Source organism: Vigna umbellata, chromosome 4 (genome assembly GCF_029865625.1).
Source record: "Vigna umbellata cultivar VRB3 chromosome 4, Vumbellata_1.0, whole genome shotgun sequence".
Classification (NCBI taxonomy): Eukaryota; Viridiplantae; Streptophyta; class Magnoliopsida; order Fabales; family Fabaceae; genus Vigna; species Vigna umbellata.
In genome coordinates this window covers 60,927,164-60,999,252 of record NC_142168.1, presented here as the reverse complement: position 1 = coordinate 60,999,252, position 72,089 = coordinate 60,927,164, and the positions used below count along the sequence as shown (strand labels likewise).

The following is a 72,089-nucleotide window of genomic DNA, read 5'->3' as shown; positions in this document are numbered from 1 at the left end:
GGTTTCGAACCGAGGCGGTAGATGCCTTTTTTTTATTTTTTTTTTAGAAAATGGGGACTTTTGCTTTTCAAAATATTTTCTTTTTCTTTTTTATTTGGGACAACGGAGGCGGCGACGAAACAGCCAAAGGCGGCAACGAACGGTCAAAGGCGACGACAAACGGCTCAAGGCGATGATGAACGGCCGAAGACGGTGACGAACAGCCAGTGTCGACAACGTACAACCAAAGGCGACAACGAACAACGTAGTTCGCGTGAGAGAAGTAGAGACAGTAGCGACGATCGGTGGTGGAGGCAGTGGCGACGACCAATGGTGGAGGCAGCGGCAACGACCAACGGTGGAGGCAACAATGACGACCAATGCTGGAGGCAACGACGACGACCGATGGTGGAGGCAGCGGCGACGATCGATGGTGGAGGCAGCGGCGGCGGAGCGAGTTGAGGATGGTGACTCTAAGGTTAAGTTTGTTTGGTGGGAGTTGAGGATGGTGGTGGTGAGAAGGTTGTGGAAGGGGAGAATGAAAGGTCTGAAATTTAAAAATTGAAGAAGCTATTACCTCGGTTAAGTAAACAACCGAGGTAATAAGACTATACTGCCTTGGTTCTAAAGACAACCGATGCCTAAACCTATCATAAAAAATTCAAAAAAAAAATTATAAATGGCAAAAAAAAAACTATAGGCATCGGTTCGGGGTTAAACCGAGACATAAAGGTCTTAAGACATCGGTTCAAATGCACCCGAGGCAGTAAAGGCTAACAAAATTGATTTGAAACGTTCAGATTCAGAGGATGTCAGCTTTTGGCAGGACATACTGCCTCGATTCTGCACACAACCGAGGCAGTAAGCCTATTTTGAAAAAGTTGGCAGGTGAAAAAGCTAATTTGCAAAAGGAAAGCAGAGTTTTTTACCTCGGTTGGTCAGAGAACCGAGACAGTAAGCCTATTTTGAAAAAGTTCGCAGGTGAAAAAGCAAATTGCAGAAGGAAAGCAGAGTTTTTTGCCTCGATTGGTCAGAGAACCGAGGCAGTATACCCTTTAGGCATCGATTCCAATTGAACCGAGGCATATAGTTTCGCAAAAATTACGAAATTGTCACCGTGTTTTGATACGCTTTGGTTTCAAAAAATCGAAGCGTAATGTGCGAGTTAAAAACCTCTTTTTTACTAGTGCAAGCACAAGGAAGATCCTTACTGGATATTAAGATAAAGAAGCTTATCTAAATATGAAGGTTCACTTTGAAGGCTCAAAGAGAAGAAGATAAGTTCAATTAATGGAAACTAAAACAAGAATACAAATGGAGACAAAATATGTGAATATAAGTAAAGGTAAAAATAAAAAAGAGAAGAGAGGATAAAGAGGGAGGGGGGGGGGGGGGGTAAAGGGTGAAGGCACACAACTTAGAGGGACATTAAGGCTCACCAATCCAAGATTAGTGGTGTGTACTACCACTTGAATGGAAATATGAAGATAAGGTAACAGGAAGAAGACACTTTCAAAGGAGATGACTCTCACAATGTCGTTAAATATAAAGTATATGATATCAAAATATTCAAATCTTACAATAGTTTAAGAAAGCCCCTTTTACAAGTTTGGGAAAAGGGCTTGCTTGCACAAATATAAAGTAAAAGGGCGCATGATTATAAAGATAAACTAGTGTTATAGAAACTAGGTCAAAAAGGAGTTGTCTTGAAAGAGAGAGAACCCTAGCTTGGCCTTTAAGCCTCATAAGCGGTGCTTTTGACCTTCTTAATGAAGAAGGACAACCTTGTCACCCAAGATAGTCTAAAGAGAATATATTGTCTAGCATCTCGAGTTTTGAAGTTTAACAAAAAACATTTAACGAAATATTTTTTAGAGATATATAATGTTTGAAAAGAAGTGCATTCTTATTAAACACTTATAAGACAAACCATTATGTGTCATAAAAGATTAAACATTTGAAAAAAGTGCATATAGAGAAAGAAGTGATAAACATTATATATCTTATCATTTGTCACTACTTGAAAAAGCTTAAACTTGCACTAAACGTTTATTTTACTAAACATGCTTCAACACTCTATCAACGTACATATAATTAAATGCATGTATGTATTGTAGCTTGTATGCTATTCTTTTCTCTCTTTATCTGTGTGAATATTAACAATACCAATACTTACTCAAAATTACGGCACGTGGATTAGAAATACATTGTGAAATAAAAAAACATTCCTGGAATGTTTCCTAAAGCTTTATGTCCTACCATAGTCGTACAAGCTCTAACTGCAAAAGCAATGCTACTCTTCCTAAGGCGTAGAAAAAGTTCATATCTTCGTACATGAAGCTACCTACTCTAAAGAAGGTCAACTCAATTTAAGTAACGATCATCTCTTGAAGACAACTATAAAAGGAGGACTCGCACAAGAGAATACTAAAACTTTAGCTATCATTGTATAGTTATGTTGTTATTCTCTCTAGAAGTTAAAATCGTCTAAGTCTGTTCATAGAACAAAAGAAAGAATTTCACAAGTTCTCAGATTTCAATGTATTGTATTTATCCTCTCACTAAGAGTTATCAAAATTTGTACTTGTAAACAAACAATGATTGTGTTTGAATATTCTAAAGAGAATTAAAACACTTGTATATTTTAGCTAAGGATAAATAAACGTTTAAGACAGTTGTCTAGGGTTAATACCAGGAGTGGTTAAACTCAAACTAGTTAAGAATGACTAGGGAGACCAGGAATGGTCAGAATACTCGATGCATACCAGGAGTGGTTTGTTGTGATCTTAGATGAGATCAGTTAAACCTATCAAAAGTTCTTGAGAGAGAATGGAGGTAGCCCAAGATTGAGTGAACCAATATAAAATACTTATGTTATTGCTTTTCTTTCTTAAAACGTTTTCTTAAACAGTTGCTTAAAAACACAAAGATCTAGTAGCTATTGTAGACTGTCTAACTCCTGCGATAGTAATTAAGCATTAGTTTCCCTGTGATTTCACAAAGAAGATAGAAGGAAGAGATTATATTTAGGGTTAATGTTTGATGCTTGGGAGGAGGAGAGAGCTGTGAGGAAAAAATAAATACCTTGAGAGAAAAAGGTAGAAAATGTGAGAAAAGAAGTCGTGAAGTGTAGTGATCGTAAAGTACACCCTGAGAAGGTTGGAGAGAAAGCAAGGGCAAAAGTGAAAGAGACCTTGAGATTGCAAGCGTTAGGCAAAGGAAGGAAGCTTGGATCCAGTCAGGTAAAGGGTGCTAACCTAGGTTATTTCTTTGTGTATGGCTATTGATTTATAGTTGTATAATCACAATTCCTTCCTTTTATAATGTGCACTAGTGCAAAAATAACGGTTAACGTCATGCGTGTAACGTCTAACCAAAAGAAATCTAACGTTAAAAATGACCGGTGACAGTTTTGTAAATAAAATTACTTTTTAGACGTCGGTTGTAGTAGGTCTGCGATGTCTAATACCATATAGACGTCGGCTGCCCACCATTGGATGCTAAATAGTCTGTGAAAGTAACCCAAAAGGCTCTTTTTTTCATTGCATTTAGACGTCTACTGTCATCTCCCAATGTCTAAATACCATATAGATGTCGGCTACCCCCTTATCCGACACCAAATAGTATGTGAAAGTAACCCAAAAGGAACTATTTCGTTGCATTTAGATGTTTGCTGCCCTTCCCCTACGTCTAAATACGATACATATGTCGGCTACCCCTATATCGGACACCAAATAGCCCCGAAAAGGCCACATTTTAAGCGCCAAAAATTAATTTTTTACTGATTGACACGTCGGCTGGGTAGGGGGCGCGACGTATTCAACCATTTAGACGTTGGTTAGGGAGGCGCGACGTCTAAATGGTGTGTTTTTACACCAAACCAAAACCTGAACAACAGTGATGTGTTTTTCTCTTCGCTACTGTTTATCTTCTTCCTCTTGCATGTTGTTTTCGTCATTAACGTGAAGGTTGGTTTTCTTCCACTTTTCACTGTTTAAAATCATTTTGCACCGATTAAAAATTGTTTTCGTTGGCTTTCTGGTGTAGTTCTTGTGCGCTAGTTTGCGGACCTCCGTGGTGACACCTTCCCTCTCCATTGCTTGCTTGTGTACATTCTACATTGCTTGTCCATATTCTCGGTGATTTCCCTTTTCAACAGTTGAAGAAGGTTAGTATTTTGGTTGATTATTTGTTATTAGTTATAGAATATGATATTGAATATTGATTATTGGTTATGAGTTATTAGTTATTGGATATGTTAATTTTTGTTTTGAGATTTGACTGGTTATTGAATGTATGATTTTTAGTTAATGGATATTGGTTGTTGGTGATGTCATTTTTAGTTTTTATGTTACACATTGTCTCTTGGTATGCATGAATGATTGATTAAGTTCGATTTGTTAATTATAATTGTATTATGAAATCATTGAGTGAAACTTAGTTCCCGTTTGAGATAATGTCGCCACTTCTAAAAAGAAAATTCTCTCCAATGGAAGCATGACACATGGCACACACTTTCCATTTGGTTAGCATGTGTAATTTAAGAAAAACCCTATGCTACTTAGGCCTTAATACAAGCATTAAACAAACATACACTACATGGCTGAATACAATGGCCTAGATATCAAACGCTACTCTTAATCCATGCTCCATGATGACACCATCTTCAAGGATGACTTCCATTATCTTGAAAGTGTTTGACCATGGTTAGGGTGATAGCAACCTCTGTAGCTAAGCTGGGCCAAAACTAGGAGATGTGCATGGAGAGGTGTTTCCTTGGATGGATGGTGCGGAAAAGTGATGGTAAAGGGTCCAGGGATGATGAAATAAGTTGTGGATGGTGTAGAAGCTCATGGCCTCTAGGAGATATGGTGGTGGTGGTGTAGTGTTTGGTGGCTCCAAGAGATGTTAGGCTAACTCAAGGAGGAAGGTGACTAGAGAGGCCTTATATGTTGCTCTATTCTTTATCTAAGATGAGTAGTATGGCAAAAAATGGGAAACATAACATTACTCAACATCAAAGAAGAAATACAAGGGTGGAGACACCTCTAAGAGGCCTTTGCTCTCATTGGCAAAAAATGAGGCCTTTTAAGGAGTGAAAAAGTGTCCACAAATCCGCTCAATGATGGGAGAACATGTGGCCACTCACAAAACACAATCCTTTCCATTTCTAGAGTGCCATTGTTAATCTCTTTGGCAAGTGCACCAAATCGTTCAAGTAATAAACCGTGGTAAGACCAGGTATCGTTTTTCCAAGAGACTCGTAATACTAGAAAATTGTGCGATTAACAACTCATCTAGACTCAAGAACAACTCATCATTTAAGAATATGTGCAAAAAGATAAATTCACAAGTAATTACAAGGTTGGACTTTGGTATTGAAGACACTTGGAAATGGAAAAGACTAGAAATGGTATGAAATGACATTGTTAAGGTTAGTTTTCACCAATGCACTCTTGTGTATAACCAATTTCATCTCCTCTCTATCAATTTACTAAAGTCAATCCACTAAAACACTCCAGCCCTAATCCCTTAGGTGAAAGAGCCTAGGTTTTCCTTATCAAACTCCAATCCCTTGGACAATCTAACAAGCAAACATGCATTAAGAACTAGGATCTAAGACAACATGTGAATCATATCCCATCCCTGGCTCAATGACCCACAAGGACTCTTGTTTCAGTTCAAGATTTCATATCCCATCCCTAGCTCAATGAAACCCCAAAATCAAGTCATGAACGTCCCCATTACATGCAAGCTTTAAGATCGGAAACAAGAATACTAGTAATAGATAGAAAAGGCATTTATAAATACGAAACAATCATTCATTACACAAGAGTTCATAGGCTACATCTAACCCTAACAAGATGAATCTGGTTCTCCATTTCCATGTAGAACCCAAAAGCTTACAAACATGGAAGATGGAAGAAGAAGGAGACCCAAAGGAAGAGGAGGAGATGTTCCCATAAGCTCCTCGCGCCCTCCATGAGCTCCAGACGTGAAATCGCGCCTCCAAAGAACCAAAGACCCTTTTTTCTTTCTGCCTCGTGAGTATATATACTGCCCGAATTCTCGCTTAAGCTAAATTATTCTCGCTTAAGCGAGAATAAACTTCTTGGAGAAGATAGTCATTCTCGCTTAAGCTAAATTATTCTCGCTTAAGCGAAAATGACTTTTAAATCAATGACTTCTTGGATCACCGAGGCTCTTCAATGTAATAGAGGATCTTCCTAACATCGAAATAGATCAAAAAAAACAAGGGATTAGAATATTATTTACGTTATGTAGCTCAAAATATAGATAAATACTAAAACTAAATAAAAGAGATGATTTAAGCAAGTAATAAGCTAAAGAAGAGTTGATTTTGCTACTAAAATTATGCTTAGATAATGGTAAGAATTAGCATTATCAGCCATGTGGCCACTAATAAAAGAAAATCCTCTCCAATGAAAGCATGACACATGGCACACACATTTTCCACTTAGTTTGGATGTTTAACTTAAGGAAAATTGTATTCTAGTTAGGCCTTAATACAAGCCTTAAACAAACCTACACTACATGGCCGAATACAATGGCCTAAATATCCTACACTACTCTTGAATCTATGCTTAATGATGGCTCCAACTGTAGCCTACAAGGTAGATTTGATACCATCTTCATGGATGACTTCCACACTCTTGAAAGTGCTTGACCATGGCTAGGGGATTTGCCATCATTCCCTCCCTCTTGAAAATGATTTGCCCTTAAATCTTCAACATGGAACAAGGCAAACTTCCTTCTTTTCTTTGGAGTTTTGTGCCCTTCTCCACTAGAGTCAAATGTTCATTTTATCACACAAGTTAGAACAAATGTTATAATAGTGAGTAAATGAAGAATATAGCTTTCAACAAAGATACACCTTAAATCAAATGAACGATCAAGGTCTTGGAGAGTAGGAGCATCTTTGAAGTTTTTATTTGTCTTATGTTGGATATATATGTTTGAAAGACTATCCTTTCCAACACAAGAGTTAATTTTTAGAGATATGTCATCATACCCTCCCTTTTGAAAAGGATTTGTCCTCAAATCTTCATGCTTTCTTATGACAAAAACCCTTTTCTTATTATTGGTTAATTTGTGTATCTTTTCACCAAGATCAAAGATCCATATGCAAGTGTCATTAAACACAAAACCAATAATCTTATGAGCCATAAACAACATGTATCTAGATGAAAGATTTAAAAAAGACCTTATGCTAATTTCAAAAGAATTTACTTGAAAACTTTGATTGTCCACTCCACAAAATTGTTTGAGTTTAATTTAAGTTAATTGTATCCTAAAAGTTAACATCAACTCAAAGTTTGATTTGGAAAAATTTGAGGAGTTAAAAATAGTTTGAGGTGAAAAAGGTAGTTGAAAATGTTTCAAAACTAAAAGTTAGAGTTATGAAAGATGGTTGGATGTATTGAGAAAAGTTCAAGGATTGGAAAACTCCTTTCATCATCTTAGTTTCAACCTTTATTGTAGGAGTGCTAGAGGGCTTTAGTAACTCTTCGTCTTCTTCTCTTATCTCAATCTCTTCTTTTTCTCTCTTTTCTTTCTCATTCCTTTCTTTTATCTTTTTCTCTTCATATACTCTCTTAATTCCTCCTCCTTTTTCTCTCTTCTTACTTGTTCCTCTTTCTCTCTTTGTTCTTTCTTTCTTTTCTCATGCTCATCATTCTCTCTTTGTTCTTTCTTCCTTCTTTTGTCCTCCTCTCTTCATCTCTTAATCTTCCTTAAATCCTTTTGGAGTTTTTCTTGTTTTCCATTAAGAATTCTAAGCTCTTCTTCTAAGGTAGCAAGATAAATTTTTCTTTCAACTCTTTCTTTCTTTTCTATCTCTCTCATTTGTTCATCTCTTCTTCTTTGAATGTCTCTTTTTCTCTTGTCACTCAAGAGATTTCTCACTTTTTCTTCAAACTCATCTTCTCTTTTAGAGAACCCTTCTACACTTTTTAGAAAAAAATTTCCTCTTTTAATGAGTTCTCTCACTCACATATTTGCTCTTGGTTTAGCACAAAGGAAGAAGGGACAAATTTTCTTCTTATGCATGCTCTCAAGTCATACCAATCTTTAATTAGAGATTTTCTACCTTTCTCAGCTTTAGATTGTCTTTGATTCCACCATTCACTTGCATGTCGTTCAAGCCTAGAGATGTATAAACTAAGTATATGATATTTACCATGCCTAACTAGGAATGGATAAAGCTCTTCTATTCTTTTCTCCCATGCTAGGTATGATACTGCACTAGTATTTTCACCAAAGAATGCAAGGTCACTCTTAACTTTATAATGTAGCTCATCCTCACAATGACTTAAATGCAAGCTACTATAAAATTCATTTGTTTCAAAAGAATTTTGAAAAAAAATATATCACAAATAATCCTAGACATTTTAAAGATTTTCAAAAATGGCTTATGCAAACAAACTTAGTATTTCAAATAAAATTCCTTAAAAAGACTTAAGGAGACAAGAGAAGATTAAGTTCACTTCTAGGAAAGAAAGGTGAATCACTATGGATTGCTTAGAATTCAAGTCTTTCCTAACCAAAGCTTACCTTAAGTTATCTTGTACCAAACTTCTCAAAGGGAATTAAATCTACACTATGCGGCCTAATGATGAATTAGAAGGAACTTTGGTCCCCTCTTACCCACCAACTACAACTAACTCTTAAATAGTAAGTATCAAATGTTCTTGTTAGGACAATCCCCTAAGATGCCAAATATTACAAACCAAAGAGAAAGCAAAGACAATTTTACCAATGAAATCTCTCTTTATCATCAAGTATATACTTTCTTGTCTTCTTGTTTTCAACAAAGACTCCAATCTCTCCACAAGGCCTTCTTCACCTAAGAGACTACCTTTAATGATGTGGGTTCACCACAAGGCCAAAAACCTACACCAAAAGAGATTAACACACCATAAACCAAAAAAGGCCAAGGAGAAAAACAAGAAAAGGTCAATATGGCATTTTTAGGTGACAAAACCAAGATTAGCAAGGAGACAAGTGGGAAAATAAATGGTTAAGAATAAAGGTTCAGCACACAAAAGAAATTCCTAAGGAAAATCTCTAAAAAAGATCACAAAAACTCCAAAATTACTAAAGTAGAAAATGGGCTTTTTGTCCTTTAGCCAATTTTTGAGCACATGTGGCACTCAACCAACTTTGTAGCTTCAAATTCCATGGACCAGCTGCTGGAACAGAGGTTTGGGAGGTGAATTTCAGGTGCAAAACAGCCACCAAATCATCATACAAATGCACACCAAAAAGTGGTGGTAGTAGTGTGAAATGTATTTGGTTTTTGCTTTTTGTACTTTTTTTGTTACTTTTTGTTTTTTTTATTTTTTATCTTGCTTTTATTGTAACTTTCCAGAACATAAATCACACAAACAAACACCCCAAATCAAATTTTAAAGGTGTATAAGGTCACACACACAAAATGGTAGAGAAATCATACGAGAATCAAAATTTTGGCAAGAAACTCATAAACGACATGTATGAAACCTAACTCTATGAATTTTTTGATGAACTTACAACAAATATGAATTCAAATATGCAAAGAAAAAGAACTCAAAGGTTCCCAAAAGGTGCATTTTTGAAAAACACACAAACATATATTTTTGGTTATTTTTTCAAGGTTAAACTTGAAAATAAAGAACAGTAAAGGACTAAACATGACTTCTAGACCACATGGATGGATTCAAAAGTTAAAATGACACCAAATAACATATATAACCCAAAAACAGTGAGGAATGATTCAAAAATAGAAAAGGCACATAGAACATAAAAAAAACACAAGAACACCTAATGGAAAACATGAATGGTTCCAATAGTAGAGTAAAGTAGAACCATAAAAAAACCAAAAATGGTAACAAGATCATGACAAGTAAGAACAAAACATGGAAAAAATAAAGATAGATAGGAAAACCAAGGAAACTTAGCTCTTGAAGAACCAAGGCTCTAATACCAAATGATAGCAACCTCCTTAGCTAGGTTGGGCCAAAACAAGGAGATATGCATGGAGGGGTGTTTCATTGGATGGATGGTGTGGAAAAGTGGTGGTGAATGGTCCAAATGATAGCAACCTCCTTAGCTAGGCTAGGCCAAAACAAGGAGATATGCATGGACGGGTGTTTCCTTGGATGGATGGTGCGGAAAAGTGGTGATAAATGGTCCAAGGATGATGAGAGAAGGTGTGGATGGTGTAAAAGCTCATGGCCTCTAGGAGATATTGTGGTGGTGGTGTAGTGCTTGGTGAAACCAACTCAAGGAGGAAGGTGACTAGTAGGGCTTCATGGGTTACTCTAATCTTGATCTAAGATGAGTAGTATAGCAAAAAATGGGCATCATAAAATTAGTCAACATTAAAGATAAAATACAAGGGTGGAGACACCTTTATTTATAGGTCAAGGGTGTCTCCTTCTAACCCTAAAAGCATGATATCCCACCTTTTCTCTCATTGGCAAAAAATGAGGTCTTCTAAGGAGTGGACAAGTGTCCACAAATCCTCTCTAGTGATGGGAGAACATGTGACCACTCAAAAAACACAATTCTCTCCATTACTAGAGTGTCATATGGCCACTACTAAAAACAAATCCTTTCCAATGGAAGCATGACACATGACACACACTTTTCCCTTGGTTTCAATGTCTAACTTACGGAAAATCCTATTCTACTTAGGCCTTAATACAAGCCTTAAACAAACCTACACTACATGGTTGAATACAATGGTCTAGATATCCTATACAACTCTTGAATCCATGCCCAATTATGACTCCAACGGTGGTCCACAAGGTAGATTTGATATCATCTTCATGGATGACTTCCACTCTTTTAAAACATCTTGACCATGGTTGGGGGACTTTCCATCATCACAAGCTCTCCTAAAGATAAAGACAAAGAGTGATAAATAAATTGAAACAAAATAATGAAAATTTTAATAACTAGAATTGATTAAAATAAAGAAAACCCGAATGCTTTAAACAAGTTAAAATGAAAATGCATAATTTTATAATGATTATGAGAAATTGAATGGAACCACAAAAGTCAATGAAATGCTAAGCTCTAAAATGTTCAATTAAATTGAAACCAATAACCTTAAATAGATGAAGATTCCTAGAAGTATTTCAATGAATACCTAAAAATAAAAAAGTGAAAAAAATAAATATGAACATAAATTAAGTTGAAAACTATTGAAAAATGATGAGAAAAATTGAATGCATGCGAAACTAATGTTAAAAATGTTAACTAAATAGTAATATAATATTAAATAAATAAAACAAAAATAAATATATGAGATGTCAATTCTAGAATGATTGTCATGAATCAAAGGTGATGGTGAATGACATAGGTGTAAAAGTGATGTATGAGTGAATATGGAAAGTTTTGATTGAATATAATAAAATAAAATTATGGATCCAATTGTGAAATAAAAGGTAAAAAACAAAAATAAAATCAAATACTATGTTTCAAGAAAATGGTTAAGCAAGTAGCTCAAATAAATTAGAACGAGAGTATGATGAATAAAATAACTTGGACAATATAAAACTAGAAAAAAAAATGTGAAATATATTAATAAGCGAACTAATAAAAAATTTGAAGAGACTCCTTGTTATTTGAGTCAAACTAACAATACAACTCAAAATTATATTGAAGAAAATAAAAAAAAAGAAGTGAGATTTTTTGTCAAAATATGTACAATGTGCTTTATTTCCAAGTTTCTATTTATACGGGTCTGACAAATAATATTGTTACAAAAACAATACTTGGAATTAATTAATAAAATCAAATTGATTGGAGCAATTCAACTTTTTCCTAATTTGAATGTATCATATAATATCTTACATTTGATTCTTGAAATTTTGTTGACTTTTAATTTACCAAAATTGACTTATAGTAATTAATTTAATTTCTTCATAATCTTCATAAGTTGACTGCTTAATTTGCAAGCCATCCACGTATCCAATGTGCTACACAAGAAAAATTTGGCCTCATGGTTTTGTTGAAAGATTTGGTCTTCTTTAGCTTGGGCTTCCTAGTCAAGTGAAATTAGCCTGCACATTTGACCAATTTGGCTTACACTAAATAATCATGAGTGTTTCATCCTACACTTCTAAGATCTCATCCTGCACTTCCAAAAATTCCAATTTTATCCTTCTGACATCTCATCATCATCCTGCACCTCCAACTTTTTCAAAACTTTATTTTTAACTTTAATAAATATTTTTTCATTTTCTTTTCTTTTTTATTAAAAACAATCTTCACTACCTTAATAATAATTTAATTTAATTTATTTTAAAATTTAAATATTATTTAAAATAATTTTGTATTTTAATAATTATTAAAATATAATTTATATTATAATAATAGTTATATTAAAAACATAAAAATAAAATAATAAAAATAATAATAAAAATAGTAATAATAATAATAAATAATAATAAAAATAAATAATAATAAAAATAAATTTGATTTAATATATTCAAATATATTAAATTAATAAAATATTAAAATAAATTAAATAATTATTAAGTTTTAAATAAAAATAAAAATTTTAAAAAGCTTATTTATATATTAAAATCTATAAAATATGTTAATACTTTGCTTTTTATTTTAAATTTAATAAATACTAAACTTAAATAAAAATTATAATATTATTTATTATATTTTTATATTTTAATAATTAATAAAATATAATTTATATTTTTAAAATAGTCCTATTAAGAAAATTAAAAAGTAATAACTAAAATAAGAATAAAAATAAAAATAAAAACAATACTTAAAATCATATTTAATATATTTAAATATATTAAATTATATTAAAATATTAAATTTAATTTAATAATTATTAAAATTTTAAAACATAAAATTTTGAAAAATTTTTTAATCGGATATAGATATCCGATGAGTTATAAATCGGATATCCATATCCGATAAAGATTGTTTTTAAAATTTTATTTTATATATAAATTTTAATAATTATTTAATTTAATTTAATATTTTAATATAATTTAGTATATTTAAATATTATATTTAATGTAATTTTATTTATTATTTGATAAATAACTGTTTTAAAATTTTGTTTATTATTTAAATTTTAATAATTATTTAATTTAATTTAATATTTTAATATAATTTAATATATTTGAATATATTAAATATTTTATTTAATATAATTTACTTTTTTGTTATTATTTTTATTTTTAATTATTTTATTTTTATATTTTTAATATAATTATTATTATAACATAAATCATATTTTAATAATTATTAGAATATAAAATTATATTAAATAATATTTGAATTTTAAATTTAGTTATTATTAAGGTGATATAGAATCTTTTTAATAAGAAAAAGAAAAAAATAAGAATATATTTATTAAAATTAAAAATAAAATTTTCTATAAAATTAAAGGTGTAGGATAATGATGAAATGTCAGAAGGTTAAAAGTGGAATTTTTGGAGGTGCAGGATAAGATCTTGGAGGTGTAGGATGAAACACTCAATTATCATGAGTTATCTTTCTCTTAAAATGAGAAAAAAAATAATGTGGATGGATGAATGTATGCTTTGATGCTAAAATGATGCAAAATACAGCAAATTTAGTAAAATAGAATTATTTTATGTTTTGATTAAAACATTTCTAACGCATTATTTATAAAGATAATAACTAGCTAAAAAATACTCTTAGATAAAGAAATTAAGAATAAAATGACATACGTCACCCATCCCTTAATTAACCTGCAAAAAGAGAGTTGCGCTAACCCGTCTTACATAAGATTACAAACTATCTTTATTAGTTGTCTTACAAAATGGTTGTACTTTGGTCCTACGGACCACCACGTAAAAATATATTAAAAAAATTATACAAATGTTCTAACAATAACTTTATTTTAATGTTTCACGTATTTTTTGCACATGAAACACCTACAATGTTGATAATAAAATTGAAATAAACTAAATAAACATAAGATCCACATCAAATAAATATGTCAAAGTTAAATCTTTCATGAATAAGAAAATATAAATAACTTATTTTTTAAGCTTCCAAAAACCATTAGCAATTAATCAATACTAAATGCAAACAAAGAAAAGTAACTTAAAAATTCAAGCATGAAGTAAATAATTAACAGAATAAAATAAAATATTTTTTTTGTCTAATTTAGAAATTAAAATATTAATAATTATTTTATAGCTTATGCAAATTAGTCCATCCACTCCTTCACTGTCCCAGAGCAATAAGTTGACAAGACAAAGGTAAACATTCCAACCAGCTAATATATTCAACACAAATTGCACTTTTTATTGTGATCAAGTTAGTTGTTTGACCCACTTCGTGTTGTCATTCTAGAAAATGCATTGGCAATACTTAAAATTAGGGGGGAATATACAATAGAGGCTACATGTCCATCAATGGTCAATTACTTTATTCAGATATTATACAATTTATCTTATAATTTATATCTTTATATATATATATATATATATATATATATATATATATATATATATATATATATATATTTCTCTTCCTAAAACAAGTATTTTGACAAATTGAGAACCAGAAGTTTGTATGTGGATGGGCTTGAAGAAAGGATCTAGCATCATCATTTTGTGTTCTTTCACTATATAAGCTATGGCCATCCACAAGAGCTTCTCTGGTATCACGTTCTCGTCCACCTGTGTATGCTTTGTGCTAAAGATTGAAATTAGATAACAAGGATCCAACGAAAGTATGCTGAAGGCACTTTTTACATTTTCTCTGGGGACAATGTTCGGGGTCTTTCTCTGTCGGAGGACACAAAATTGTTTACAATGTGGAGGGCTTTCCTATAAGAATGATGCTAACAAGAAAGTCCTTGCTATCCAATCCTCAGTGGAGACAAAAAAGCCAGAATGATGAATACCTATACCTTAATGAAAATGTATACATATCGAATTTACAAGACCAGGATTTAAATTATCTATGAAGTTCTATGGTTACAATTGATATTGGTATATAGATAGGGTCACTAAAAGAGATATAAGAATATATAGATTGAGATTCGACTTCTAACTCATACTTATTAATTATGCTTGTATTATTTAAGAATTACATGCTTGATTTATAACATTAGGATTGTGAATTATGTTTATGGCGTGTTTTCCCTTATGCGTTAGGCACGTGTTTGACTATGTAGCTATACAATGTATTACCCAAAGATGAAAAGATATTCTAAATTTCCAAATTTTTTTCAAATTTTTGTTATATTTTTAATTATTTTGTCAGAGGGAGGGGATTTTTCTTTGGTTATTAAAAAACCAAAGTCATATACCATTTTGTCTTCTATCAAAGAACCAAGGCCTAAAAGTACATGAAATTTTCAAAATTCTCGTTATTTTTTTAATTATTTTATTAGAGTGAGAGGATTTGACTTCAGTTATTGAAAAATCAAAGCCATATACCTTTTAAGATTTGGTAATCAAAGAATCGAGGTTGAAAGATGGTCAAAATTTTCAAAAGTCCCATTATTTTTTTAATTATTTTATTTGAACGATGAGATTTGGCTTTAGTTTTTTACTCATTGATGCCATATAAACCTTTTGCTTCTTTTTTTAATTAATTTATCTTAGGTTTTTCAATAACCAAAGTCACATAACTTCTGATATGGCTTTTCGTGAATAGAAGCCAAAATGTTGATAAAATTTTCAAAAGTGTCACTGAAATTTATAATATTTTTTAGGAGTCCTTAGGCTTTGATTTTACAAATAACCGAAGCATATTATCTTTTAGGCTTCAGTTTTCAAATAACTGAGGCCAAAAAGTTATTCTAGGATTAGAATTCACGAAAGATTCATTGTGACCACTTCAATGCTACAATTTTCTTCTTCCTTCCTCCTTTGCGATTGTCATTGTATGTTCTTCTTCTTCTATCTCCATAACATCTGTTTTCTTTAGCATCTATGAACATTGTTATCTCTCATCTTTCTATTTGTTCTTGTTCTTGGAAACTTTGAACCCTCCATTCCTCTGTCAAACGTGAAGCCTCCTAGCCACTTCTCTGCTCGAACGCGAAGCCTCATAAACAAGGTAACACTATAGTTTGTGAACACGATTTCCTTTTCTTTATTTGTTTTTGTTTCGTTTGTTAGTTATGTGGACATGTTTCGATGTTGTGGGTTAAGGAGAACATTTTTTGCATCGCAAAGGCAAACCATTGTCAAACTTATGGTTATGTTGAAGCATGCTCCCAAGTTCTCTTTCGCTCCATATTATTTGTTTAAATTTTTTAGCATTAATAATAATTTATTTTTTTTATTATGCTTGTATGCTTAAATATATATGGAGAGAAATGTTGTTTAATTTTTTTCTTATGTTATTTAATGTAATTTTATTTAAATATGATTTATTGTTGATTAAATATAGTTTATTTAAAATTGATCTTTCGTTTGTGAGCTTTAGTTTTTTTGTTTGAGATTCAATATGAAAATTAGTTATTGTCTCCTATTTCTTCAAAAAGTTATATATTTTCTAAAGAAAAAGGGATAATACTAATTTATATGTATTGAATATTTAATTATCTGGTTAGACAGTTTAAGAAATTTAATTACTTTTTCATAATTTATCAATGCATATATATTTTAATATACATGCATGTGTTAAACTTCATGAGTATTTGTCAAATGTATTTGTTTTGATCTTTGGATGCATATTTAGTTATGGTTGATAATCACTTTCATCTGTGTAACCTGAAGACCAATGCATAATGCTAACAAAATTTTGTGAAATTTAAGATATGTTGGTTAAGATTGATATGTACATAAACTTCTTCAATGAGATAGGGTCACACATTGAATACCAGAGTGAGATCAACATTCAAAAGAAGATTAGTAAAATTCTGTGAGCAATTTCATATATATATATATATATATATATATATATATATATATATGTATGTATGTATGTATGTATGTATGTATGTATGTATTTGTATGTATGTATGTATGTATGTATGTATATGTATGTATGTATGTATACATATGTATGTATGTATGTATGTATGTATATATATGTATGTATGTGTATATATATATGTATGTATGTATGGATCAAAATTGAATTAAGGGTTAAATATGTTTTTCGTCCCTTAAGTATCACACGATTTTGGGTTTAGTCCCGACTCGAAACTTTGATGGCTTTTAGTCCTTATAGTTTTGAAACTATTACTACTAATCCTTAAAATTGGATGGCGTTAAATTGTCTTTGACGTGGCAAACGACAAACCCACGTTTCATGCCACCTCCTGTGCCACGTTTAGTGCTTCTTGAAGATTTAAGGCAAGCCCGAGCCTGAACAGAAGATTCAAAAAACTGAAGCACCACGCACCCACCGTGAATCTTCAACTGCAAAGCGAAATTGAAGCAAACCCCAAAATTTCTCTCACCAGTCCACCCCTCAGGACGCATAAAGTTTGGTACTTTAAGCTATTTCCACCAGGCAAAAGAGAAAAGTTGCACAAAACCCAGTTGGTACTTTAAGCTATTTCCAACCAAAAAGTTTGTTTTTTTGTGGATATCCGTGAAGGTTGAAGTTGAAGAGATAACAATAAGAAGAGATAGAAGAGGAACATGGGGTAATTATCACACCAAATCAAACCCACTGAGAGGAATTGTGAATGAGATGGGGGAGGTTTAACCAAAACACCAAGAAATATCGTAGACACGTTGCTTGAAGTGGCTCCATCGAAACTTCATATGCATACATGCCCTTTGGGTGCTGGTGTAGACCCTTCTTCAGGAGACTGCCAAGGTGCCCATGGGAAAATTATGTGGGGTGCTCCAATGGCATCCTCATAGCTGAAGCTGAACCACTTTACATGTACAATCTATGGAATCCAACTCATAGAGAAACGTTTCGACTTTCTTTATGGGAAAGGTTTTGGAAATGGCGACAAAGAGGTTTTGTGTTTGAATGTCGTTGACTTTCTATGGTTTGAAGAGAAATTTGTCCATTGATGAAGACAGAAAGAAGCACTAAACGTGGCACGGGAGGTGGCATGAAACGTGGGTTTGCCGTTTGCCACGTGAAAGACAATTTAACGTCATCCAATTTTAAGGATTAATAGTAATAGTTTCAAAACTATAAGGATTAAAAGCCATCAAAGTTTCGAGTAGGGACTAAACCCAAAATCGTGTGATACTTAAGGGACGAAAGACATATTTAACCCTTGAATTAATTCATCACGCATCGCTCTATCTTTTTCTTCTACACAAAATTCATATATGATACATCAAAAGTTATTGCATTTTGAAGTTTACAATTCCTGTTTTCAGAAAAATTTGTAACTCGCAACTAGGACTATCACCAAGTGATTATGTGATTTTTCTACCAAAACATGGGCCAAAAGAAGTGCACACAAAATCTCAAAGAAAAATAACACTATAGCTACCAAACCAAAAATCACCAATTAAATAGAAAAATGGACTACTATTTATAATACTATTCATAGTGGTTTTGAAGGTGGTTTTCAATGGCTTTTAGTGATTTTTAAAAAAAAAACATACCAAATAGCTTTAATTCTACTAATTTTGACGCAAAACAACCATAAAACAAAAATGCACAAACTCAAAACACACAAACAGGACACACTAAACAAAACACAACACAATCTTAGAAAAAGGTAAAAAAAGAAAAAAAAAATAGCTTTAGAGAAATCGTGATTTTTATAAAATAAAATTTAATTAACTGATTATTCTATTTAAAAGTTCTAAATTTTTTATTAGTAAAATTATCTAACTCCATTTTTAAATATCACTTTTCCAAATTGTGCAATCCAGTTTACTTCTTCAAATTCAGAAGTATATTTCAAATTACATAGTCCAACTAAAAAAATATTCTAGCATAATCCAGAAAGATTTTGTATAGCATAATCTGAAATATGTGCAAACCTCATAAACCAAAAGAAACAATGTAAATCTCAGACCTTTCACGGTAACAACAGTGGCAGAGCCGATACATTACGAAAGGGAGTGTAGGAAAACATAGAGAGAGAGAGGGACAGTAGAGAAGAAAAAAAATAAAATAAAGACTTTAATTTGGGACATTTTTTTCTTCAACACACCTATGAGGTGTGTCCAGGAGGAAACCATGAGGTGAACGGCCATTTTATTTAGGTGTTTTTAGTTACGCCTTTGAAATGTTCAGACTACAAATTGTACACGCAAACGACATAGACTAAAAATTAATTAGAATAAGAGTCTTGGAGGAGAGGATATATACAGATGGTCAAGTAAAAGAGAGGCGTGGGAGTCACGGCGATTAGAATATTCCTCCATCGCAGGATTCGAGTGTGTATATATTTTGCGGATATATCTTCTTCAGACATAGCACTCTCTATTTTGATGAGATTGAAATTGTGATCTTGTGCATCAAAGCAAATGAGTCCCGTTAAGATAGGCCTTGTATTCGGCTTAGGAGCCATGTTTGGGGTCGTAGTCAGTCGAAATGCGAAACCTTTCCACTGCCACAAAACGGCTCACCACGGTCCCAAGTCCTGCCCCAAACAACCTCGTACAAAGGAAACTGCACCACAAGAGGAGCCAGCTGCTGCTGCCAACAATTAGATAGATGATGTAATTTCTTTTTATTAAACTCTTTCTGGAGAAATAAAATTACCTTTCTTAAATGTTGGTTTTGTACCAATTTTAAGTCAGGAGGAGCCTTATCAAGTCATCCTATTTCAACATCATTAGTTTTCTACTTATTTCAACATCGCTATTTATTTCCATCGACTGTTAATTAACATATTCTATAATTCACAATCTAATAGTATAACATTTATCATAATCAATAATTAATGGATAAACTTCTTCAATTTCCCTTCTATCTGAAAATATAAGGTATTGGGTAAATTATTTCTCCAAATGTGATTATTTTATTTTGTACTATGGAAAAAAAATGTTTATACAAATAATATAGTCAACACAATTAAGAAAATAAAAATATAGACTATTTCAACTGCTTATATTCAGTTAACTTCTCTATTACTAAGACTATCAAGTTTCATTCAAATTCCTCTTTATTTATTTTTTAGAAAATTCAATTAACTTATCAAGAATTTAATATTCAAAAAATGAAATATGTAACAAATTCAGTACAATTCCATATTCAAAGAGGTAAAAAAATTGAATATTTCTATAATAAAACTAAAGAATTTTAAATACAAACTAGAAAGCACTAAATCAATTAATAGATTAAACAAATTAGTAAAAAATTGACAAAATAAAAAAATGCTTTAAATCACAAAAATAATTTAAACAACATATTTGTAATTAGTACTAAAAAATGTAAACCAAAGCAATTAAGCTAAACAATTAAAATTATTAGATTGTAAGATATGAATCAAGACTATTCAAAGAAATGAAACTAACTGATGAAAAATAAATAAAATAAATCTAAATCTAAAAAAACATAGGACAAACATAATATTGTTTTAATTTGTTTAATTTGTACTTTTAATTTCTGAAAATTTTAAAAAATTCACAAACTATGTATAGTAACACTTAGCTATCAATTTTGTAATTTCAAACTGTCGAAATTCTTTAAAAGATTAACTCACAGTACTATGTCGTATAAAAAGAATTTTAAATCTATGATTATGAAATTGAAAGGAAACTAATAAATCAATGCTAGATATAAAAGAAAAGAAAACATCAACAAAAGGATAGATGACGACTCCAAAATTATAAGGCATGAACTTTATTTCAAGATTTTGGTTAAATTCACCGAATGGGTCAGCAAAGCAGTGTTGTGAACTTTCAATTCAGTTTCCAATTCTGCTTAATTTGAATTAAAATAATCCAACCACCATTCAGATCTAAATCAGTGTAACCGCAAAGTTGCGTATGTGAATTTTTAAAGTCTCTGATAATTCAACATGTGACACTTGGATCTGCACTTCTCATGTGCTCCATTAGTCACCACAATAATTATTTGATTATGCAGCGAAGAGATTAATGCCCACCAACTACTTGAAGAATTGCTCAAGTTTGAATCAGAAGGGTGCACCTTCGCCAAATCAGATGACTGATAAGGCGTCGTTTGCATGCGTATAACAATTGGTGCTTCATGTAAATTCAGGCACCACTTGATTTGAAGTTGCTTGCAGAATTGATCATGTAGCTGCTTCAAAGAAAATGCAGAACCTAATTCTTGTTCCACCGTAAGGCACAAATTATGAAATGGAGGTGACAATTCGTGCCTGCTTCTGCTGCACTCAGTAAATCAGTTAAATGTATTATGACTCAGATGCTTCACCACCACACCACACGGCACCGCTTCCAACTACCACTGAATAACTCCAAATTCATGGTATAGTTTCTTAGTTCTACAGATGGAAGGTACTCTAAGAACTTATATGAGGCTAACCCTACGAGAGAAAAAATCTTGGATACTTTATTAAAGAGGATTACAATAATCTTGCTTGAATGAATGAATGCTATGTTATGATAAAGAGTTTTCTTTGCTATATATATTAACGAATATATTTAGTTAACTCGGTTCAAAAGCTAATACCAACGGCTGAATTACACTATATCATATCAAAGTCTAAATATATCCTTGTTTTTAAGGATTGAACATAGGAAATTTCTACTTTAAGTCATAATAGAACTTCCAATTCATGCATCTCGAGAAGTTGGGGGGCTTCAATTAACTATACCTTTAGTTACTGTAGCTCTTTTCCTTTTGACAATTATCCTATCTAGAATTTCTTCCCGTACCTTTTCTCTAAAAGCATCTTCAACTTGATATGGTAGATTGGTAAAAGTTACTACATCTCCAACATGTTTCTTGAGCTGTGAAGTGTGGAAGACATTTTTAACCTTTAACTGCATAGAAAGGTCCAACTATTATAAGCTACTATCCCAATACAATCAGTCATCATGTAAGACCCAAAATACTTTGAACTCAACTTAATTAGCATTGCTTCTGTAAGCTATATACTGACATATGAATAGAAGGATCCAATTTCAAATAATACTAAATCACCTATCTGATAGTTATTATCTGTTATGTGCTTATTAGCTAATTGCTGCATTCTCTCCTAAACTCTTCTACAATGAAATTTGGTTGGCTTCAGCAGTTTTCCCTTTTTCTTAAGCTGCTATCAGTTAATTGCACCATGGATTTCCCTAGAATGTGAGGATGGATAAAGGTGGATGATCATACATGATTTCATAGGAAGTAGCTTTAGTCGTGGTGTGGTAAGCGATGTTATACCACCATTCCGTCATAGGCTACCATCTAGACCAGTTATGCGGGGAATCTGCACTCATTCATCTGAGATAGGATTTTAGACGTGATAGCTAGTTGAAAGTTCAATTTTAACTCTTTGAAAAGTCATAAAATAATAACGTTTAAATTGACTTAAGATGCATGATCTCTATCCCTAGTAGAATATGTACACTCATGTACCCATAAATGACTGAGCTACTTCCCTTAAAGTGTAGGGATATAATAGTTGTGAAATGAGCAACTTACCAAATCTATACACCTCAACAAAAATGACTTGTTTCCCAAACGAATTAGGTAACCTGTTAGGTTACTTTATGCCAATAACCTAATCAAGACTCTCTTCTCACCACAACTCTCGAATAAAGAATGGAAAAGTATGTATATATGTATTAATGATGAAAGTGAATCAGAATACAAGAATCACCCCAAGGAAGCCTAACCTTCCTCCTCTGGAAAATATCCAGTCTGAACAAATTCTCCCATCCCCTCTCCCCCTACTTAGTTTATTATTTATACCTTCTCTCTCTTCTAACAACTATAACATATTACTCTCCTTACACGTGTCTCACACGTGTCTAACTCATTCTCTTTTATTCCTAACATTACTCTCCCCCTCAAAATCAACCTTGTCCTCAAGGTTGAAGTTAGGGAACTGTTATTTGCCGTAATGCTCCTCTTCCCTTCCCAGGTGATGCCCTCCAATTCAAGTCTGGAGGCTTGGGTGGTGGCAAATCCTCCTCCAATATCTTCCATTCTTCCTGGATTCTATCAACTTCCAACATTCTGCTCCTCGAATCCTCCACCGATGTCTTCCATTCTTCCTGCTCAATCTCCATGCTCAACTGCCACCAATCTACTTTCATTTTTCCCAGGGATGCCAAACAGGTAGCTCCTAAATTCCATCCAAACCTCCCGACTCAAAGATAAAGTTTGTCTCTGATTTCTAATCCCTTCATCTCAACAATATATTCATTTCCAGTGCTCAATATGTCCATTTTGCTAACAGACTCACGTAGTCCACTCATCATCGCCCCCCAAACAGTATCCCAATCAGTCACCACATATGTAACATGATCTGGAACTGAATCCTGCCCAAAAAATTTTCGGAGAACCTTAATTGCATGTTTGAGATGACCCGAAGAGCTCCAGCTTTGACCATCTATGGCTACTTTACCAACTTCTAATGCAATAAGGGCAGGAACCCCAACTGCGTTCCTAACATTACAAAACATAAAGTAGTGACCAGTGTTTCTCCTCGCATTTGTTGCTGCCAAGTAGTCCCCAGCATAATCCCAAACTTCACTAGGAAATTCCAGAACCACTGTATTTAGAGTTCCATAACTAAAACGCTTCCCCGAAAAACATTTCCATTGTGGCAAAGGTGGGTACCACTGTATAGTTCCAGCCTTCAAACTGCCCAGTAAAACAGTAACAAGAACAGTATCACCAAAGAAATCGTTGTTATTTGCTGTAGAAACTTTGATTTTATAATTTTGACCAGGCTCCTTGATATCATTTGACACATTTGTTACAATGTGGTTCAAGGGAATTGTGATTCTTTCTCCCAGATACTCAACAACGAAACTGTGACCCCTTATAATCATACCATGATCTCCTCCAAAACTCCTATACACTTTCGTGATTCCATCGGAAAGAGAAACATTATTAAGTGAAGCAGCACAATCATGCTCCAAGTGAGTGTAGTGCCAATCCCTAACCCTCCTCACCTGAGAGCTCAAAATATCCTCATCAAGCTTTCTTTCCACCGAACTGTCCCTTTCGGAATTAAATGGTCTATTTGCCGAATTGTTTTGTTTGGTTTCTTTGTCATTGCGAAGGCAATCACTGTTCATCATTGTCGACCCAAGATCGAACGGATCACCAATCAACGAATAAGTATCTGATCTTCGCTCAATAGCCCCCACAGCCTCAACACCATTTATAATGCCAGCTCCAAGATCGACAGAAACAGAAAATGAGTGATCTGGTTTTCCCGATGCTTGTGGCACCGAATTTCCCAACTCCTGGAAGTCCTTGTTGACGCTTCCCTCCTGTCGCTCCGCTGCCAGCTCCTCACAAACGGTGTCTCGATTCAGTTCGCCGAACCTCCGCGTCAGCGCTTCCGTGAATATCTTCCAATTTGGATGTCGGGTTTTCTTCCGCCAGAAACGAATCCAATAGTAGCTCGCGCCTCTCTCCATACAGGTATATACCAACTTCATCTTCTTCCTCTCCGTCAAGTTCTGTAGATCGAAAAATTTCTCTGCCTTCGCGATCCAGCCCATGGGGTCCACTCCTTCGAATGTTGGGAGTTCAATGCGCTTCATCCCGCTACGTTGCACGTCTCCTCTGTCCTCTTCCGCTTCGTCCTCCGACTTCTCTGGTGGTCGCCGTTTGCGTTCAGCGTTGACGGAATCGCGACTCCCTTCGGAGCTCCGACGCTGGTTCCTTCTTCTCCCACGGTCGCGATTAATGTTTCGTCTTCCACGGTCACGATTCTTTCGAGCCCTTCCCTCCACTCCGCTTGAATATCCTCCAACGTCTCCATGGAATCAAATCTTCCTTCCCACTTTCCTCCAGTGCATTCAACTGTTCTCCATCGCGCAACTCCTCCGATTTGGATCCGGCAGGTCGGACCAATTGTTAGGTTACTTTATGCCAATAACCTAATCAAGACTCTCTTCTCACCACAACTCTCGAATAAAGAATGGAAAAGTATGTATATATGTATTAATGATGAAAGTGAATTAGAATACAAGAATCACCCCAAGGAAGCCTAACCTTCCTCCTCTGGAAAATATCCAGTCTGAACAAATTCTCCCATCCCCCTCTCCCCCTACTTAGTTTATTATTTATACCTTCTCTCTCTTCTAACAACTATAACATATTACTCTCCTTACACGTGTCTCACACGTGTCTAACTCATTCTCTTTTATTCCTAACATAACCCTTCTACGAAATCCATTCTAATATGTTTCCATTACAAAGTTGTCAAATCTGATCAAGTAGATAATGGTTGTAACAATCCAAGAGTAGCAAAAGTGCACTTAGATTCTTGAGATAACCAACATTGAGACACACATAATCTCATTAATCAATGTAAACCACATATTTAACTCTTTTCATGGTAGCATCGAAACCTAAATTGTCTCATATAGCATAACTAAGCAACCACAAGAAAAAGTCACTATAAGAAAACACAAATTATCAACATATTATTACTAATAGCATAAGATGTAACGGTAAATGTTAATTATTGACAGAATTACTGACAAAATTACCAAGGGATACTCCTGTTTTATTTATCTATAGATATTTTTGTTGATATTTATTGAAGAATTTATTGAGGATGTGACAGAATTATTGACGAAATTACCAATGGATACATCTCTTAGTAATGTAATCGTCAGTAACTTGGTCGATTGAATTAGATTCACAATTGGGATTTTTCTCTCCAATTTTACTTTGCACTTTCATTGAGAATAGTTCACTCTCCTTTCCTCTTTCAATCTAGCCAATGTCGAATAGCGTCTGACCCTGTCCCTGTTGTGAGTTCATTATTATGGTGTGACCCTACTATGATGTGAGGTTGTCGGGATGTCTTGTTTGTGTTGAGGGATCTTGGTCGAGGGACGCTATTGTATTTTTTACTGTTGCCATCGTGGAGTGAGGATGTTGTGGTTGTTGTCCACTACACTATCGAGAGGCCCTACCGTGTCAGCTGTCACACGAACTGTTAAGGTAAGTTTTGTGTTTAGAATATAAACAGTAAAATTTGAGCTTGTTCTTCGTAATAGGGTGTGAAATCTGTGCAATGATAAGCATTAGCATGTGGTTGTGAAATCCTATTTCATATGCATTACCATTTTCAAACTTCATTTGTCACGTGTACCTGCCCTATCCCCACTTTGCTATTTTGTATCAGTGGAATAGAAAAACAATAAATGATACCAAAATCTAAGTGTGGCAAGGTAGCATTCTGCATAATTTATCAAAAGCTTTGACCAGAATGTCAAATCGCACAAGCTTTGTCTATTGTTGCTATGTGATCCCTTCGCATGACTCTTGCTTGCTTCTTTGTCTCCTCCTTTCTGTTTTTATTACTTCATTTGTCACTTTTATCTTACATTCTCCCTTTTTAGTCTAGCATAGCTACAAAAAGTGAAAACTATTCTTTCATCTTTTGCTAGGATTTGAACAATCCACACTCAATGTTCTCTGTAGTTAATTATTTCTCTTTTTCCTATTCTGGTTTATTTTAATTTTTCTTAGATTCGTAATAACACTGCTTGAAATTGTAAATATTAATACTCTTGAATTGATGTTTTCTGCTTATGATAAATTTGGAAGACTAAAAAGTTTGCTATTATGAATAATAGTGTGGGTTTGATTATTAGGTAATTGTGACACTTTAAGAGACCGATAAGGTTGAGTTGGGTGCTATAGGTAACATTTTTAATGTTGGATGATGTGTGACAATTCAAGCACTTCATTTCAAATAAAGCACAATCAAAACAATATAGACTTATATTCATCCACTTTAATGATTCGTCGGTAACACACATTTATCGGTTGATTTACCAATAGAGTGCATAATGGGTACTTACCAACAGGCCTATTACTGTTGGTAATGGACTTCATTACTTACCGACGGATATATCTGTCAGTAAACATCATCTTTCATTACCAACAGACAATGACCGTCGGTAAGTTTTTTTCCGTCTCCACTATTTTCGTTTTCCACAAAAAACCCTCTCCCCTAACCTCCCCAACCCCTAATCTCAAACCCCCACGGTGATGGTCTATGGATGCTGGTGGCTGGTGGTGGTGGTAGTGCAACGCTGGTGGTGTGAGCGTGAGGATAGTGGCTTGACGGTGGCACAAAGGTGGCGAAGCTTGGTAGGTGGTGGACAGTTCTTAGTGGTTGGTGCGCACCGGTGGTCACTCTACGTGGCAATGGCCGTTGCGTCACGATGGCGGGTGGTGGTGGATGGTTCGTAGTTGTCCAGAAGCCTTAAATTGGCGATGGAGGTCTAATGTTGCAGGTTTGCCGAAGGTAAATCTATGTTGAATGGATTAGGTTCTTGTTTTGGTTCTGAAATTGGTTTAATGGAATACCTTAATGATGCTTGCTGCCAATTATGCTTGCTTCCAATTTGAAATTGGTTCGTAATAGATATGTTATAACAATGATGCTTATTGCCAAATTAGAATTGGTTTAATGGATTGCCTTGGCTTACATGTGTTTTAGTAGTGTTATAGGTTTGTTTTTCATATCTTTCTGCATTTTGGTGTACATCATATTCTAACATTGTTCATTCTATAGAATTCTTTGCATAATTGAGGGTTAGTAGAGCCAAATACAATGCCATCTGCATAAATTTGTACAAATAGTAGATTTTGTCCAGATTTCTCAATAAAAAGAGTTGAATCTACTTTACCCCTTTGGAGCTTTTTCTTAAGAAGCAATTCACTTACCCTTTCATACCATGAGCGAGGTGCTTGCTTGAGTCCATAGGGTGCCTTTTTTAGCTTAAATATATGATCAAGAAACTCAAAATCTTGGAAACCAAGAGGTTGTTCTACAAAAACTTCTTCTTTGATATAGCCATTTAGAAACTCACTTTTCACATCCATTTGGTATAGTTTAAAGTTGAGCATATATGCAATAACAAGTAAGATTCTAATTACTTCAAGTCTTGTAACTGGTGCATATGTCTCATCTTAAGCTATTCCTTCTTCTTGACTATTCCTTCTTCTTGACTATAGCCTTGTTCTTTATAATAGTTCCAAAATCATCCATCTTATTTCTAAAAACTCATTTGGTTTCAATCACTTGATGAACATTGTTTCTTCAAACAAGCGACCATACATTATTCCTTTTGAATTCATTCAATTCCTCTTGCATGGCCAAGAACCAGTTTTCATCCTGTAATGCATCATTGACATTTTTGGGTTCAATTTAAGATGCAAAAGCTACATTCATGCATAATTGACCAGTTGGCTTCTTGTGGACACTTCTTTGGTGATATCTCTTATGATGTTGCTTTTTGACAAGTCCTTTGGACTTGTCAAATCCTTATAAGGGTAAACATTGGTTTTTGTTTCAGTTTTAGTAGGAGTTTGTGATTCTTGAGTGTCTTCTATGTCTTATTCCACATCTGTATCAAGTTCACCTACATCTAGACTTTCTCTTGGTTGCATTGTGTTAGTAAAACTATTAAAATTCTCATCAAAAAGCAACATGAATGGATTATTCCACAGTTAAAGTGCGTTTATTATAGATTTTATAGGCTTTGCTTGTTAATGAGTAGCCTAGAAAAATTCCTTCATCTACTATAGAGTCAAACTGGCCTAGATTGCTTTTACCATTGTTTAATACAAAACATTTGCAACCAAAGACCTTTAAATGAGTGATGTTAGGTTTTCTTCCTTTGAATAATTAATAATGAGTGAGCTTTAGCATAAGTCTTATGATAGTTCTCTTTAACACATAGCATGTTGTGTTAACACCATCAACCCAAAAGTATTTAGGCAAAGATCTTTCATTAAGCATGGTTCTAGCTAGTTCCTCTAGTGGCCTATTTTTTCTTTCAACAACACCATTCTATTGTGGTGTTCTAGGTGCAGAGAAATTGTGTGAAATATTTTATTCTTCACAAAAATTCTCAAAACTCTCATTTTGAAACTCCCCCTATGATCGCTCCTAATAGCTTTTATTTTATGTTCTTTCTCATTCTAAATTATGGAGGAAAATTTCTTAAAAACTCTGAATCTATCACTCTTGGATGCAAGGAAGAAGGTCCAAGTGAACCTAGAGTAGTCATCTACAAGAACAAATCCATAGTAATTTCCTCCTAGACTTTTTATTCTAGATGAACCAAATAAATCCATGTGTATCAACTCTAGTGGTCTAGTGGTGGATATGACCCATTTGGATTTGAAGGAAGTTTTCACTTGTTTTCCCTTTTGGCAGACATCACATAGTCTATCAAATTCAAACTTTATATTTGGTAATCGTGTTACAAGACCTTTATATACAAGCTTATTTAGATGATGCATCTGTATGTGTGCAAGTCTCTTGTGCCATAACCAAGGTTCATCCTCTTTTGACAATAAACATATAACATATTTGAAAGAAGTATATTTGAAGTCAACCATGTATATGTTGTTATGTCTCCTACCTACTAGAACAAGTTCATGTGATGATGCATGACAAATCAAACAATGATTTGATTCAAAAGTGACCTTTAAGCCCTTACCATAGAGTTGGCTAATACTTACCAAGTTGTGTTTAAGACCATCAACAAGTAAAACATTTTCAATAGTATATGAGGAGGGAGTTTGTATTTTACTAATACTAGTGATTTTACCCACGTTGTTATTTCCATAGGTAACATATCCACTTTTTGTGTGAAACAAACTGCTAAATTTTGTAGCATCTCCTGTCATGTTTCTTGAGCAGCCGCTATCAAGATACCACATGGACTCCTTTCCACTTTTATCTTCACTACTTTTAGATGATGCAGGTTTGGCCATCAAGCCGAAATCAATTTCTTCTTTAGGATACTCGTTGGATTCACTGTGTCATCATTTTCCTCTTCAATTTTTCGCTTTAATTTGAGTATGGGACATTTTGGCTTGATGTGTCCTACTTTTCCACATTCTTAATAGGTGGGAGCATCAGACTTATCTTGCTTCCGGGAGGACTTTTTGTTTCTTGCAAATTATTGTTAGCTTTACCTTTATATCTAAAGAATTTAGATAAACTTTTTGCCATTAGATTTAGCTCTTCATTGTCAGAGTTTTCTGCAAATTGATCATCTCCATAATCATCTTTCTTTGAGTCATATTTTGTATCAATTTTGGCAGCGGACTTCAAGGCAACTGTGTGTCTTTTCTCTTCCTCTTCTTGTTTCAACCTTCCTAACTTAGAGAAGTCTTTGAGTTTGGTCTTCCCATTTTCTATCTTGGTTGGTTCATAGGGACCATTGAATGGCCTTGCCCCTTCACAAAAGGTTTGAGATATATTGGCCATTTGGATATGTGTAATCAATTAAATTTCAATAACCCACGCTCTCATGCCAATTGTTAAAAATAGGAGCCCTTATATCTCAATCCAAGAGGGCGGTGAATTGGATTTAAACCTTTTTTTCAAAATCTTTTTCAAATCTTTAAAGAGTTCTTGGATCTTGAAATCAATAAACAAAGATAAATGAATCAACCAAGTAAAGAAATATGAAAGAAAGATCAAAACACACAAAGAATGTTAAAATCCTTGAATGAATCCTTGATTGTTTAATCACCAATGAAGCTTAAAATCCTTGAAGAACACTTCTTGAGAAAACCTATACTTCAAACTCAGAGAGAATGTTAGTATATGCCAATTAAAACGTTCAAGAATCAGGTCTCAAGCATGGTTTTTATACAAAAAAAAATATTGTCGCAGTTTAATCGATTATGTTAATAACATAACTTATTAAGTTTTTCTTTATGTTTTAATCGATTATGGTACTTATGTAATCAACTATTTAGACATTTAGCTTATAACTGCCTCTTTCAACTAACCTAACACATTAGATTATTTTTATAATGGATTAGTCCTTCATTTTTGTTTTAATCGATTATGGAACTTATATAATTAATTATGTTGCCACTTAGCCTTGTTAGTCATCCATTTGCCTTTCTTAAAAGATTATGTTATTTATATAACATATTATGCCTTTCTTTATGTTTTAATCGATTATAACATAGTACTTTGCCCTTGTTTTGCCTTCTAAGTGTTCTCTAGCTTAGTCTAACAGATTATATCACTTATGTAATCGATTATTATTACTAGAAACCTAGATTTTCAATCAGTTTAGGCCTATTTCACTAATCAAGAAAGGATTAATACTTTTAGCACTTAACATGTTAATGATTTAAACACTTGTTATGCCATTTTGTTGTGCAAGAAAGATTAAACCATTTCAATAACCAATATAGTAGAGACTAGGGTCCCCTTATTGGCACATATCTTAAGTGGAAGATTGTTTGGAATAGCAATCACATACCAACAACAATATGGTGATGACAATGTCGTAATGTACGAAATAAATCCATCCAAACATAGACCAACTTGAACGTTACGGGGATCACTGATGAAGGATGGATGCTTTTGATCAAAGTGTTTTCGGGCTTCACAATCAAATGGATGACGTAGCATTCCATGTGTTTTTTTCTCATCATGCCAAGTCATATGTCATGATTTTTTTATATAAGCAAATGTTATTTGTAATCCTAGAATTATAGGTGAGTAGAATATTGACTTCAATGGAATTATTTTTTCTTCCATTGTCCTGGATGGATTGTATGATATCGAGGTAGCCCATAAAATTTACATTGAAGCAATGACGCATCATTTTTGCCACTATCATTGTCATAAAAAAGCATACAACCATTCAAACAAAAATTAATCTTCTTAGCCTTAAATCCCAACTTTGAAACTAATCTATTGTCTTCATAATAATTGTTTGGCAAAGAAGTATTTGGTGGTGTTACATCTAAAAAGATTTTCGAAAAAAAGTTCAAGCATCATTTAGGAACGTTCTAATTTGATTTGCAAGCCAAAAGTCTAATACATATTGGCATTTTTTACTTTATTGCCCTTTCAAATACAGGTTCATTTGCCTTTACCAATAAATTGTAAAATCTCTTATTGGATTCATTTAGAAAATCTTCTAAATAAATGATAGTCATTTATTCAAATGAAGCATGTTGTCTAAGAGCATTATTCACTATCTCTTGTGTTAAGACAAAATCATCTATACATCTAAATGTTCTCATGTTTTGAAGTTTAACCAAATTACATTAAACGAAATAATAATTTGAAAATACCATAGGAAGAAACATAAGAGTTGGGTTCAAAATCACCAACATAGAAAAACCTTAAAAAAAGATTTAGGATTTTAGGAAACGAAAAAACAACTAAGTCAAAACACCTAGACGTTATGTTAAACGACTGTTAAGTCAAAGCGTCTAAGAGAGTTGAAGTTAAACGCATACAACTTACTATACCCAAGAGTATTCAGTTTAACTCTTGGGAAAACGAAGCAATGTCAAGACAATGTTGTTGACAAAAACACTGTAAAAGACTAAAACTTAAAGCACCAAAGAAAACACAAACAATGTTAAACGTTGTTGCTCTAAAAAGGCAAAGTCACAAAAAGTGTTTACATTAGTCTAAACGATACCATGAGCTAAACTATTGCTTCGTTCAACGATGAAGTCTTTAGTCAACGCCTGGTATCTTTAGAAGAAAAGCTAAATTGTTAAACGCTACCTTAACGGTAGAAAAAAAACTTTGTTGTTTTGAGCAATCATTAAATGTCATTAAATGTTCAACGTTCAAAAACAACAAAAGTGATAAGAGGAAAGACATGTCTACTGCATGCACAATCTACTTTATTCTTTGCAGATAACGTACTCTACACACATCTACAAGCTTCAGATTAAAATATCATAAGTGGACATTAGAGACAAAAGAGATATTCACATAATGTTTTTCACTTGAAGTGATGTTTAAGAGAAAAGAAGAGTTTAGTAGTTGATCCTCTACAAAAGTAGAGTTCTTGGAGCTCCATCTTCCTCTTTCAAATCATCTTTGTCATTACTCTTATGAGTGGTCCAATATGTCCTCTTAATGGTCCTCCATAACTTGTCTTAGTAAAATAATTAGTTGTCTAGCAACCTGAGTAATAGGATTAGTAGAATCTTCAAGTTGAATCTTTAAGTTTTTGTTCTCCTTTTTAAAGTGTTTTATTTTCCTTTTCTTGTGTTCATTGCCTATTGTTTGCTTCCCAGGTTTCAATTAGATGAAAATGGTCAACATTTACCACTTTGTTTAGGAAAGAAAAAGGAAATTCTTTATAAATATGTATTTCTTTTACCCATAGATGATTCACCAATATTCTAAGGCTTTTTGAGACTAATCAAGCTCGGATAGAAGATTAGTAAGGTTCGTTAGATCATTAATAGATTATTTTAAATTATTTATATTTTTGAATGACTATTGAAACGTGTGAAGGTGATTTAGAAAAAAAAAAGATTTTTAAATTTATTCACTTATTACTCAAATCTCTCTTCGAGGCTTAACGTATATTTTTGTATGTTTTACTTTTAATGAAAGAAAAGATTTCTGATAAAAAATTGTTAATTTTCAAACAATTTTTTATTTTAAGCACTTTCAAAATTTATTTTTAAAACTAAAATGTTCTACTTTCTTATGTTCACTTTTGTGGTTGTAATTTTTATTTGTGATGTTCATATATTTATATGGAAGTCGTATATGTATTAAGTTAAAATCCTCAACAATAAATAATGAAAATTTGACTGTGTAAATAATTTCAAAACTTTTATTTTATTATGTTTTAATTTTATAAATTAATAAAACTATAAAAACATGAATTTTCTTTTATTTAAGTTTTAAATGAAATGGTGACTATTTTATTTTTATTTTTAAAAGTAACTATTTAAAATAAAGATTATTGGTGTGAAAAAAAAATGTGAGAAGAATTCAAGTCCAAATTCTGACCATATACATTGAATAGGCTGATTTGAAAAATTATCGTCACTGGGTCTATATGTAATATTGTATTTAAAAAATAGATTATTTGTAGGAAAAATTCAATTTTTCACACCAATTCATTGAAAAAAATACCGAATAAATAGACATGAACCTACATAATTAAACCAAGTTATGGAAAATAAATAGACATGAAGCTATTTAATTAGAGTAAATTATGTTGAAGTATGAAGCGATACAGATGGTGGTGGGTACAATTGTCATTACGAATATGGTCATTTTAAGCCCTATTCACACAGGGCACTTTTTCAACCATTTTCTACCGATAACTGAGAAAAGTCACTGTTTCTTGTCTTGTCATTTAGCACTTAGCACGGAGAGAGAGAGAGAGAGAACGCGCCAGCAAGACAACCATTTGGTTAGGGTTTTTAGGGTTTTCGGGACACGGGCTCTTAGTAAACAACAATGCAAAAAGAAAGTTGCGATTTTGATTCCATTATCCTTCATTATTTTATGCTTACCCATTTTATTTTTTGTTTTTTAAATAACAAATATTTTCATTGTTTAAATCACGTCGGGATTAATACTGTTATTATTGCTGGAGCTATATTTACAAAATTATAAAATATTATATTTTTCTATAATAATACAATTATTATTATTATTATTGGTAGTAAAATAGTTTTAACTGTTTAATATATTATATTATTTAATAATATAGTATGTTAGTACTTCAATGTTGCTTTCTGATATTAGAAAGTATCTTAATTTATCATCCTGAACAACTAAAACATGATTATTATTATTTTTAAATTAATTGTAGACTCTGTAATCAAAAGAGTAATGATTTTGATTATTTATAATTACATAGATATAGCTATTTTTCTTATAATATTATGAATAGGTAATCTAAATCATAAATCTAGAATTTTATGATTTTTCTTTTAAATTACGTTTGTTTGGTATTTGATACTTTATTTCGTGGGATTTCAGTCTAATATTCTACTTATTGTATGGAAAGTTTGATTCTACTTCTGTGAACCTAATGTTGGTTATTTGATTTTAATTATACTGACGAGATATTTTCATGTCAAAATAATATAAAGGATAAAAATAAACCTAAATAGGTAATAGCAAGCTAAATAAACTTTGCACTATTATTTTTTTAATAATATGCATGACAAATTTATTCACTTTATAATAATTATGTTAACAGTTGTATCTGACACAAATTTTGTTTTGCTAACTAATAATTGATTCCTATTATTAAATTTTATATTCATACTTAATATATTTTAGTTCTGTAAAATATTTTGTATACATAACATGGAAATTATTTAATAGTTGATTGAATTCAATATTTAATAATTATTAATCTTCTCAAATATAGACTGTTAAAATATATTAAAGAAATATAAATTTGACAATTAAAAGATAAATATTAAAATGGTTAAATTCCCAGCTGTCCATGTTTATTTTCTAATTAATTATCGTTAAATGTATTTATTCACATAAAAGTTAATTGCTATTTATCTTTCAATTTTTTTGGAATGTAATTAATATTCTTCTTACTTATGAGAAGTATTCTATAAAAATAATCCAAAATAACTGTCATATTTTAGTGTGATATTGGTTACTTTTTCTACTTTTACTTATAGCAAATGTTATTTAGTTGTGTAATTCACTTTTAATACGAAAAAAATTATTTTAAATCCTAATTAAGAACAATAATAATTACTTATACAATTAAAACTTATATATGTTTCTAGTCATAGTAAAATTAACTAGCCATAATTTTGGTTTCTATAACTTTTTTCCTTATTTTTTATCTCTAAAAAATTGAAATTACCGTTTTAAATTTTTCTTTTCTTTTATTCTAAAAACTTTTCATTTTAGTTCTCAAATTAAACTTTTTTACGTAACAATATGTGAACAATTATTTATTAATCGAAATGATCATTTAAGTTTTTATTCAATACATAAGAAGTTAATTAATATATATAATACTAAGGCTTAAAAATAAAAAAAAAACATTGAATTTCATTAAACCGAGAACAATTTTTCTTACAATAACGAAAATCACGAAAATCAAAACTGAGTGGTTTCCCAGAACGCAAAGGCATTTTCGTTATCATAATAGTCAGAAAATAAGGAAGAATAACAGTAAATTATTTAATAAACGGTAAAACAAATCGAAAAGGCACTGTAAATTGTTTTGATGTGATAATAATATATATTTATTTGGAAGATTTTGATGAGTTATTTGATGAAGCTTGTGGAGCAATTAAGTGTAGTGTACGACTGAATTGTCTTTAATTGTGGCTACCCTCCCCACCATTCCTCACCATACCACATCCTTTCTTTCCTTCTCGCCTATTCTTTCTTGGTAACAGTAATATTTGTATCTTCAGCTGCCAGGCGCCGTTTCCTTTTACTCTCTCTTTCTCTCTCTTCCTTTTTCAAAATCCAGTTTTTACTTACTCTGATCATGCCTCCACTGCCTCACTCTTCTCCATAACCATCGCACACTACTCACTCACCCAATTCTTTTTCCTTCTTCTCCCCCTGACACACTCACACACGCAAATTCAAATTTCACTACCAAAAACAATGGTGGGTACATACATACTACACACTACTCATACACATATTTGTGCTTCAATTTAATGACCTTTCACACACCTCACTGCTTTCTTCTTTAGCTATACCATTTTTATGCCTCTTTTCAACTTACTTCGCTTCACTCTCCTGACGCAAACACTCATCAAAATTCAAATTGCAAAGGGAAAAAAATTATCATGGTCGATTCCCTTTCTTCCTCTTTGCCTTTCTCACTTTGCTTCTTTCCTTGCTTCCTCTTTTCTTCTCTTTCTTCTTCCATTTTCTGTTTATTTTAACTCAATTCCTTCTTTCAGTCACCCGTGCAGTTCGTTTCTTCCTCCTCTCATGCTCCTTCTTGGCTTCAACTCCTCCTCACCGAGAAGTTCTACAACGCTTGCATAATTCACGAGGAGGCAAAGAAGAACGAGAAGAACGTCTATTGCTTGGATTGTTGCATCAGTCTCTGCCCTCACTGTTTGTCCCCTCACCGCTCTCATAGACTCTTGCAGGTACTGTTGTTCACTGCGTTACACAGAAGATGCAAACAAACATCAACACACCCAAAACAAATCCTCTCATGAATTCTTTTAACTTCTCTTTACACCCTTTTGCAGATTAGAAGATATGTGTATCATGATGTTATAAGGTTGGATGACGCTGCAAAATTAATTGACTGCACTTCAGTTCAAGTATGTTTTTACCTTTCTTTTTCCCTTTAATTTTCAAATACAGGTTCAGTTCATTCGGCATAATTGAGCAAGGTTATAAAGTTTCATTAAAACACAATTAAAAGAATTCTGGCGGTGTCTAATTTCCTTCGTGCAACTTCAACCTCAACCTGGTGTTTCAAGCAAGCTAATTAAGAAGAGCAATTTGTCAAGTTAGAATTTCAGTATATGTTTTTTTTTCCTTTCATGTCTGTCTTACATGATAGTGGGTGGAAGTTGCACAAAGGGATGGTTCGCTTTGTGAAATGTTTTAAGCTCTATCACTCACACCCACATGGTTACTTTCTCTCTCTACAGTCCTACACGACCAACAGTGCAAAAGTGGTATTTTTAAACCAAAGGCCACAGGCAAGGAACTTCAGAGGCTCCGGCAATTTCTGCAGCACCTGTGACAGAAGTCTGCAAGACCCATACCATTTCTGCTCCCTTTCTTGCAAGGTCCTCTTTTATCACTCCTAATTTCACCCCCTTACCAACGTTATCATTATTGTTCCATAATACATAATGCATTCCCACCCTTTTTTGTGCATATTATTTATATATATATATATATATATATATATATATATATATATATACTTTTCTCTTTTCTCATTCATATACCTGTATTGTTTTTCTCACAGATCAATTATCTGGTCAGAACTAAGGGTTCTCTCTCTGGTTACCTCTTCGAGTGCAACTACTTGCCGCTACCGGAATGTGGGCTCGACGATGGTCTGATGACCCCTGACTCGGTTCTGGAACCGGCCGGTTCGGCTAGAACCTCGTCAGGCTCCGGAGGGTATGGTGGGGTGGATTGCAGGACCACCCTGGCTTGCACTGCAACCACTGAGATTGTGAGGAAGAAGAGAACCGGAGGCTCTGGTTTCCGGCCACCGTGCCGACCGGCGTGTTCGCCTGTGTCGGAAATCTCGGCGGGTCTGATGAACCGGAGGAAAGGGAACCCCCAGAGGTCCCCGCTGTACTGAAGGAGTTGCGAGAGGGTGAGGAGGTTCTCTGAGATGAAAACGAAAAACCGTCTCACGAAAGAAAACAACTTTTTGGTATTTTGCTATTATGATTATCAATTATTCTAAATATTACTATGGAGTTAAAATCTGGGATTGCAACTTAATACACTTTACAGGGAAGAAAAACCTCCTAGTTTTGTAGATTATCACCCTCTGCTTTGTTGCTGCTGCTATGTATCTATGTACCGAGTTTGGTAGAACAATGTAATGATTTATTTTGAGGTTTATGAGTGTTACTGTTATAGTATTATATAATATATGGAGCAATTGGTGTTGGTGTTTTGCACAAGATATTGTGGAGGAAAATGTGATATTTGGTTGGATTAGGTGGTGCAGATAGAGGTGATTTTTTGGTTTACTTGAATGAGGAAAAAGCACAGAGCAGGGTTTTTAAGAGAAAGTGGCTATGTGTTGAGTGTGCCCCACACTAATCTTATGGTAATCCCAGAATAGCAAGGATTGGGTTTGTACTGCACGATAATTTGTCCTATTTTTTTCCTTCTCGTTTCTGCTTCCCAGTGCAGCGTCGTGACAAAATTCAAAGACAGTGCTCTTTAATTTATTGCTATTTGTCCCTATCCCATTGCGCTGCATTTGAGGTCTCCTATGGGAAACTTGCAACTTCTTTAATCAACTTCCAACCATTTGAATCATATTCATTAAATGGTGGGTTTTTTTTTATAAGTTTACGTCACCATAAATATCCCCAGTTTTAGCATAATAAATGACCCAAATGCTATTTCTGTATATTCCTTTTTTATATTTTGTTTACCTCTTTCTATTTCATTATCTTATGCAAGATTAACTTATAAATTCTTATTTTTATGGAAGATAATTCTGATGAAGTAAGACTGTTATAGATGATTATTTTTAACTACTCATTATAAATCGAGATGTTATTGTATACGACTGTTGTTGACCGAAGTATTCTTTCTAGTATTCTAAATTTAGATTATTGAAGTCATTACATGTAAATGCATTTTTTACGTCTTTCCTTGATATACTTTGCTTTCTTCTTATCTCTTTTAAACGACGTTTAAATTCAATTTTTTATTTTAATAATATTTCAGTTTCTTGTGCCACTAATAGCATAAAATGCCGTATTAATACTTTTAATTCATAAAGATTAAATGTGGCGACAATTGATACAACCTCAACAAAAGGTAATGTAATTATTTTTCTTTTTCTAATCAATGTTTTGTTGCCGTTTGTTTTTATTTTTAAAAATAAGTAATATTTCTAAATGTTGTAGAGAAGTTCTGAAGTCTGAACAGTGGATAATAGAAGAATTAATGAATGAAAATTGATAAATGTGAATTGGATGTGAGTGGGGCAATTAAGTATGTTTTTGCAATCCTTGGAATCGAAAGTAATGGAATACATGGCACCAAATAGGAGAAAGTCTGGAAATGTCTTAATTGCTGGTTGGCAAGTGGAGTCCATTTGACCCACCTTACCTGAGCAAAGGTCACAGCTACTTGTCCTTTTCATGTTCTGGGTAAAAGGGTGACTCTTCATGTATCATATCCCATTGGATATCATATTGGCCTAAAAGCATAAAATGACATAACATCTAAGAACCCTTTATTTAACGTCTTGCATTTCAAGCAACAACTACGGTTCAATGCCCCAAAACCCCTTCCTCGTTATCACATCACAATAAACAATAAAATATACATATCCTTTTCGATTAATTTTCCTCCCTGTCCTATGCTGCAAGGCTTTATGTGAGTTCATTCAGTTTTGTCTTATACTTTCTAATTTTGTCTCTTTCACCACAAACTAAATCTTTTGAGTTGTTATTCAGCTGTAGCCTTGGAAATATTCGACTTTATTAACTAGTAATGTATAATGCTTTTTTGGCGCGTCTAATATGTATTTTCTTTCTCCGTTTCTTGACTGAAATCGGTGAAGTACTTTCTTGGACGCACATATTATTGTAGTGGACATTCCTTTGCGACTATGCACTACAAGTTAGGTTTAAATAACATTGTTAGGGATTGATTACCACCTTTTAGGAATATACAGAGTTTCGTCACAATTTTATTATTAAAAGACATATCATTGAGTTGAAGACAAAAATAGTATTTAAATTTTTTTTTCTTGACTTTTAAATAACATTCTTTTTTACTATTGAGTGTACCATAACATAAGTCTCCTTATTGAGGTACAAGGGGAAAGACAATTCATCTTCAATGAAAAATTAAGAAAAATCATTTTCGTTTCCTAAAACAGGCGCTAATGTTTCGATCTCAAGTATGATGAAATAGCATCCTTAGGGGTTATTTACCGCATCTAAGGAGAACTAATGAGCTCGAAGTCCTATAAGATGGTTCTATCAAAAAGGAGAAAAGTATCATGTTCAAATCTGTAAAGAAGACGTCCACCAAAGCTCTCAAAACTAATGAATCCTCCGAGGAGTCAGACAATGAACAAGACTTCATGAACGAAAACGATGAAGAGGAGCTCTCATTGATTTCGAGAAAGCTTCAATCTGTGTGGAGGAAAAGAAGAGGCATGGTGTTCAAGAGCATATGTTTTGGATCTGTCTCAAAGAACAATCCTAAAGACAGACGATTGGAAGACATAATTGTTTGTTATAAGTGCAACAAACCTGAACATTTCAGATCATAATGTTTCGAGTTTGAAAAGATGAAAAAGAAATCAGTCGGACCTAGATATGTAAAGAAGGAATTGACTACACAAAAGTTTATGCTTTAGTAGCAAGGTTAGAAGCCACTAGTGTAGCGAAAGGAAACGACCACGGTTGTTTTTTACAATACACTTCGATTGTCAAACCGAGGCATATCTTGGCGAGGTAAAAAGGTGGGGAACTTTTGGCCTCGGTTCCAACCGAGGTAATATCTCAAAGGGTACTGCCTCGGTTCATCAACAATCGAAGTAGTACGGAAGAAAAAAAGAGGGGGGAGGGGTTATTACCTTGGTTGAACCGAGGTAATAACATGGACTTATGGTGACGGTTCTAGCTTCAACCGCTGCCAAAGCCCTATTTTTTAAAAAAAAAGTTGTCGTGCACCCTATGGCATCGGTTGTGGTTGAACCTAAGCCATACATAGGTTTTCTACCTCGGTTTTGGCTACAACCAAGGCTTATTCTCTTGCAATTTTTTTAATAGCAGGTATGTTTTTGTGATATCCATTATCACAAAAACAGATCTGCATATCAAACAATATAATAACAACACAGATTCAACACAATAGTCAATATTTACATCACATAATGTTTAAAGCATAATGTACAAAGTCTAATAACAATAAATCAACATGTGCTAATGTATTTTAAAATCCTAATAACTATGAACTATTGAATAATCTAATTAAATATTTTGCAAGTGTCTTCCTTAGGTACGTAAGTGGCTTCTCAGGAAGTGGAGTAGGAGTCTTGAATCTCTACACAAGACACATGATATTAATTAGTGGATATGAATTCCAAATGATGGAGAAAAGTAAAATTCATTAAATCTAAATATTACCGTTTCCCAACCTCTTGTGATATGGGCACGAATAGTGTGGGTCATCCAATACATTACGTAGTATTCATACTCATATGACCAACTTTGTCTGTTATACTAATATATCATCACAGTTGTAAATAGTTAGTGAAAATCATTAAAACAAAACAACTATAAGAAAGTATGGCTTTAACATATGCCAAACCTTGAGAGCAACCCATGCAAACTTTCTACCGTTAGCAGTTGATCTCCCAACCAACATCATACGTGCTGCAATAGAACTATAAAAAAAAAGGCTTTAGCATTCATTTATATAACAAAGAAAGTCCAAACATTGAGGTTCTTACCAATCAACTGCTTGTCTGAGATGTTTGGGAGGAGACTTGTGCAATGAGCAGAACCACACAGCATAGCTCTCCGGTATGGAAATAATAAGTAGCTGCCAATGGTGCTTGAAATTGATAACAACTTAATTGTTATATGTTAAAATCACATATGGAACTTTGAAGTTAAAAAACTTCACTTACCTAGATATATAAGGAATAAAATATATGTCCTTCCCCCTTGCAAAGCTGCTGATGAGATATGTTGTGATTTCATCAAAATTATTTGGTTCGTGAGTGACTTGGGGATCAATAAAGCCATAGACATCATTGTACCCCAAGTTGTTACTTACACCAAACATATACCGGAAATCAAAAATTACCTTTGATATAAGTATACTTGATATATAAATCAATTTTATATAAATAATTACTCATAGACTTACATCATCCATAGCTGAATTATTGTAATATTCAACTTTTTTTTCTTCCCGACGCAAGCTCCCTGACATCTTGGTATGCAGGTATGATGGGACCTCAGAGCCTCTCCCAAATACATTAGCATCATATTCAACCTTCATAGGCTCATTTGCAATCATGTCTTAAAGTTGTTGCAATGCACCAAGAGGATCATCCTCAGATAAACGAATCTTCTCCTGTCCATGCATTTGTTGTTACATGAAAAAATAGGATAAGTTTCAACATCAATAACATGTAAACTTTAAAATTGAGAAGTATAAAGTAGAAGTCCATACCAGGGGGTCATAAATCGAACCAATCAAGTGTTTAGGCCAAGCGATAAAAGACTGGAATGCTTGTGCCACAGTGAAAATCTCATCTGTGGGTAGAGGAATTGAGACATCTGATATGATAATGTCGTTTACTGAGGCCTTCACCTCATCCTCTGATAGCTTCATACCATGAACAAGAGTCGCTGCCTGAAACATTGTTCGATGGGCTACCAACATCCTTCCAATACCATCTAAAACGTATAGCAGACATGGACTAGCATCGTCCATGTCATCCCCTAGGACGGTTGGTGCTGAACAACTTCCTTTCCCGCTTCTCCCTGTCAGAGTAAATGCTAGATTATACAAATAATAAATTATTCAACCTAAATGTTTATTAATTTTACTTGTGGGAGGCACAACAGGTTCCTGTACTAGAGATGGCTGCAAGCACATCCCATAACTCTCAAATTGCTGCTCAAACTGGCGCATAACTCTGTTAGTCACTTCTGTAGTGACTTCATCATATAATTTTGGCCTGAGCTCCTCCCTAAGCTCAATCCTAAGCTCCGCCCTAAGCTTTTTTGAGATCTCTTGTGTCAGCCTTTGTTCTTGTTCTTCGCTGTATGCATATGAAGTCTGATGCGAAGAAATCCCAAAATAATTTCTAATGCCTACTCTAGTACCAACAACACACACTCGTCCAGGGTGCTCAGGTCGTCTAATTGCAGTGGTAAGAATATCCTGACGACCCTCTTGAATGAATTGACCTTGGGAGCTCTGACCAACGAGTCTTGTAACAAAAAAATATCATTATTCTTTAAAAAGTTCAATGTAGTATGTATAATGAAACTATTATTATTTTAGAAATAGTGATAACTTACAATTCTTTCATATATTTCTCCTGCAGTCTCAGAAGAGTAGTCATTTGATGATCTTAAACGAGCCAACTTCCACTTCTCATGCCGAGAAGATAGAGAAGGAGGCTGTAGGCTACCACCCTAAGATGAGGGTCTACCTTTTGCCTTTTGGTTGAGGATTTTCTCCTCAAGCTTCCTATATCCACCACGAGATAATAGGTGGGGGTTTCTATTTTGGGCACTTATTCCTTGTGCTTTTGTTCTTGTTGCCTGTCACATATAATGAATTAGCTTATATGATATAAATTTGTTAATAAAGAATTGAATAATATCAACTATATTAACCTGTCATTCCTCTGATGTTCGACTCTCTACAAATTTCAACCAAGTCTCCTCATCAATGGTCTTACATTTTTCACATGAAGACTCATTTTTTTGGCTCCAAATACATATCTCGAGGTCAACTTAGTCTTAAAACCCCGAAATTTTTTAGCAATAGATGATAAACACTTATTTCTAAGTGTTGCGACATTTGGAATGTCAAATGTCATCTGCAATAATTATAATAAAGTTGTATCAGTACAAAATTATCAATATAAACAAACTATAATTCAAATGATATTCATTAACTTACCAATAGATCGTTCCATATAATGTTTCGATTAACCTTAGACACATGGTCAAAAGATGGAGTAAGAATATTAATCCTATCACGTGGCAGTACTCCAAGGTATGATTCCACACCAGTGATCACATTAACATCCACAGGTGTTCTTTCACCACTATTTCTTCTGACCATCAGTTGTCTCAACCTGGTGGCTCCCCTAGTAGGTCTGGATGAGGGAGCCTCATCCCCTGATGAAGGTGAGTGGTCAGTCATATATCTGTCAAAATAAATAACTGAAATATTAATAAAAGACTTATGTAATATCATATAATTTAACAAAACATGTAATAAAAGTCATATGAAATATTAATAAAAAAACTTATGTAATATTAATTAAAAACTTATACACAAATTTGAAATTCATACATAAATAAATGGATTGGTCATATGTATATTCCTTCATCATGATCTGACCGAATTGCATGTACATCGTTAAGTAGACGGTGGTCATCCAAATTTGTCGTTGTTTTCAATGAATGGTTGTCAACAATATGAATATTAATCAGATTGTCTTTGTTAACTTCAATTTGTTTTTTGCCTTGAAGAGTGCATACCAATGATCAGACACAAGATCTTTGATATAAAAAACTAGATATGCTTGATGTTACCATGATAAAACGGTTTGTCTCGAAAACCCACCTTTCTAAAATCAACTAGTGTCATAAACCGTTCATCTATTTTCACATCACTCTGTATTGTCAAACCACTTACATTTGAACAATGGACAAAAAAATTAGTGTAATCAACCTCCCATATCTCTTCTATTGTACCATAATATCTCATTTATCCAAGAACAGGATTTGATCTTTTGATGTGGAAAATGGAGCGACTCAACTTCTAGACTAACTCCATTATTCTGTATTGTGCTTTTATCATCCAAAGTCTTCGTATAGAATGTGTAATTATTGATTTCATAACATGCACAACATACGACATCAAACTTTAAACCATTTGCAAGCATAACAAAATCTGAGAAGAATGTGGCTCTGTGTCAACTTCAGATTTGAACCAAGACATAAATGTTCTGTTATGCCTCATCAATGCCATTTCTCTGATTGTCTTGGATTTTTATTCGTCACAATGGATTTATGTGCTTGGAAAAAGGGTCACTTCATCTGTGTTGTTCATATATAAAGATGTGCTTGCAATAATTCTTCGCGATCTTTCGTCACCACATTCACACCTCGAATGCTTTTACTGTAGAACATTTATTCAAACCATGATGTGCAAGGAACTCCTATTGGATATGTTGATGTCATGTTAATCTGAATACAAATCGATACTTTCTTTAGCAATATACCTTTCAATCGATGAAACATTCAGGACAAATGATTTTTAACGTACTCTTTCAAAATCTTCATATAACGCTCAATGGATACATCCATCTTAAGTATTCCGGTTCGCACAACTTGATTTCTCTAACCAAATGGACAAGTAAATGTACCATGATGTCAAAAAAAGATGGGGGAAAAACATCTCTAGTTGACACAAGATGATAACAATCTCGCCTTGAAGTTCATCTACCTTTGTATAATCAATAGCTTTACTACAAATTGACGAGAAAAATGAACACAACTGAGTTATGGTCTACCTAACATTTTTGGGCAAAATTCCACCAATAACACACCAGTAACAATTGTTGCATTAAGATGACAATCGTGAGACTTCATGCCACAAGCTTTAAGCCTTGCATCGACAATAAACTCTTCATATTTGAAGAGTATCCTTGTGGTACCTTGATACTCTTTAAATAAAGGCAAAAACTTATCTTCTCTTTCTGGACATTGTATACAGCAGGAGGAAAATTAAGTTTACCAATCTCCCTAGGTGCCAACTCTTCTCGGATCTTCATGTCAACCAAATCCAAACGAGCATTCACTCCATCTTTTGTCTTTCCCAGAATGGTCGAGTAGTGTACCAATCAAGTTTCCACACATTCTTCTCTGCATGCATCACATCTATGCAATGTCTAACATCTAACTTTGACCAGTATGGAAGATCAAAATATTGATTTCTTCTCTAAGGGGTCGTTACAGATGATTCTTGGATGTTTTCCCAAATACATGATGCATTTTATTAACTTTTTCAAGAATTTGAAGGCTAGTAAGTTGAATGCTTTTTTTAACCTTCGATTATGGATTATTACATTTTAGAAATCTCGATGACGCAGATACACCGTCTTCCTCCGTGTTTCAATTGATAAGCTGTAGTGTTCTCTTCACATATAGGACATGCTTTATGACCCTTGACACTGTAGCCTGACAAATTACTGTAAGTTGGGAAGTCATTAATGGTGCAAAGTAAAATGCATGCATCACAAAAGTTTCATAAGCGAATGCATCAAATATTTCAACCCATCAACCCACAACAACTTCAAGTTTCAACTAGTGGGCTTAGATAAACATGTGTCATTACTAGGCTGCTTTGGACGAGATATCATCATAGACAACATCATGTACTTCTCTTTCATGCACAATGCAGGTGATAAGTTGTAAATTATCATTATAAACTAGCCAACAACTATGATTGGTACTTAAATTACAAAATGAGTTCATTCCATCAGTGGCTAAACCAAGCCTAAGATTTCTACATTCTGACCAAATTGGGGAAATTGTTGATCAACATTTTTCCATTGCTCTAATCAGCTGGATGACGAAGCAGCCCATCAATTTTTCTCTCATCTGCATGCCATCTAAGGTTTTTAACATCTTTGGATTCGCAAACAAACGCTTAAGTATGTGCATAATTGGAAGGTACGAAACTACTTTCAAAGAAGATCCATTTTTTTCTATCTGACCATTATCTTCACTATTGTTTTTGATTTATATAATGATAACCCACATTTTGGTCACTTTTTCGAAAATTCAAACTATTTCCTATATAAAATGTAGTATTGGGCCAAGCATGTATCATTTTATACTTCATACCCATCAAACAAAGAACTTTCCTCGCATCATAATACGAGTGGGTAGTGTATTTCCATCTGGCAGCATTTCATTCAACAACGTCAACAACATGTGAAATCTTATAAGTCCATCCATAGTCGCCTCAAATTCATGAGTTTTAACACTGCTGACATCCGTGTGAACTTAGTTGAACCAACATACAAAGGGTTTCCCATCAGTCGACATCGTCTCATACACATGAGCTTTGGCAAATTTCTGCGCCAACATCGTGAATCATGTCCTCTAATTTACTAGTGAGCCATTCGCATTCTTTTATCATTCACGACGTTCAATGGATCAGACTATATCAAATGGATGTCAAGAGTGCATTCTTAAATTGCGAGATTAAGAAATAAGTATACATGGAAAACCTCTTGACTTTGAGTGTCAGTCGAATCCCACACATGTCTTCAGACTTAACAAAGTATTATATGGATTAAAGCAAGCCCCCAAAGCTTGGTATGAACGATTAAGTCTCTTCGTTATAAAGAATGTTTCACGAGAGGTTAAGTAGACACCACGCTATTTAGGAAAAATGTCAATCAAGACTTCATCATCATTTAGATATATATTGATGACATTATCTATGGCGCTATTGATGGAAAAATTGTGCCAAGAATTCTTGATCATGATGCAAGAAGAGTCGGGATGAGCATGATGGGCGAGCTAAAGTTCTTTCTCATACTACTAATCAAGCAAGAAGACGATGCGATCTACATTCATCAAACAAAGTATATCAATGAGCTACTAATTTCAACAATTGGTATCAGAGCTTACTTTGGTAGTTTTCAAACTTTACGAAAATGGTCGGTCATAAACCAAGTTTATGCTGAGGGTGCTTCCATCAACAAACCACCACTTCTTACTAGTGATAATTATGCTTTCTGGAAAATCAGAATGCAAATCTTTATGGGGTCTGTTGATAGAGGCATTTGGGAAGCAGTGAAAATGGTTCTTTATTCCAATGAGAATTGTGGTAATGTTAAACAAGAAAAACTTTTTTCAATGGAGACAATGGAAAGTGTATTTCTTCACCGTGCCATATCCATGTTGATAGAATCGTAGGAAACCATCACAGACAAGATTTTCCCTAATTTGGGTTGCGTTCAACTTTCTCCCATTCACACAGTTCACACAAGGACATCTAAATTTCACTTCATCATCATTTTTATCGTCATTACGTTGCACAAATTGTATAAATTCCTCTACTCCTCTCTCGTACTCAACACAATGCATGATAAATTAATCTAATTTCGATCCATACGTAAATATTCTATAAAATTACAATCATACAATCATACAATTATACAATATATTCAACATACAATCAATTCAATCATACATAATAATCATATTCAACATACAAAACCCCTGAAAGCAACCGAGGCCAAAACCCCTCGCATCATAATTAAGGGGAATGTCAGTGAGGTAGAGGGTTTTTGGCCTCGGTTCTAAGAGCAACCGAGGCCAAAAACCCTGCACAAAGATTTTGTCAGTCTGCAGATAGGATTGTCACTTGGAAAGTCTTTTTTTGGCAGGTTTCCCAGACTTTATGGCTTCGGTTACCTTCATAATCGAGGCAGTATAGGCCTATGGCTCCGATTAACAAGAACCGAGGCATATACATTAACAAAAATTTAACAAATTCCACCGCGCCATATTATGCTACGGTTTCTGATCAACGAAGCATAATAAGTGTGTTAGTATCCTCTTTTTTACTAGTGAGCCATTCGCATTCTTTTATCATCATGACGTTCAATGGGATCAGACTATATTAAATGGATGTCAAGAGTGCATTCTTAAATTGCGAGATAAGAAATAAGTATACATGGAACAACCTCTTGACTTTGAGTGTCAGTCGAATCCCACACATGTCTTCAGACTTAACAAAGTATTATATGGATTAAAGCAAGCCCCCAAAGCTTGGTATGAACGATTAAGTCTCTTCGTTATAAAGAATGGTTTCACTAGAGGTTAAGTAGACACCACGCTATTTAGGAAAAATGTCAATCAAGACTTCATCATCATTTAGTTATATGTTGATGACATTATCTATGGCGCTATTGATGGAAATTGTGCCAAGAATTCTTGATCATGATGCAAGAAGAGTTCGGGATGAGCATGATGGGCGAGCTAAAGTTCTTTCTCAGACTACTAATCAAGCAAGAAGACGATGCGATCTACATTCATCAAACAAAGTATATCAAGGAGCTACTAATTTCAACAATTGGTATCAGAGCTTACTTTGATAGTTTTTCAAACTTTACGAAAATGGTCGGTCATAATCAAGTTTATGCTGAGGGTGCTTCCATCAACAAACCACCACTTCTTACTAGTGATAATTATGCTTTCTGGAAAATCAGAATGCAAATCTTTATGAGGTCTGGTTGATAGAGGCATTTGGGAAGCAGCTGAAAATGGTTCTTTTATTCCAATGAGAATTGTTGATAATGTTGAACAAGAAAAACCTTTTTTCAATTGGACTGCTAAAGGAAATAGAAGAACTCAATTGATATTAAAGCTCGTAATATAATATCTTCTATTTAAATCTTAAAGTGTTTTAAAACTACATTTTCCCACTATGATAAAAAGTTTTAAAATTTACCAGTGTTTGTAAACCCGTGACATCCCAAAATTTGGGGCGTTATAAGCGCAGACTTTCTGAGCAATGAGAACGACATCGTAGTGACTGATGCTCAAGCCATAACTTAGTTTCTTGAGTCGACCGATTATTTAATCGAAGTGCACCGCTTCTTGCTGTTTGTCCCTCTTTACGATGTACATTTTTACAAACACTTACTGGAAATAGTGGTTTTGTGATGTTGGGTTTGGCACGAGTAGGAGAAGGTACCTTGACTTTAATATATAGGGGAGGGAAGGGGGCTTTGGAGAAAGTGGTTGGGGTTGGGTTGAGTCCATTGTAGAGGGAGAGAAAGAGAATGCGAAAGAAAAGGTTTTAGAGGGGAACGAAGATGAGTCGAGAGGATGCTTCAAAGAAACCCTTCGAGAAAAAAATAGAAATTGAGAGAGCTTTTATGACAGGTGATTTAATATTTGTCATAATATATTTGAATTTTATTACGAAAATGTCACCACGTCCAACTTATTATTAGAGATGTTGAATTAACAATCATAGTAAAGATCTATTATGATAGATCATCCTAAACCTATCATAATACGTTTTGAACATAATTTCAATTTTGTCATCGTATCTACCTATTATGAACGTAATAACTTACTTTTATTACAAAAATATCACCTGTCAATTTATTATGACAAGTGGATTTCACCTGTCATAATAAGTGATTATAGAATCTTTTTTTTTTCACTAGTGATTGTAAATATACTAAAAGTTAAGTCAACTTCATTCAATTCAAGTGTCAAAACCATGTATACAATCAAGTTAAATAAACATTTATCAAAAAACTATTTATTTATAGCTTTTTTAGGCCTATAGATATCGAGTGTATATCAAAAATAAATATTATCGATTGATTATGTTATATCATATATCAAATATTATCATAAATCTTGTAAATATTATATTTTCTTTATTTTAGAGTGGTTAAAATATCACATTGATCTCATACTATCCTAAACTATTATATCTATTTTAGACTTGCTAATACTTAAACATTGAAAAATAAAAGAAATTTAAATTGAAATATAAGTGCATTTGTAAGATGAATCTTTTATTTTTCATTTATATGGTTATGAAAAAAAAAGTAGCAAGTTTTAAAATACTATTTTATTTGATTTTGTTTTGAAATACTTAAGTGTAAAACATGCTCTTTTAAGCTTTATTGTAAGTGTTTTTTTAATACAATTGATGTAAACAGGGTGACTAAATAGATGTATATACTTTGTCTGATAAGTTTTGTCCAAACAAATACAAGTTGATACAACCCAAATTGTAATGGGATGACGAATAAAAAAATACTTTTTTAAAAATACAGTTGAGATTAAATTTTGGATCCAAATAATAAGTGATGTGTAAAAAGGTGTTAGCGTTCTATAATGCTTCTAATATCTATTCAATATAGATGTAATGTGTTCAAAGAAACTTATCTTATAAGAAAATGTCCGTACAAATGAATAAAAATAGTTTATTTAGAAAAAAAGTGTTGATTTTTAGTTTTGAAAACTTTTTATATTTTATGGTATTTTAATTTTTTTAAATAGATGTGAGGGCAACAATCATACAAACACCACAAAAATAAGCACAGAAAAAGACTTTTTAATTTTAAAATATTCATATTTTTAATAGTTTTTTATTAAAAGAAGCGCATAACTTTAAAAAGTAGGAAAAAATATATAAAGAGGGGTGTAAGTGTGTGAGATTTAATAACAAAAAATAAAATATAAATTAAATAAAAAAGTGTGGAATGTGTGGGTAATGTAATGAGCGTGGAAAAAGTAAAATATAAAAAAGAGAATGAGGGTGAAAACATTAAAAGCGCATGGTGCAAAGAGTCATTCCAAAACAAAATAAAAGAGATGAGGTGTGCACAATGTGATACGTGGTGCAGAAAGTAAAACTTGCCTAGTCCTAAAAATAGTGTGTATGAGTAATGAACATTCGGGCACAACAAACATATGGGGGTGCGAATAGAAAAGCTTAAAATAAAAAGGATGGGTGTCGAAAAGTAAAATATCGGGGTGCAAAGAGCAAGGGTGGCCACACCTCCACCTTCTTCTCCATCTTCGACTAAATTCCCTCTCGTTCCTGTTTTTCAGGTTCTTTTCTGTTGTGTCTGTTGCTTCTGCATGGGTATTATATATAACCCTTTTCTTCACCTTTTGTAATAACAAGTTAGAGGTTTTCTCACTGTGTCACTGTTCATTTACATTCTTTTTCTTTCTTCGCAAAAGAAAAGGATTCAAATAAAATTACCAATTTTTGCTTTTTTTCATACCGAGTAGCTTTCTAAACTCCTGAAACCCTACCATGGACAATAGTTTCATAAAAATCTCGTGCTTTGCTTTCTATATGTTTGGACTCCACACTCCCATCTTTCATATTGTCGTTGAAGTAAAAACGAACAATTATTTCTGTCGTGGTTGACCAGGTTCTTGGCAGCTGGAATGTCAACTTGTTATCAACTCAAATTAATTAAAATATTTTTTTATATGTCTGAATTATTATTTAGGACATGTTTGTGTTGATGATGTGTTGTAAAAAGGTAGAATACTGTAAATAAAGTGGGATGGGTTAAGTGTTATGAAAAAAATATTAGTAAAATGATTAAATAATTTGAATGAGTAAGAAGAAAAATGTGGTATTTGGAGGGGACAAGAGAGGATAATTAGAAAGCAGATAGTAGTAGGGTTGGGTGGTGCAGAAGATTGAGAGGTGCAGACAAAGAGGGGTTAAGTTTTAGGAAGAGGACAAAGGAAAGGAAGCGATTGTGTGACCATCGTACCAGAGCATACCTGCCATCAATCAGCAGCTGTGACAGCCAAGCCAAGCCACCATCTCCTCTGCACTCACTCTTACCTCTATTCACACTCCACCTTAGGTCAAATCATTGCGTTTAACTAATCTCAAAAACATTATTTGGAACAGGCATTTATGACGGGGAGGCAGGTGAATGAATGAAGGCGGCTTCCAAGGACAGTAGAAATCATAAGCAAATGTGGAAGCAAAAAGAAAAAGAATAATAAATAGGTAGGCACAGGATGCAAGGTAGACGTAGAGATAGGTAGAGGCATAGCATTTGTACCAGATGATGAACCATACCCTCTACATACCTATTCTATCTAATCTCATTATCATAATCATATCGTATCCTTCCTGCTCCCAAGATTTCCTTCTTACTAATTTCCAATTTTTTCAAAGTTAAAATATTAAGTGAATGGATACACGACGAGAGGAAACTTCTCTTTTTTGATAAATCAATTATAATTTTATATTATTTTTACAATTAGATATTTTTGATAATTTTTAATTTCTTTCAATTAAATAATTTTTTATTTGTAATATTAATCAAATTTTAAACTAATTTTTATAATTTTTTTTCAAATTTACTTTTAATTACCTCTAAATATTTTAAAAAAAACAAAAATCAATTTACTCTCAAATTTCTTCATATTCATTCACTCTCAAATTCTTTCAAATTCATTCATTGTCGAATTTATTCAAATTTATTCACTCAGTTCCCTCCAAACCCTTAAAGACGGTTTGATATTTTTTTTCAAAAAAAATATGAAAATAGGTTATAAGTAAATTTAAAATAGGTTATAAAATAAATTTAAATAAAAACTTGTGAATAATTTAACTTGACACATACAATTACCTATTAAAACAACTTGGCATCACTCCAAAAATCCAGTATATGAAACTACTCTGTTACACCAAAAACTAGCTTGTCAGCACCCGTTAACAACTCAGTATTACCCAAAATGCACTACAATATGTTAGTGCTCTTAGTTTTTATGCGGAACATTGAGGGAATTTTCAGAGAAAAAGAGAGGGTTTTCAGGTTTTGTCACGCCAAGATCTAGAAGTTGAAAGAGTTAGAATTTGAGTACGAATAAAGGTTTGCTTGGAGTAGAGGTAAGGGGGGACTAGCCTTCAATGTCTATGATTAAGTGATCATGTGTAAGTGCATGTTCATTCTATTTTGTGTGCTATTTTATTTGTTTTAATATATATTTGTAGGATTGTTTAATAATGTGTAGATTCTTGTTCATTATATTTTTTGGTGATTTTGTAGACCATGGTGTGGCGTGTCATACATGTTATTTCCTTAAGCCAAATATTATTGTGTTTTGATGAGTTATGATTGTCCTTGTATTCGTAATTTATTATGAGTAATTTTAGGGTTTAACCTCAACTATAATAGGAAAATATATTATCATTAACACAGAGACTATTGTAGCAACAATTAACTATCCTAAGATTGAAAATTGCTACTCTAATGACTAGGATGATGCTTATGATTTTGAATGAATTATTGAACGTATTATGTATGATGACAACTTCAAAAGGAAATACACTGATAATAAGATCATCTACAGAGAACTGTGCACACACGCAAAAGTTGTTCATCACATTTTCTCAAGAACATTCTTGCATAGCGACACCAACAACTACATCATCGATTTAAAAAAGTAAACCATTTACCATATTATGACTAGATCACCTTTTAATTTGCCTCATCTCATCTTCATTCATCTCACTATATCAATAGAAAATCTAAGGGAAAATGTGAAGCAACGAGAGTCATGCGAAAGCAATGGATTATTGAAAAATCATTCCCCATAACTCTCAACAAGGAGCAACCTCTAACAAAACCCTCATACTTCTAAACCGACCACCAGCTCACCGTCTAGATAAGTTCCACCTTCTTTTCCTACTAATTTGACCGCTTAGGCAATAATTACCCATGTTCAGCAATCGATTGCTGAAAACAACGCACAACAGCAAGTTGTGATTGATGCCTTACTTTTTAACAAATAAGGATGAACAGGAAGCCAACTTCTAGACTCTCCTCAACAGTACAGTTTGACCTTGTTCCCAAATCCGACAAACCACCATCATGCTTCGGGAAATAATCCTAAACGCTAAACTACAATTTGAAGTTTGATAATTATCACAAACACTTTGAACCCTATTTAGTATTATTTAATTATTTTATATATGTCTTCCATGTTGATGAATATCATAACGATTATAGTTTACAAAAATTCATGGATAGTTCACCAGTTTGTCTAGTTAATAATCATTTGTATTGACTACCTTGTAAATAATCTAAGTAACATTCCATAGATAACTTAAGCATAAATAAACAAACAAAGTCAGGCAACTAGAAAAACAGGGGAAGTCGATCACCAACTAATCAAGATAGAATACTTCATTTATACATACATACTCTAATATATTCCTAAAATATACTTGATTTCTCTAAAAGTTAAGTAATTTCAAATGAAGTACATTGCCAATTATTCTGATACATAAAGAGGAATCAATCTGACCACATAAACATTGCCAAATTGAAGAAATATTTACATACATCGTTAAAGCACTTTTTGTAAAAACCATTTGTAGTAGGCTTTTACTTTCACTTGTAAACCATTAAGAGTCTTGTAACTTGCTTTTTAGTATGTTTTACTTTCAGCAACAATCGATTATCATAAGTGAAATTAAAAAAAGACTTCAATTTGGTAATGATCGATTATCACTGAAGATAATTGATTATCACCGAAAGCTATAATTGTCCAGGGTTTAACAATAATCGATTATCACTAAGGTTAATCAATTATCACTATTTTCAAAACCTTATAACGACAAAAAATAATTGATTATCACTTTTGGTAATTGATTATACTGGCAGTTGGAAGTTCCTTTTCAGTTTCTAACCCCTAGCCTATAAATAGATTTCACCATAACCTTGAGAATGTAACCTAAACTATTACAGAGTACATAATTGGTTCTGAGGAAGCTCTAAGTGTTTAAGTCTTGCTTGATCTAATGCTTGAAGAAGGAAAAGCTTATCTAAGTGTGTTTAAGGTGGAAGTGGTTCTCTACCAAGTTGTTCTTCTTTCCATCATGTGTCGAAGGAAGGTGTTGTTGTCATCTCTTATCGGTTAAGAGAGGTGTTTTCTACTTCACTTTGTTCATTACTTATATTGTATTGTTAAACTAATTTTAGTGAAAGATTACTCACTTATTTTGAAGTGATTAACAATTGGATGTAAAATCTTTTGATTCGAACCAATATAAAAATTATCTATGTGATTTTCTCTATCCTTTCTTCTCTTTACTTTACTTTGTTCAAAGAAAAATTGTTAAAAGGGAAAACAAAAATTTTAATAGAACCAATTCACCCCTCCCTTCTTGATTTTGTGTCCGAACATGTTTTTAAACATTCCATTGGGCGATACCAATTCCTACAATTGGTATCAGAGCTTGCTTTGATATTCTTTCAAATTTTTTGAAAATGGCTTGACATAACCAAGTGTATGCTGAGGGTGCTTCCATCAACAGACCTCATTTTTTTACTCGTGACAACTATGCATTCTAGGAAGTCATAATACAAATCTTCATGGGGTCTGTTGACAAAAGCATCCGGGAAGCAGTGGAAAATGGTCCTATAATTCCCACTAGAATTTTTTATGGCGTTGAGCGAAAAAATCCTTATTTGTCATGGACTACTGAAGAAAATAGGGGCAAGCTCAATTTGATATAAAAGCTCGAAAAATAATTTCATTTGTTGTTGTATGAGATGAATTTTACAAGATCTCATTATGTAAGACAACTTAGAAAATGTGGGAGGTTCTTCGAGTAACACATGAAGGGACTGACGATGTTAAGTGTGCAAGGAAGAACACATTGATACAAGGATATGAAATGTTCAGAATACAACTTGGAGAAATGATAACGAATGTGCAAAAACACTTCACCCACATTGTTGATCATCTCACTAGCTTAAGTAAAGAATACTCACAACCAAGAATGGTGAAGAATTTTGCACAACCAGGAGTTGGTGAAACTCGTTTCTAATCAAAGTAATAGGGGTTACTTTGAGTGACTAGGTAATAACAGTAGTTGTGAGAATACTCACTTGTAATCTTGTTGAAGATTATAATGGAACCCCTAGCATTATAGTATTAAGGCATACAACCCAGTACACCATAAAGGTATCTTGGAAATAGTCCATGCAACCCGACAAATCTCTAAGAATCATGGTAGGAAGCTACCCAACCTAGGGACATGCAAGTATACCTCGGTATATCCCTATAAGCTTCATGGTAACAATTAAATTAACATGCACTAGTGCAAAAATAGCGTATAACGTAACACGTTCAACGTCCAACCACTCAATAGTCAACGTTAAAAATGATCGGTGACATTTTTGTAAATAAATGCAATTGTAGAACGTCGAAGCCTCATTTAATTCGACGTTCTATGATGGTAATTATTTAATCAACGCGTCATTTTCTCTCTTCTTTCTTTTAAACCACCAATACTACGTCTCCTGTAGGGGTTAAGTCACCCTTTTTAATTTTTTTTCTTTTTTCTTTTAAACAACAAATAATACGTGGAATTCTATAAGGGCTTTGACATATTATTTGTCAGCCATAAGCCAAAAAGTAACCCCTTTTTAAATCTTTTTTTCTTTTTTCTTTTAAACCACATATAATACGTCGAATTTTGTAGGAGCTTCGTCGTATTATTTGTCAACCAAAATTTTCCCCTTTTTTAATTTGAGCGGGAGATTAACAATTCATTCATTTTATCTTAGCGCGCGAGACCCTCTTCTCTTCTCAAACTTTTCTTGAACGAAGTTTGACGACCATCACATGTAATCTTTCTTTCATTTGATACAAATGCATGTTAATTAACTACTTTACGTATAATTTTCGTTTGTTTTGACTGATTATTTTTGTGTTCTTGTCCTTCATAGGCGCATTTTGCTTTCTCTCTCACTGGTGGAAACACTTTATTCCAACGAACCCACCTGTCGCAACCGGAATCGCGACGGGACGACGATCCAAAAAGAAATCGGGTTTCGAAAAGAGATTTGGAGTCGCCACCATAGTTTATTTTGGGAAACTACGGAAAAAACCATAAAACGATAAAGCACGGTCCACGAAAACCAGATTCTGGGTTCGGGAGTCGATTACGCGTGGGGAAGGTGTTGAAGCTACTGTTTTGGTGATTGGATCAGCCGAATTGAAATTGTAGAATTTATGGCGGCTTGGCTATCTCTGGTTTTGTGACTTTCTCCTTGCAGGTTTGGATGGAGCAAAAGAGAAGGAAACCACTTATGTGATAATGGCAGGAAGGCAACAATGGGATTATGAAGGAGAGGATGCGTCGTGTAGTAGCTACTGAGGTATAATTGCAGGGAGTATAGTAAGGGGAAATGTGGGATTTGAGGATGATACAAAGCAGATCAGAGAAGAAACGTACATAATCCGTGAATGGGTGAATGGGTAGGTTCGGATCAAGTATAAGAAATTGTTTTGATCATTGTTTTGTTGTTGTTTTTTAATGCAGGGGAACTGTGAATAGGTGTATCAAGAAGGATGAAAATGGAGATGGCGATGATTTTGGCGGCAAAGATGGAATAGGAATCAAGGAATGAATCAAGCATGTTTCAGATTAAAGTGGAAGTGTGCTTATGCGTTGGACCAGAGAAAGGAAAACATTCACACCATAATATCATACTCAAACAGAGCAAAATCAAGCATAAAATGACATACTATGCCACCAGCTTATATGGACAGGGTGTGAGCGAGGTGTGCTTATCCCAGTATATATGACAATATGAACCAGTGAAGGAGTTCCTTACCTCTTGAAGATCCGATTGCTACTACCAACCTTGCGCCTCCAATGAATCTCTCCTTTCCCTTTTGACTGGCTTCTTCTTCCCTTTCCTTGTTGAATGGTGTCTCTTGTTTCTCTTTGCAGGTGCCAATGTCTCCTTCTCGGCAATGGATGATGATCCAGTGAAGATGAAGGTCCCCTGGAGCTCTCACTAGGAATTAATGATCCTTTTTTCTCAAGGCTCTCTCCCCTTTCTCTCCGCTTTTCTGTGCTTTTTGCAATTCTCTCTGTCTTTGTCTTTTGTGCCATTCTCTGTACCAAAATCGTACACCCAAATCGCGCCTCTGCCATCACTCGCTCTCTGCAGAAAACCGTTTCTGCCTCTCCCCCTCCAGCACATACCCTGTTCTTTTTTCTTGTCCCCCAAACCCAAAACATTCTCTCTTTTCTCGTATCTTTTGCTAAAGACAAAACGTCCCCTTTTCCTAATTCTTTTTTTTTTTTTTTTTTTTTTTTTTTTTTTTTTTATCATATTATATTAAGCAAAATAAGTTTAAAAAAAATAAGATAAAATAACAATAGAAAATAAAATAATAAAAATGTAAGAAAAAAAATATATACATGTATATGGAGAAAAATAAGATAATATATGTAAATAATAATAATAAAAATAAGAAAAGAAATAAATAAATAAATAACAATAAATAAATAAAAGATAAAAACGAAAATATGAAATAGAAATAAAATAAGTAAATAGTATAATAGACTACAGTAAAGTCCAAAAGGTTAATCCGGACGAAATTTGTTATTGACAGCTGCCCCTCTTTACTTAAATTTTACTAGATAATATGACAAAGTGATGTTTTCATATTATATTGTAAAAGATAAGTAAAGATAGAAATACTAATTTCGTCTGGATTTCAAAGGAGGCGAAATGAAGGAAGCGTAAAAAAACTTATCCGAGTAGATACGATAATTGAATTCAAAGAAAAGTGTCTTGATGCAACACAGAGGGTTCGACCCTTGCCGAGCAGAGGGCCTAAAATCACAGAAAAACTAGAGGCGCCAGACAAGACTGGGCTTAAAACGTCAAACCAAAACCGTGCTTGAGGGGAACGAGGTGTACAAACCTCGTGGAGGGTGTACAAACCCTGAATGAATGATGTGAGGTGTACTAACCTCGTGGAGGGTGTACAAACCCTGAACAAATGATGTGAGGTGTACTAACCTCGTGGAGGGTGTACAAACCCTGTGGATGAATGATATGAGGTGTACTAACCTCTTGGAGGGTGTACAAACCCTGTGGATGACTGTGTGTGAGGTGTACTAACCTCTTGGAGGGTGTACAAACCCTGTGGATGAATGATGTGAGGTGTACTAACCTCGTGGAGGGTGTACAAACCCTATGGATGAATGCTATGAGGTGTACTAACCTCGTGGAGGGTGTACAAACCCTGAACAAATGATGTGAGGTGTACTAACCTCTTGGAGGGTGTACAAACCCTGTGGATGAATGAAATGAGGATCAATAGGCTCGACGAGTGCCTTGAGGTGAGCTATCGTAGAAACAACTCTGGGATTCAGATTTTTTTTGAAGAAACATTGGTAAATACTGAGCAAAACATTAGAGAGATTTAGATATAAAGGTCTGCTAACCTTTTTCACCACTTCATTTTCCCTTTACGGATTTTTGAACAATTTTCTTTGCTTTCTATGAAATGATGTTATGTTATGATGGTGCATGAATGCATATGAGCCAGTGGTTTCGTTCCCTTCTTTTGCTCTCGCTTTCTCTTTCTTGCACCTTTTTCTTCTTTTTTTTTTTTTTTTTTTTTTTTTTTTTTTGTGAAAATTCTATGCTTGGAATCCGTTGTCAATGTTGACGTCAAACGCGATGTACGTTCGAAATGCATTCAGTCAAAATAATGGCAAGGAGCAGTGGGTTCTTTGATGCAAGGAAGCGAACGTAACTAGGGGTTCAAATTCCCTCTAGCACTAGCTTGAACCTGAAAAGGGTGCGGGAGATGAGTACGAAAGGCAGATGGTTGAATGACTACCTGTGGGTAAGGTTAGCATTTGAATTTTTCTTACTTTGGGAGGTGTTATTAGTATCTACACACGCATGACCCGCAAGGGCTGCCCCAACTTTGTTGCGTATAGTAAACTCGATTTGGAGAATTGAAAGGTTCAGGTAGGAAGGATTGCCCCAATTTGGCGATTCTTGATTGACGGGGAGACTTCACATTTTTTGTCTTTTTTTTCTTTTTTTTTGTTTCATTTTCTTTCCCTTTTTTTTTTTTGTTCTTTTGAGTGATTGTGTCATTCACCACATCGTTTCGTTTCAGGGTTAAAATCGTGAGAAAGATTAGGACAAACAGTCTTCAGTCAGCGTGGACTTTTATTGGCTTGTACCGTGGCCAAAGGTCAAAGGGTTTTGAAAGAAATGGATAATGAAGGCTCAAATAAGTGTTTGGCGGTTAAATTGTTTCAACAAGAATCATTTGCAAGGTATCGAGTCAACTATCCTTAAAGATCTGAAACTTCGGGCATCCTTTTATTTTCATTGCTGTTTTTTTTTCTTTCCTCCCCTTTTGGGTCGCTTGCTTCGTGGTCTCTGTTGTGTACTTCTTCGAGACTTTATATATTTTTTATTTCTTTTTTCCTTCTTTTTTTTTTTAGAAATCCCCTCCTTGATTTCGGATGCCCTTGATGTACCCTTTAGGTTGACATCGATGTGCTAATGATTCTTGTCGGGGGTGATGAAAACAAATATAATTTATGGCTCAAAGGGGTGCAATTGGATAAACTTCTTTTAACGTTTGGATAAAGAAAAAATGGCCACACGTCACTCTGAATCTTTGCTTACCTTACTTTCTCGCGACCTTAGCCCTGGAATAAAACTCGGTAGTGGTTGACACATTGACTTCATTGTTTTTTTCTTTCTTTTTTTTTTATTATTATTTTTTTATCTCTTTTTTTTTTTTTTTTTTATCTCCCAATCAACAGATCGTTGGGGATGTGTACCATGATGAACACTGCCCCAGTATTGTATTCATGACAACCCTTTGTTCTAATGGGAAATGAAAAGGTTGAGGGTTCAAGTAGTATGAATGCAGATGCTCTAGCCGGAAAAGAACGATGGTTACCCCCGAAACCTTGCATCAGGAAAAGACCCAACTTTGGTATTTTCAAAATTTATTTTGCTTTTGCTTTTCGAAAACACTACGCCCTTGACAACCTCATTGACAACGAATTCAACATGTGTCTTTTCTTTTGCTTTCTTTTTTTTCATTTTTATTTCTATTATATTTTTTTTTAATTTTTACGACACCCACCAGGACCGAGCTAAGCCGAATGAATACCCGTGATGCTTTTATTGACATTCGTTCGATTATTTTCGTTTTTATTTACCTAAACAGCTCAACGCGACATGCAATAACTTCAGAAAGTATGAACAAAAATTTAATATGCGGTATTTATTGAATGAAAAACACAGATTACAACAATTTGAAAGGCAATGTTAATATTCGCTAACGGCAACCCTTATCACGGAATCATCATACATAGAACTTTTTGACCGCATCAGAATTAACCGGTAACGGTAATTCCTCCCCATCCATCCTTGTGAGAATCAGTGCCCCACCAGAGAATGCTTTCTTCACCACAAACGGCCCTTCATAGTTCGGGGTCCACTTGCCTCTATGATCTTTTTGGATGGGTAAAATCCTCTTCAACACCAGTTCGCCTTCATGAAACTCTCTTGGGTGCACCCTCTTGTCAAACGCTTTTTTCATTCTCCTTTGATACAGCTGTCCATGACACACTGCTGTTAACCTTTTCTCTTCGATAAGGTTGAGTTGGTCGAATCGGGTTTGAACCCACTCAGCTTCCTCTAACTTAGTTTCCATTAACACGCGTAAGGAGGGAATTTCGACCTCAAATGGAAGTACCGCTTCCATCCCATACACTAGCGAGAACGGCGTGGCCCCAGTTGATGTTCGTACTGATGTGCGGTATCCGTGCAGAGCGAAAGGAAGCATTTCGTGCCAGTCCTTGTAGGTGACCACCATCTTCTGCACAATCTTCTTGATGTTCTTGTTAGCAGCCTCTACTGCCCCATTCATCTTTGGACGATAAGGAGAGGAATTATGGTGGTGAATTTTGAATTCCTCACATAACTCCGCCATCATCTGATTGTTCAGGTTGGTAGCGTTATCAGTGATGATCTTGTTAGGTAGCCCATACCTACAGATCAACTCCTTCCTTATGAATCTAACCACAACCTTTCTAGTCACGTTGGCATACGAAGCAGCCTCAACCCACTTGGTGAAATAGTCGATTGCGACTAGTATGAAGCGATGTCCATTTGACGCTTTTGGTTCTATAGCTCCGATGACATCTATTCCCCACATCGAAAATGGCCATGGTGCAGACAATACGTTCAGAGTAGTGGGTGGCACATTGATATTATCTGCATATATCTGACATTTCTCACACTTTCTCACGTGTATGCAACAATCGTTTTCCATGGTCAACCAGAAGTAACCAGCTCTTAAGATCTTCCTAGCCATCGAATGTCCATTCATGTGTGTACCAAACGTACCTTCGTGCACTTCTTTCAATATCAACTCGGCTTCCTTTGCATCCACACATCTGAGGAGGACCATGTCATGGTTTCTCTTGTATAAAACATCCCCACTTAAGATGAAACTGCCGGCCAACCTTCTTAGTGCTCTTTTATCGTTTTCAGACGCATCCTCAGGGTATTCTCGGGTTTTAAGATAACGCTTGATATCAAAGTACCAAGGCTTACCGTCTAACTCCTCCTCGATGAAGTGGCAATATGCGGGCTCTGCATGGCTTTTCATTTTGATTTTTGGTAATTCTGCATCTTGATCAACCTCAAACATTGACGACAAGGTGGCCAGTGAGTCTGCTAATTGATTATCTTCTCGAGGTATATGGTTAAATGTGATGGAATCGAAATACTCCATTAATCCCCTGATGTAAGCTTGGTAGGGAATTAATTTTGTATCCCTAGTTTCCCATTCTCCTTTCAGTTGATGGATGACCAAAGCCGAATCTCCATACACATCCAGAATTTTTGCCTTAGACTCAATTGCTGCTCGAATACCCATAGCACAGGCTTCATATTCAGCGATGTTATTTGTGCAGCTAAAACACAACCTTGCCGTCATTGGTATATACTGACGCTCTGGGGAGATAAGCACTGCCCCTATTCCATGTCCCATCACATTCGAGGCTCCGTCGAATAACACCGTCCACGCTTTTTCGTTTCGGTCTTCTTTGTTCTCTTCGAATAGAGCCATGATATCCTCATCAGGAAATTCAGGTTGCATTGGTTGATAATCACAAAGGGGTTGATGAGCCAGGTATTCTGCTAGTGCGCTACCCTTGACAGATTTTTGAGTGACATATACGATGTCATACTCTGACAATAGCATCTGCCATCGAGCTATCCTTCCAGTAAGAGCAGGCTTTTCAAAAATATACTTGATAGGATCCATCTTGGATATCAACCATGTGGAATGACTCAACATGTATTGCCTTAAACGATGAGCGGCCCACGCCAATGCGCAGCAAGTCCGCTCTAACGATGAATATCGTTGTTCGCAGTCTGTGAACTTCTTGCTCAAGTAATATATAGCGTGCTCTCTTTTGCCATCCTCATCATGCTGACCCAACACACAACCCATTGACTCGTCCAATACAGTCAAATACAAAATGAGTGGCCTTCCTGGTTCTGGTGGACGTAATACAGGAGGGTTTTGTAAGTATTGTTTGACTCTCTCAAAAGCGGCCTGACAATCCTCATTCCACACCACAGCCTGATTCTTTCGTAACAACTTGAACAGTGGTTCACAAGTAGCAGTTAAGTGGGAGATGAATCTAGCAATGTAATTCAATCTACCCAAAAACCCTCGAACTTCTTTTTCCGTTTTAGGCGCAGGCATTTCCATTATCGCTCGCACTTTGTCTGGATCCACCTCTATCCCCCTCTGGCTGACAATAAAGCCCAACAATTTCCCGGATTTCACTCCAAATGTACATTTGGCGGGATTCAGCCTAAGCTTATACTTCCTCAATCTCTCGAATAACTTTCTCAAGTTGAGGACGTGTTCTTCTTCTGATTCGGACTTCGCGATCATGTCGTCCACATAAACTTCAATCTCCTTGTGCATCATATCATGGAAAAGTGCCACCATCGCCCTTTGATATGTTGCCCCAGCATTCTTGAGTCCAAAAGACATCACTTTATAACAGAATGTGCCCCACAATGTAATAAAAGTCGTCTTTTCCATATCTTCTGGCGCCATCTTGATCTGGTTATACCCCGAAAAACCATCCATGAACGAAAACAGTGAATACTTGGCTGTATTATCAACCAGGGTGTCGATGTGTGGTAATGGGAAATTGTCCTTTGGGCTTGCGCGGTTCAAATCTCGATAATCGACACACATCCGAACTTTACCATCCTTCTTAGGCACCGGTACAATGTTTGCTACCCATTCTGGGTATCTCGCCACAGCTAGAAACCCTGCATCGAATTGCTTCTGTACCTCCTCCTTGATCTTCAAGGACATTTCCGGTTTCATCCTTCTTAGCTTTTGCTTTACCGGTGGGCATTCCGGCTTGAGCGGGAGCTTGTGTTGTACAATATCTGTATCGAGGCCTGGCATGTCATTGTAAGACCAAGCAAACACATCCCTGAACTCCCTCAATAAGTCACACAATTTTTCTTTCACTTCTGCTTTCATGGCTGTACCGATCTTCACCTCCTTTACCTCATCCCCATTCCCTAAATTGAGTACTTCAACATCTTCCTGGTGAGGTTTCATCTCCTTACACTCTTGTTCCACTAGTCTCAACAGTTCAGGAGGGGGTTCCGGGTCATCATCACAATCATCTTCCGTATTATTGACGGGGCGCCCAAAATCAGGAATATCAACATAATTACTTTCAAAACATTCATTGTCATATCTGCATTATTTGAGTTTATGAAAAGGAAATAAATAAACGAAGAACGACGAGGAATGCAAAATGATGATAAAACACAAACAAACACACTTTGATTATCGCGCTGAGCATAACAAACTAAAAACGTCAACCCGTAAGTCATGAATCCTAAAGCCCCGGGTAAAGCTATAGGATTAATTAAAGTTATTACATCTTATTCAAATTAAGCATCACGGGCAAATCCAGCATCTCCCAGTTGTCGAGTCGTGCATCCGGGGAGCAGGCCCACACGAAACTGGAACCTTCCGATCCATCTTCATCTCCCACAGCTGCTATGTGGCCAGTGTTAACCCAACCAGCACTGCGAAAGCTCTCCTTGAGGTCACAGATACGAATCCTTCCCACTTTGGGCTCCCGTCTTTCCATCCGAGCCAGACTGCGCTCCCTCCTTTCTTCTATCAGCCTTCTCCTATCCTCCTTGGTGGGCTTGTATCCCAGGCCATACCTATTCTTGTTCTCGACGACCTCCAGAGGGAATGCTCGCCCCTGTCCATACCTACCCAAACCTTTCCCATGCATGTAACCTTCTTTTAACATGACTTTGGCCATCATGATAGAAGCACGCGACAAATGTGGACTGATCGCGAATGGCTCCACGTAGGTGTTTCCCACGATCTCCAGAGATTGGAAAGTTGCCTCGAGAGCTTCCTCGGCTACTTCAATATAACGGGAGGATGATGGTCCGCTCACAAGGAGGTCCTCCTCTCCTGATACTATCACCAGCTTATCTCCCATAACATATTTCAGCTTTTGGTGTAGTGTGGAAGGCACAACTCCTGCAGAATGGATCCACGGGCGACCCAACAAACAGCTATAAGCCGGGAGGATGTCCATGACTTGGAATGTCACTTGAAAGACACAAGGACCGACTTGAACGGGCAATTCAATTTCTCCCATCACTACCCTTTTACTGCCGTCAAATGCCCTCACAATCATAGAGCTCGGCTTCATATGCATTCCATCACAGGGGAGCTTCTCCAATGTCGATTTTGGCATGACGTTCAGAGAGGAGCCATTGTCCACCAAGACACGCGCTATAACGTGATCTAAACATTTCACAGAGACATGAAGGGCTTTGTTATGACCTCTCCCCTCAGTGGGTATCTCCTCATCAGTGAAGGTGAGGTAATTATTAGCAACGATGTTGCCAACAATGCCCTCGAACTTGTTCAGAGAAATACCTTGTTCTACATGAGCCTCACTGAGTATCTTCATCAACAACTTTCGGTGCGAGGCAGAGTGCATGAGTAATTCTAGCAAGGAGATCCGGGCAGGCATGCGATTCAACTGTTCCACCACTTTGTACTCACTCTGTTGTATGAACTTTAGGAATTCACCAACTTCTTCTTCAGATATTTCCCTCTTCTCCTCTGTGTCGGGGGTCTCCTCGGCCTCCACGTTCTTCCCCCTCAAGAACTCCTTTGCTTTTGCAGCCATTGTTGCTTCCCTATCATGGGTCCTTTCTCTCGCCAATTCTGGTGGTGTAAAGATTCGACCACTTCTGGTCATTCCACCAATGCCTGATATGTTTTCCACAGTCGGATTTGCATATTCTTCCTCGTCTAATGCAGTTGCCCCATATCTCCATGGGACGGCTTTCTCGTTCTTATAAGGGAAAGGAGTTGGCACTCGGATGACCACAGACGGATTTCCTTCAGTTACCAGTGCAGGGGTGGTCCTAGTAAAATGGATCACCAAAGGTTCGGGTAGAGTCACATCAGATTCTCCACCAATTTGTGCAAATACTTCCTCCTCTCTGACCTTGCGGCACACTTGCATCAGATTTCTATCAAGTAAGTCTTGTAGAAAAATCTCGAATTCCATACATTCCTCAATAGAGTGCCCGGCCTCCGGATGGAGTGCGCACGTTATACCCAGATCATAATCGCCCTTCACTAGGCCCTTCTTCAACAAAGCTTCAAAGATAAACCTCCTAGAACTTCGGATTTCGCCCACATCTCTTATCAGATCCTGGTTTCCAACCTCGACGGCGTTCGTCGAGGAACTCCCGTGCCCGGACAATGGATTAGTATTGACGTTGGGCTGGTCCTCTTGAAACTTTAACCAACCCGAATCTATCAGAGCCTGAACTTTGTATTTGAGAGCCATACATCCTTCGGTCGAGTGGCCAACGCCTCCTGCATGATAACTACACCTGGCATTCGCGTCATAACCCCTAGGATACGGCGGCTGTACAGGCTTCATCGGACAAATGGCGACCAGACCCTTTTTGACTAGGTTAGGTAACAATTCAGTGTAGGTCATAGGGATTGGGGTGAACCTAACAAATTGATTTCCCCTTGGGTTGTTGTTGTGACCCACATTCAGATTTGGGCCCATGTTTGCGACCGGTCTTGCAGCTTCGGTTGGGATACGCTGCGGTGGATAATACGCTTGTTGTTGAGGCCTAGCTTGGTGAACAAACGTGGTGTTAGCAGCATAAGGAGGTGGGTTTAAGTATGGTCGATAATTAGGATTGGGAGCTCGTCCTCTCCACACAGGCATTACCGACGCAGCATGTACCTCCCCCTCTTTTTTCTTCCCCTGATTGAAACTGGGCTTTTTGTAGTTTGTAGCTGCAGGTGGGCCATATGCTATCTTCCCGTTTTTCAATCCAATTTCTATCCTCTCACCAATGATGATGGTGTCAGCAAAATTGACAGATACATTTCCAACCATATGCTCATAAAACGGCGGTTGGAGTGTGTTTACGAACATTGACACCATCTCCTTATCAAACAACGGCGGCTCAACTTGCGCAGCCAACTCTCTCCATCGCTGGGCGTACTCTTTGAAAGTTTCATTGTCCTTTTTTGTCATATTCTGCAGCTGCAGACGGTCCGGAGCAACATGAGTATTGTATACATATTGTTTTACGAAGGCGTCAGCTAAATCCGCCCAACAACGAATTCGGTATGGCTCCAGGTGGGTGTACCAGTTCAATGCCACCCCAGCCAAACTTTCCTGGAAAACGTGGATGAGTAGCTGCTCATCATGAGCATACGCAGCCATCTTTCTGCAGTACATGGTCACATGGCTTTTAGGGCAAGTGTTACCCCTATATTTTTCAAACTCCGGCGCCTTGAACTTAGGCGGGATTTTCAAGCCCGGAACCAAACTTAATCTGGCCGCATCTCCAAACCCGTAGCTCTCAACTCCTCAACAGCTCTCAACCTCGCCTCCAGACTTTCCAACCTACCCGTAGCTCCAACGAGGCTACCGAATCCCCCAACCACCGTGGCGTGTGGTGCAGCTTCGGCTGAAAAATCCTCCCTAGCAACCACAGGCGGTACTGGGGTCACCCGAATTCCATCAGTGGTGTTGGTCTCATTCATTCCCGTGCCCACCATGGGAGCCGACACTAAGACAGGTCCCTGAGTGCCGTTGGTGGTATTGACAGTCGCGGGAAACGAGAATGAAGCGTGCTCAGCTTCTGAGTACTCTCCTACAGGAGGAGCGTAACCCGGAGGTAAACCATACAGTGGGAAAGGAACAGATTGGCTCGCAGCGTTGAACATTGGGGATAAGGGTGAGCATTCCCCCAACATGCGTAGATGAAGACTCTCCAGCAGTCTTCATGGATTCAAGCGTCGCCAAGATCTGGCCGATCTGGTCCTTCAACTGGCCAACATCCGTTTTGAGAGACTCTTGTGACTCCTCCCAGCTTGCCATGGCTTTTGAGTTTGCCCGGGTCCGGTAGGGATGTCGTGGAAATTTGGTCGTCGTTTTTTCTCACGCGTACTGCTTTATTATTTTAATTAATTAGATGGAAATGAAACATGCTGAACAAAAGAAAAGATGATGCATGCTAGTAATAGGGGGAAATCACAAGATTGTAATGACATACTGATGGAAATTAACACAAGCAGATGCTAAACAACATCCCACACCTTTCATTTAAAGGGAAACAAGTTCATTACATTTCTTACAGGAACAAATCATAAAGATCTCAAAATACATCAATTCCTATCCCGAGTGATGAGGGATTTCATCTCGTCTATCAACCGTTTACAGTGATTAATAAAAAGCTCTATCTCTACTGGTGGGCTATAAAAGTGGGTACTCGCTTCAGCTTCCGACACCATTCTGGGATGTCTTCAATTGCCCCATTTGCCAAAGCAGCCAACTGAGAGAAGCTTTCCTTCCAATGCTTTACGGCCGTTTCTTGCTCTGCGATGTGCTCTTTCATTCGCTTTATCAAGGCCTGATGCCTTTCTTCAAATTCCATCGACCTCCATCGCTCCTCCTGCTCCTCGATGTAATCCTCCATCTGCTTTAACATGGCTCGATATTCCCCTTCAGCCTCTGCCAGCTTCCAGCGCTCCTGATTCAACTCCGCTTCAAATGATGTAGCCATTTCCTTCATTTGATGCCCCGATTCTTGTACTTGGACTTGCGCTTCCCTTAGTCTTTTTAGGGCTTCCCTTTATCCCTCTTGGCTTCTTCATAGAGTTGTTTCCACTGTCTGCCCTCTTCTAGAGCCACATTCTTCTCATTCACCCTCATGGATAACTCCTTACTTGCGGCCGCAAGATCCTGTTTTACTCGGAATGTATAATCTCTCTCTGCTTTCTGGCTTTTGACGATGTTTTCATAAGCCCGTGACTTTTCTTCGCTATCATTCCTCATATCCACAAAATCGTTGCGAGCCTTCTGTAATTCATTTTCTAACCTTGCATTCCTCACCCTCAATTTCTCCACCTCAACCTTCAACTGTTTCACCTCTTCACTTTCTGGGGCTTGGAATGTCCCTTCACTCGCCGATGGATCATTGATGGGCTTGAAAGGCAACTTGACTTCTCTTACCCTCTCCAGAATCCAGGTATGGTAACTAACCCTGCTATCCATCACTCCACTCCTCAGGTCCTTCTCTGTTCGCACCACATTTTCCCAGGCACTTCTGACTCTCCTCAACATTTCAGTACAATGTCCGTCCTCATAGTAGATGAAGAAGGCTGTGAGATAATCTGGTGAAGGCGCTCCCTTCATAGGATATCCGAACTGTCTTTGGACCAAAATAGGGTTGTAGTTAATACAATACCTAGCACCTATGAGAGGTATGTTAGGGAAGTTGCCACAATGTTGGATAGATGGTTTAGTCTCAAGCCAAGGAAGGCGCCACTTTACGTTTCCCTCTCTCAAACCGGCAAAGAAAAGAGCCCACCCATTACCTCCTTGATGCGACAGATTCTCAGGTGAACTTCTAACATCGACTACCCCCTTAAATACTCGTGCCGTCATCCACGCATATAATGCCGGCAAACAACAAAGAATCCTCTTCCCTTTTCTCTCCTGGCAAAAACTCATAGTCCCATACACATCTGCGAGGACTGCTGTTACGGGGTTTTCTGATCTCGTCTTTTTTGCCACGAAGACATCAATAGCAGTGTAATCTACAAAGTCTTCCAGCTTGGGAAACAAGACAATGCCAAACACAGTGAGGGCTAGTACATCCATGAAGGTCTCCCATTCTTCCCTATCGCCCAGGTCGTGCAAATATTGTTCAAGGTAACCTTGTGTCAGCCCTCGAATTTGATGTCTCGTTATCAACCGATTCTCCAATTCATTGGGCTGTAATTTCATTATAACAGCAAGGGTAGAAACAGAGGCATGATGCTCCAAGTGCTGATATGGCTTGGTACCCTCTAATGGCAAGCCCAGAATATGCTCAAATTCTTCTACAGTTGGTGCCAGCTGGAAGTCCTGGAAGGTAAAACATCTCAGGGGAGAATCATAATACTGAGCTAGAGCTGTAATAGCGGGCAACTGTACTTTCACCTCCATTAAACTCAATAAATTCCCATATTTCCTCCCGAAGGCTTCTCTCTGTATGGTCTTGAGTCTTCGGCCTAAATTTATCAACCCGGTCAAATTTCCAACATGTGTCCTTAGGCTAGACTTCTTTCTTAAAATGACGGAGTTGGTATGCAGTGTAGCATCAGATCTGGTGTCAACATCCATCTCGTGTGAAGTCAAGTGTATACCTGTGATTTCCCCTAAAACCAACATGTTACTAAATGATGCATGAATATGATGCATGATAATAAAACAACACGATGAATCAAATGCATGCATGGTATGAAAATGCAATAACATAATTTTCGAAAGAGAACGAACAGCGTGAGGATTACAAGAATACACGTTTCTCCCTTTGTGCCCTAATAAAGGTTCAATGGCTTGGATTCGAGGTCAAGTATATGCAATCTCACAAGGATGGTCTCCTGAACCTAGAGGTCAATGGTCACTAGAGCTATGGCTCCCTTCATAGCATCTCCACAACAGTCGAGTAATCAACTAGATGAGGAGACACAAGTGAAGAGAACAAACTCTAGCTGGAGTTCTCACGATAGCCAGACAGGAAGTACATCCCAGAATGACACCGCTACACAACTCCTCTAATTCTAAGCTACGCTCAAACCCGGGTATAGGGCCCCACTCATGATATGTCGAAAGTGTGTGTGTGAAGGGAGAATGCAATGCATACCCAAACCCTCACCTGCAAAACAACCAGAAAATATTCCCAGGCAGATATAAACATGTTTTCTACCCTAGGGTTCCATATTCAACAATTCACATGCAGTTATTCCAACTATCAGACACAGATAAAGAA

General features: G+C 35.3%; 1 protein-coding gene and 1 pseudogene across 3 annotated transcripts; one reads left to right on the top strand and one right to left on the bottom strand.

Annotated features, from left to right (window-relative positions):
• Positions 1 to 36,110: 36,110 nt before the first annotated feature.
• On the top strand, positions 36,111 to 38,737 carry LOC124844527 (protein RGF1 INDUCIBLE TRANSCRIPTION FACTOR 1). 3 transcript variants are annotated; one of them, XM_088113776.1, is made up of 5 exons: positions 36,111 to 36,629; positions 36,752 to 36,942; positions 37,048 to 37,122; positions 37,459 to 37,599; positions 37,785 to 38,737. In XM_088113776.1, exons 1-5 carry the CDS (start codon positions 36,548 to 36,550, stop codon positions 38,127 to 38,129), a joined length of 834 nt encoding a protein of 277 aa, XP_087969902.1. In that variant the 5' UTR covers positions 36,111 to 36,547; the 3' UTR covers positions 38,130 to 38,737. The 3 variants fall into 3 exon arrangements, with proteins under 3 accessions (XP_087969902.1, XP_047177439.1, XP_087969901.1); XM_047321483.2 differs by having other exon boundaries at positions 36,114 to 36,445; positions 36,748 to 36,942; XM_088113775.1 differs by having other exon boundaries at positions 36,116 to 36,633; positions 36,748 to 36,942.
• Positions 38,738 to 41,485: 2,748 nt separating this feature from the next.
• On the bottom strand, positions 41,486 to 42,565 carry LOC148200781 (uncharacterized; annotated as a pseudogene).
• Positions 42,566 to 72,089: the final 29,524 nt, after the last annotated feature.

Coding starts and splice junctions, on each gene's coding strand:
- LOC124844527 (XM_088113776.1), top strand. CDS start 36,548: ATGCCTCTTTTCAACTTACTTCGCTTCACTCTCCTGACGCAAACACTC. Junction 36,943..37,047: donor GCTCTCATAGACTCTTGCAG/GTACTGTTGTTC, acceptor ACCCTTTTGCAG/ATTAGAAGATATGTGTATCA. Junction 37,600..37,784: donor TCTGCTCCCTTTCTTGCAAG/GTCCTCTTTTAT, acceptor TTTTTCTCACAG/ATCAATTATCTGGTCAGAAC.